At 31.8% G+C, this 57,444-nt stretch overlaps 2 protein-coding genes across 5 annotated transcripts; one reads left to right on the forward strand and one right to left on the reverse strand.

Moving 5' to 3' along the window:
• Window positions 1–5,101: 5,101 nt before the first annotated feature.
• Window positions 5,102–20,073, forward strand: LOC129906259 (dynamin-like 120 kDa protein, mitochondrial). Of its 4 annotated transcripts, none has more exons than XM_055981928.1 (16): window positions 5,102–5,279; window positions 5,387–5,648; window positions 5,727–5,862; window positions 14,014–14,133; window positions 14,330–14,404; window positions 14,468–15,057; window positions 15,126–15,353; window positions 15,410–15,555; window positions 15,615–15,779; window positions 15,839–16,026; window positions 16,249–16,326; window positions 18,696–19,090; window positions 19,165–19,283; window positions 19,349–19,433; window positions 19,587–19,791; window positions 19,863–20,073. In XM_055981928.1, exons 1-16 carry the CDS (start codon window positions 5,248–5,250, stop codon window positions 19,925–19,927), a joined length of 2,889 nt encoding a protein of 962 aa, XP_055837903.1. In that variant the 5' UTR covers window positions 5,102–5,247; the 3' UTR covers window positions 19,928–20,073. The 4 variants fall into 4 exon arrangements, with proteins under 4 accessions (XP_055837903.1, XP_055837904.1, XP_055837905.1 ...); XM_055981929.1 differs by having other exon boundaries at window positions 15,839–16,017; XM_055981930.1 differs by lacking the exon at window positions 14,014–14,133.
• A 930-nt stretch (window positions 20,074–21,003) lies between these two features.
• LOC129906263 (uncharacterized) lies at window positions 21,004–48,437 on the reverse strand. The gene is made up of 4 exons (XM_055981936.1): window positions 48,265–48,437; window positions 47,674–48,187; window positions 25,640–27,483; window positions 21,004–21,446 (listed from the first exon to the last, which is right to left on the reverse strand). The coding sequence occupies exons 3-4, from the start codon at window positions 27,480–27,482 to the stop codon at window positions 21,292–21,294; spliced, it is 1,998 nt and encodes a 665-aa protein (XP_055837911.1). The 5' UTR covers window position 27,483; window positions 47,674–48,187; window positions 48,265–48,437; the 3' UTR covers window positions 21,004–21,291.
• Window positions 48,438–57,444: the final 9,007 nt, after the last annotated feature.

Here is a 57,444-nt window from a genome sequence, read left to right on the forward strand (position 1 = left end):
GTGCATAGTTTCCTTCGCTGCTTTCACAAAGCATATTATGCAGAACGACTGTAGCTTTGACAATACTGTCAACAGCATTTGGCTGAGCAATAATTGATCTTTTAAAGACATTCCATCTTGCTACGAGAATCCCGAAAGCATTTTTGACAACACGGCGGGCTCTTGATAACAGTTTGTTGAATTTGAATTTATCTTCCTCTAAGTATTTGCCACTATAAGGTGTTATTAGGTACTCTTTTAAAGGAAACGCCTCGTCTCCTACCAAAAAATATGGTAAATTGTAGATTTCTGTCAAATAAAAGAAAAAAAAATTACAATTAGTTGTCAAATAAAAGCCTGTTTTCACTACAGACCAACTGAGATAATTCCGCAAATAAGATCAGTTCGAATTTCAAATTTAAAAAAATTAATATCCGATTTGATATTCGAAATGAAATAGTTTGGGAAATTATCTCATTTGGGCTCTACTGAAAACAGGCTAAGGCTGATTAAGTTAAAGCCAAATAAATAGTCAGTACCTAGGTACTGCATTAATGGTTCTGAAGGCTTGACCACACCGGAAGGAAAATTGGGGTACAGGGTACAGAGGTTATTTTATGAACAAAATTCGACAATGGAACTTTGAAGTTCCATTGTGGAATTTTGTTTCTTACAATTACCCGTAGCACTACCGCATATACCCTCTGGTGTGGCCAAGCCCTGAATGAAAAAACGCATTAGAGAAAGTTTAAACTGTATGAAAATCAGAAAAATTAAGTCAGTTGGAAGGTCACCATAATCAACGATGCAATTTTCCTGATTTTATACACGTTACATTTGTGTGCATAATTTTGTTTGAAGCTGTCACAATAATAGAATTTGCATCACCATTAAAAACAATTATTACTCAATTGAAGAATACGATATACACTAAAATGATATAAAACAATCAGTAACTAATTTGTGTAAACGAAAGTGAAAATGGATTTAAATATTATGTACCTATGTCTTTTGATAATTGTGAAATCTTTATAGGACCCACTTTATTCACTATCCTTCATTCCAATTTTCTATTAATAAATATTCGGAAAATTATGTTTTTTTTTCTCAAAAAATAAAACCAAACAAAAAAAATGATATTTTCATCCAAAATCTCAAGTTTGCTTCTACAATTTCCGGAAGTTGAGAAAACTGAAAGTTGATAAACCCTTGAGTTGAAAATCGAAAGTTAGAAACGTCAACTTTCAGTGAACAAAAGCAAATTGGGAAGTTTAAGTTGTGTTCAACTTCGAGTGAACAAAATGGCCCTTAATCGTACACGGATTAAAAACAAACACGTTTGATGTCCGCCCACTGATTTTGGCACAATTTAAAATTGATTAATGAATACATACACTTACACATATCTACCAATCGCAGAAATTTTTTTTTATTATTTTATAAATATTTTTAAATTATTTTTGAAACATATTTCACAAGTTTCGATTTAAATGACATAGGTACACGATTGTTTTTCAAAATTAAAACTGCCTAGTGTATAAACTGTCAATAATATCCCAGGGATATTTTTCAAACTGGAAGTTGGCCAACTTCTGTTTTTTGAACTCGAAAGTTGAGAAAAAAATAGTGAAGAAAGCAAATGTTCAACTTGTGTTTCAACTCTCAAGTTCGTCAACTCTAGAGTTTGGTTCAAGTTAAGCAATAGTGAAGAAAATGGACCATTAGGGCGATTTTATTCACTAAAAGTTTAACTCATCTTGAAGATTTTTAGTTTCAACTTTAGAATTTGTTTTTATTTACGAAAGTTGACTATTTCAACTGCAAATTTTAAAATCTATAGTTTATCAACTTTAAATTTTTTCAACTGCCGAAATATGAGAAGTTTGCCAAGCAAACTCGAGATTCTAGTTAAATGCCATATTTTATTTTTACTTGCGATATAGGTACTATATATCAAGTTATTCATTCGTACAAAAAAAAAAGTTGCGATAACATTTTCCATGACATAACGATGGTAGACAATGCCAAAAAAGTGGGTCCTGGGCCGGAAGTCCGTCTGTCTGTCTGTCAGTCTGTCTGTCTGTCTGTCTGTATAAGGAGCTACAGCCTAAACGGATGGACCGATTAATGTCAAACTTGGTATGTAGCGTACTCTCCAGAGGGGTTTTTGGAATTAATTTTTTTGGACCAAAAATAACGGTACTTGTCATATACCGATTTTAGTAAAATTGAAATATCTCGAAAACGGCTCTAACGATTTTGTTTAAAAAATTCAAATGTTAGTTTTAAGCTAATTTCTATATTTCAATGAAAAAATTTTTTTTGAAAATCATTATTAACGGTACCTGCCATAGAACCGTTTTTTTCAAATTCGAATATCTCCGAAACTTCTTATTCGATTTCATCGAAACTTTTTGTGAAGAAGCATTCATATAATTTAAATATAAAGCAAACATTAAATTTTTTTTAATTCACTCAGTTTGTTTATTTTTTTTAATTACTTCAGTAGCCTTTTTTATGAAATAAAACTTATTTTTTTTTATGAAAATAAACTGGGCTTTAATAAAAAGCACAAAAAATTAATACTCATTAACGTGTTTTTTTTGACTTAAATGATATGAAAGTGTAAAAAACAACTTAAAAAACGACGAAAATTGTATTTGATGCAAAATTGTGGAGAAACGGTTGTCCGCAGAAAAAAAAGTTTTGAGACAAACTAAAACTGTAATAAATTCTTAATTGGTTGTAAAATAAATTTTTCAAATCAAACGTAGTTTGGCAAAGATAAAGCCAGATAAGGGAAAAGAGAACAAAAATCATAAAAACCGTGGTAACTCGAAAACGGGACGAAAACGAGAAAATTATCTCTTAAGTTTTTCGACTTAAAATGACCTCAGGAATCCATGGTTTTCGTTTGGGGCGGTGACTGTGGGACACCCTGTATATATAATATGTATGTTGTATGTATAAGTGCGTAAGATAAATGCAGATAAAAAATGTGTGTTTCAAAAATGTATGTTTATTTTCTAGTGGATTTTTTTCTCTGAAGAAAAAAAAACAGGTTTGCCTCGTGCTTTCTTTTAGTTCCTGTGTCCTGTCTTTCTGGAATCAAATATTTTATTGCAAATAGGCACTGATAAAATAAAATATTGTTCTCCAACGGCAGTGCTGCAACCTTTAAAATATAATTAAGTGAGAAAAGTGCGGTCGATTACCTCACTTATGACCTGGAAAAAAGTTCAAAATACCGGGATTTTTCCAATTATTGAGAACTTTTCGCCCGGAACTCACAATACGGTAAAAGTGAAATGCAATGTTTCGGGTGAAATATTTTTCATGTCAAAAACTCGCAATAGGGCTGAAAAATTAACCCAACAAAAAAAGTTCCAGTAATCCCAGCATTGATTACCTTTTATGTTCTACTGTGCAGCCGGCGCGCGACCGCGCTTGTCAGTTTTTGAAAGAGAAAGAAAAAAAAACATTGCAGAAGTTCTCCAAGTTTTGGACGAAATCAAGAACGACGATACAGCAAATAAATTGCGATATTAGAGAGAACGCAAACCTGCAAATATTGAATAGGGTCTTGTTGAGTGCTTCAATTGGGTGGATGTAGAAATCGTTAAGCTATTTAAAGCCGCTGTTATGGGTCGATAACAGGCGCTTGTTGCCTGAAATTTATGGTAGTTCAAAGCTGCACTCCATCGTTGACGGTTGCTCGTAAGTTTTTCTTGAGCTAGCGTCATTCTCCAATATGATTGTATTGTCAGAGCAGCACTTTTGTAGAGTAAAAATTTCTTTCTTTGAAGAATACCACGAAACCATCTTTGGATCAAAATAATGCTATCGATGATTTTTGTGTGTAGTTTGATATCCAAACGCATTTTCTGTGATTCCCTCATGTAAATTTTTGTTGCTTTTTCTGAGATAGATGTCGCTCACAGTACACATAATAAGGTAATATATTCCGAACGTTGTCAAAATTTGTTTGTCAAAAATGGGCACCAATCTGTCAGGTCGGCCTTTAATTTTTATATTTCAATCGCAGTAAACAGGAAATTTGTTTTTGTTTCAATTTATAAAATGTCATTTAAAAATATTATAAATTGAAAAATAACAAATTTTCTTCGTGTTTCATCACGGAAAATGGTAAATAATTGTTTAAAAATTTGTGGTGTGCGTGGTTTATCGGTTTTTGTGCGTTTTTCGTCGGTATTTTAAACAATTAAGAATTCGGTAGCTGACATTGGTCGCCCAAGTGTCATGTTTTGACAATCTGGCGACCAATGTCAGTTCGAAATATAATACCTTTTTATGTGTACTGTGGATGTCGCTACCATATAGGTATGTGTGTATTTTTCACTTTTTGCACGTACTTTTTGAATGTAGTTAAGCCTTAATACGACATTTTCTTAGTTGTGCCGTTTTCTTTTTGAATTTTTTTTTTTTTGATAGTCATTCTGTTAGGCGCGTACTATTACACGATGCCTTTTGTGTCAAGGACTCAAATTTGACATTTCTCTTTTGATTTAAAATTGGTTGTTGTTGTATTGCACCAAGAAGCAAAAAGAAATAAACGGAAATGTTGAAAAAAGAAAAAGTGGAAAAACAAACGTCGAAAAAGAGTCTCAGAATTTTGACCCACGACCGTCCGGTCGGATAATTTTTTCTTTCATCTTTTTTCTTTCATCTTTTTTCTCTTTTGCACTCATTATAGCTGCGTTCCTTTGGAAATAAAAAACTACTTTGCTATACTGAAAAAGTAGTTCCAAGCAGCTTTAAGTACTAAAAAGTAGATAAATATTTCCAAAGGAACGCAGCTTATGTTGAAAAAGAGGCGCGCCTCTTGAGGCTTCATGTAATAGCTGAAAAATTTTCCCCATCTGCGTACTAGGCTTTAAGACCGGTTGTAATAAAAAACACTCCTAATATTCGCTAAGAGAAGTACCAAAATGGACCTAAAATATGCATAAAATGCACTACTATCACAGTACCACCATAATTTAAATGACACCGAAAATAGAGACTTGCACATTAAAAAACTTGCTCATGTAGCAGCTGGATTATAAAAACAAACTGTCAAACTGTCAAAAAGGTGTCAAACAAACGAAAACTCCAAAAAAAAACTATTTTTTTTTCTTCTTATAAATGTGTTGCATGATGTCAGTCGAATTTGGCCTTAAAATTTGTGCAAAAATCATAAATTTAGTTAGTTTTTAAAGAAATAAGTAAATTCTATTTAAAAAACCAAAGCAAATTAAACTATCTACTATGTTGCGATTAGCTTATGGAAATGCAAACAGGTAAATAGTCTCGTAATCACAAAGAAGCTTCGCCGGTTCTTTCATCACATTTTTTTCTATATACCTAATAAAAAATTTTCACTAATAAAAAAAAAACTATATTATAGGGAAACTAGAAAACGCGTTGTGGCTATGTCCACCAAAGTCATATCCCTAAACTACTCAACAATCTACAATTCTCAAAGCGGACAAAAGAGAAAACCATTACTTAATGTCTATGGCCACAGATTTGGGCCAACACAACAACTACCACCACGAGCCAATTCCAGGGGCTATGGAATGTTGGTGGTTCGAATCCTACGAGGTGCATTAAAACTGCGATACATTGTTTTGGGTGGTGCCATTAGTGGCGGTGTCACACTCGGTAAGGTGCGTCTACAAGTTTATTAAATCTTATATAATCCATGCACTGAAAATAAAAACAAAACTAAATTGATTTATCCGCAGAAATATGACGAGTGGAAAGATGGCTTACCCGATTTAAAGTGGCTACAAGATGCTTTGCCACAAGGAGAAAAATGGAGTGGTTTTAATAAGAAACTTTTGGAAGTTGGAGGACTTGTAAAGAATGCTATCGAAATAGGTAAACATAAAATGATATAAATTTTTGCTTTTGGTAGAATAGAATTAGGAGTGTATTACAGTTTTAGGGAGTGAGCGATGAAGAAAATTATTGATATTCTTGGATAATACTTTGAATCCTATTCGATTTATAAATAAAATAAATTGCTTACTTTCATAATTCCAAAGTCCAAGCGATTTACATGCTGCACTCGAAGCGTTTGCGCATATAAAAAAAATCGAATTGGACAATTATTTATTGTTAAATGCGAGTTTTTATGTTTTCCTGATGGTTTTTGTATCAAGGAAAAAAGAAATACATTTTTAACAAAGATTGAAAATATTCTTTGAAAAAAATTTAGTGGAGTAAATTAAGATTTATACCTCGGAATCCACGGAAAGTCGATGAATCTGTAAAACGAGTATTGGGCTGTATTATTTAAAGGTCAAAGAAGAAATAGTACAGGAAAGTTAGTAAAAAACAGGCATTTTGTGGAACGAAATACAGGACGGCTGAATTTTTCAAATCTGAAAGAGGGGTATTAGAAAAGCTTAAGTCCTGGTTTTCGGGACGCTATCCCCCTGGCGAAATCCGCCATTTTGAAAAACGCGAATTGCTCTATATCTCAAAAATTATGGGTCTAATACAAATGATTATATGATCAAAGTTATTGGAAATTTAATTATCTTTTTCTTTGTAGTACATTATTTTTCTGAGCGGGCAATAGTTTTGAGGTTATGTTGATTTAATTTATTTTTTTTTCGGTTTTTTTTTAAGATTTTATCATTCCCGGTATTAGTTACATAATTTTTTAAACTGTAAAATGTATGGACCATCAAATTTCCAATAATTTGGTATATTTTTGAAAGTCGTGCAATGTATAAGTCGAAAGTTATTGATATCAAAACTATAATCTAAGTGCAGGAAAGTTAGTAAAAAAACATGCATTTTGTGGAACGAAATACAGGACGGCTGATTTTTTCAAATCTGAAAGAAGGGTATTAAAAAAACTTAAGCCCTGGTTTTCGGGACGCCAACCACCTGGCGAAATCCGCCATTTTGAAAAACGTGAATTGGTCCATATCTACTACACTATTGGCTTGAACGAATAAGTTACTTAACCAAAGTTGTAGGCAATATAAATATAATTCCTTGTGCATTCTTTGTTTTTCAGAGAGGACAACACATTTGAGGTTATGTTGTTTTATTTTTTTATTTTTTCGTTTTTTTTTTAATTTTTCTCAGTCTCTATGATAGAATAAAAGTTGGATGTTTGACTTAAAAAAAAATATGTGTACGACAATATTGTAAGTCTTACCATTACCCACCTAAATAAATCCCTCTCATATCATATTTTTCTTGTTTTTACAGAACGTACACGATTTAGCCTTTTTTCATACCTTATGCAAAAACATATTAGTGGGTATATTTTTTGAAAATATTGAGAGAGATTGCTCTTAAAGTTTCGTATCTTTGGTTTTAAAAGTCATATAATCTTCAAAAGTGTACCAAATTAATGGAAATTTGATGTTCTACAACTTTAATGGTGCTTATGTTTCTATCATAGAGACTGAGAAAAATTAAATATAAAAACCGAAAAAATAAAACAACATAACCTCAAAAGCGTTGTCCTCGCTGAAAAACAGTGCATGCACAAGAAAAGATATTTATATTGCCTACAACTTTGGTTAAGTAACTTATTCGGTCAAGCCAATAGTGTAGTAGATATGGACCAATTCACGTTTTTCAAAATGGTGGATTTCGCTAGGTGGTTGGCGTCCCGAAAACCAGGGCTTAAGTTTTTTTAATACCCTTCTTTCAGATTTGAAAAAATCAGCCGTCCTGTATTTCGTTCCACAAAATGCCTGTTTTTTTTACTAACTTTCCTGCACTTAGATTATAGTTTTGATATCAATAACTTTCGACTTATACATTGCACGACTTTCAAAAATATACCAAATTATTGGAAATTTGATGGTCTATAACTTTTACTGTTTAAAAAATTATGTAACTGATACCAGGAATGATAAAATCTTAAAAAAACCGAAAAAAAAATAAATTAAATCAACATAACCTCAAAACTATTGCCCGCTCAGAAAAGTAATGTACTACAAGGAAAAAGATAATTAAATTTACAATAACTTTGATCATATAATCATTTGTATAAGACCCATAGTTTTGGAGATATAGAGCGATTCGCGTTTTCCAAAATGGCGGATTTCGCCAGGGGGGTGGCGTCCCGAAAACCAGGACTTAAGCTTTTCTAATACCCCTCTTTCAGATTTGAAAAATTCAGCCGTCCTGTATTTCGTTCCACGAAAAAGTCTATCTTTCCTGTACTAAAATCTAAAAGTTAAAAAAAAAATTCACTGCTCTCGATTACAACAATTTTACTGAAAAAAATGTAATTCCGTATGAAATCGTTGAATCGGAAATGCTGTCTCATTTTAGATTTTGCTCAAACTTTGTCAGGATGTTCTCTAGGACTGTAAGAAAGCAAATCCATGATGATTTAATTTTATGGTAGGTGATTATGACCGATGAAAATTTTCAAAAATTTGTCACTAATTCTTTAACTAGAACGCTATTTTATTTTTTGCTGTACAGTACAGTATTATAACGGTTGTATAAAACATTATGCCACCACAATTTTTTTTTTTTGTAAGAGGCAAAGAAAAAAAAATGGATGACCATACAGGAGACCACCACTTTTTCAATATTTCGTGTGTTTTCCTCTTTTTACTTGAATGAGTTGTTGTATCGTGCTTGTAATGATTCAGCCACTCACCACTAAGCTTTTTCACCAGTAGGTTTAAGGTTTTCTGCAGCATTTCGTTAAGAATCCCTAAAGAGCGTTATTTGTGGCATTCATCCCCGGAAAATTACCAAGCCTATTTATTCTTTAATTTTTCTTACTTAGGAAGGAGGTGAAACTCTTAGCGTTACAGAAGAAAGCCGTAATAATAATAGTTACTGTACAGAAAAAATAAAATAAAATTAGTTTTAAGACAAATTTGTGAAAATTTTCATCGGTCATTCATATAGTAGAGTAACTAAAGCAAATTATTAGGGAACCCGGCCGAACAGCTCTGATTTTGAAGATTTTTTTTTTCAAACGTAGGTAATTAAAAATACTTTAAAGTCTATAGATTAAAAATTGCCGGTGTTGCCGTATTGTTTTTTAAAATTAAAATTACATTTTTTTTGAACAAAACCATTTTTTTTGCTTAAATTTCATAAAACAAATGATAGCAAAAGATTCTCTAGGTAATTTAAGGAAAATATATAAAAGGCAGTAAGGGACAATCTTCCATCGTTTAAGCGATAAATGCAATTTTCTAACATTCTGACCTCAAACACAAAAAAAATATTTTGAAAACAACGGCAATACCTACAATATTTTAAAATACATTTTTAAAAAGCCAGAAGCTCATTCTTATCTCTTAAATTTAAATCCACTAAATTTAATCAAGACTTTTTGAAAAAATGGTCCTCAAACTCAGAATTAAAAAAAAAAATATTATTAGAAAAATTTAAAATGACTTTTTTCCAAACTTTTTCTAATAAAATATGAATTTAAAAAAAAAAAATGTTTGGCCATAAATATTATCAGTTGAATTTCGAAGCAAAAAAGGTAAAATATATATCACACTTTTGAAAAAAAATGAAAAATTACTTCAATTTCAATGGTTTTTTTTATTAAAACTGAATTTTTGCATTGAAATAATTAATTTTCTCAAAGACTGTGGTAAATAGGAACTTTAAATTTTTGCTATTTAACTTTCAACAGTAAGGGTTATTAAATGAATAAAAAATAATTTTATGTTTAGATGTTGAACTTTAAAAAAAATAAGTTACATTTTTTTTCAAAACTTTTATTAAAAAAAGTTCTTCGAAAATGAAATACTTTTTAATTTTTTTCATAAACCGTAATACATATTGACATTTCCTTTTATAATTTGAAATCATAATAAATGCGGCCAAAAAAATTTGAAAATAAATGCATTTTATATTACGACCAAGTTTAAAAACGACATGTTAAAATTTTTTCAATAATTTTTTTTTTTCAAAATCTGAGTTCAATTACCATTCTTTCAAAAGCCGTTCATTCAATTAACTTAATTTTAATTTTACATATATGACTAAGCTTCTAGCTTTTAAAAAATGTATATTTAAATATTGTAAGTGTTGCCGTTGTGTTCAAATATTTTTTTTTGTGTTTGAAGTCAATTAATAAGAAAATTGCATCTATCGCTTGAACTATGGAAGATTGTCCCTCACTCCCATATATTTTTTTTTTCCTTGAATTTCCTAGACAATCTTTTGGCATCAATTAATTTATGAAATTTAAGAAAATATTTTGAAAAAAATTTGTTTTTGTTCACAAAAAACTTCAATTAAATTTAAAAAATCAAAACGGCAACACCGGCAATTTTTAATCTATAGACTTTAAAGTATTTTTAATTACCGACGTTTAAAAAAAAAGATCATCAAAGTCTAAGCTGTTCGGCCGGGTTCCCTAATATTGCCAATTTTTGAGCTTTAGTTACTCCACTAATAATCATATACACTGCCGGTCACTTGAATACGTCCACATTTTAGTTCATCTTATTTTTAGCCTGGCTTGGTATTTATTGCAATGGTACATCTTTTTTACATACGTAACGAGAGAACATCTTTATGCGCTTAGCTTAGGAGAACAAAAATTGTCTTGGGACCTACCGTTCTTCTCACACGGTAGCTAGACCAAATCTATTCATAAAAACAAGTATATTTTTTGACTCATCTAAATAGGCTCAAAAGCAAAAATGTTAATAAATGATGAGTTGCATGGGTCAGTTGGACACAAAATTGTGTCTGTCAATAAATCTGATTGTCTATAACCTATAAGGACGAAAACGGGTCGGAAAAAACATTAGGCGCGGAAAAAATGGCGAAAATAAAAGAAGTCTTTGAATTAGGCCGAAATCAACGATGCATTGGGACAAAAATTAACACAAGTTAAAATTTAGCATGCAGTTTTTCGCGCACTATCCAAGGGTATAGAAACAACATTTACAATCGAAGTTGCTTAGCCACAACATTGGCCGATAGATGTGCAATGATCTGAACAGCATGACTTTGCGCTAAAAATTAAGCTGAAAACCGGTATGAAATGCAGTTTAACGACGGCAAAACGGGTTGTCAGAAGTGATAAACATTTGAGAAGAACAAATCTTCGCAAAAACTACCACTTTACAAACCACGAAAAGAAACTCGCCTCCAATAGTAAAAAAAAAACTGTGTAAGAAATTGCAGATCGAAAGTTTTTTAGAAAAAAATAGCTTGCACTTAATGACACTGCCTTCACAGTTATGCAGACAACTTAAAATAATCCTTCTCTCTACGAAGGTCATACAAATAGGAATTTAGACCTCAGGGTCAACTTAATTAATTTTTTTCCTTTGTAAAATCACCGGTTGGAAATTCGACTTCACGACATGTTTTTTTTTTTTATTATTGGAGGCAAGTTTCTTTTCGTGGTTTGTAAAGTGGTAATTTTTGCTAAGCTTTGTTCTTCTCAAATGCTAACCTCTTCTGACAACCCGTTTTGCCGTCGTTAAACTGCATATTATACCGATTTTCAGCTTAATTTTTAGCGCGAAGTCATGCTGTTCAGATCATTGCACATCTATCGGCCAATGTTGTGGCTAAGCAACTTCGATTGTAAATGTTGTTTCTATACCCTTGGATAGTGCGCGAATAACTGCATGCTAAATTTTAACTTGTGTTAATTTTTGTCCCAATGCATCGTTGATTTCGGCCTAATTCAAAGACTTCTTTTATTTTCGCCATTTTTTCCGCGCCTAATGTTTTTTTCCGACCCGTTTTCGTCCTTATAGGTTATAGACAATCAGATTTATTGACAGACACAATTTTGTGTCCAACTGACCCATGCAACTCATCATTTATTAACATTTTTGCTTTTGAGCCTATTTAGATGAGTCAAAAAATATACTTGTTTTTATGAATAGATTTGGTCTAGCTACCGTGTGAGAAGAACGGTAGGTCCCAAGACAATTTTTGTTCTCCTAAGCTAAGCGCATAAAGATGTTCTCTCGTTGAGTATGTAAAAAAAATGTACAATTGCAATAAATACCAAGTCAGGCTAAAAATAAGATGAACTAAAATGTGGACGTATTCAGATGACCGGCAGTGTAATTAATACGTAAATTTTTTAATATTTATTTAAAAATTACTATTCTTAAGCTTTAAAATGCCATTTCAAACAAAAAGACATCTTTAACAGACGCAAAACTATAATAACATAAAAATGACGTTTTCCAAAATTTCGGATTTGCTTCCTAACAGTCATAGAGAACAACCTGACAAAGTTTGAGCAAAGTCTAAAATGAGACAGCATTTCCGATTCAACGATTTCATACGGAATTACATATTTTTCAGTAAAATTGTTGTAATTTTGTTGTCGAGAGCGGTGAATTTTTTTTAACTTTCTTCTTTGACCTTTTAATAATATAGCCCAATACTCGTTTTACAGATTCATCGACTTTCCCTGGATTCCGAGATTTTACAAATTGTATGCTTAATTTTACTCGACTAATATTCTTTCAGTGATTTTCAATCGATTAATGTGGCAATTGTTCGTTAAATCCCATGACATCGTTATTTATCGATTTCAATATTCTTCCTCATCCGTTTTCCTGGGTCCCAATTCTGCAAGAATGAATTCCTCTGTGTACACGAAAAAAGGTGTAAATTACTTTAAGAACAAGGCACAAAGAAAAACTCACCCTTGCGGAATTGATCCCTTGATCGCCACTATTCCAAAAATATCCATAGTTATCGCTTAGAACTAAAAATCTGCTGTTGTGCTATACAGGGTTTTTCGTTCAGTGTATTTTAAATTTTATCATCTTCGAGTTTCAATATTTTTTCAAAGAAAAAGTGCAACAGCAGCCATAAATTTTTTAAATTCTCATGGTTTTAGTGAATTATTGTAGAAAATTATATAAAAAAGAGTAATTTATAAAATTCATTCATTCGTGGTTGTGGTGAACGAAAACGTAAGATGATTAAATTTAAAATACACTGTACGAAAAAAAGCTAATATTTTCAAAACTGGTTGCGATAGAAATTTTTCTTTTTGGTTTTAGAGCAGTCATAAATTTAGCTATCAGTCATTTCAGGCTTATCCATTTTTTACCGGACACCCTGTATATGAAACTCTATCCTTAAATATTTATATTTTTCTTGATATTTTACTGAATATTTAAGAGATACTGCGCTAAAACTGCCAAACCTAAATTAAAAAAAAAATTACTGAGTCCGCAGCATGTCCAAGTGTCCAAGTTTTAACCAAAGACTTGCCTATAAGAGGTTCGTTCTTTTGTCGGTTTGGTTATACGATCACAGTGACATTTCCGTCCGAGCTGTCCGAACTATCTGAGGGCTACTATCCTATTGATCTGACGATCTCTCTCCACTTAGAACATAACCGTTTTCATTGTCAGATGTTATCATTTTTATTAAATAATTTTTAAGATGTTGGTAGTTATCAAATTTGAACAAAAACTTTTGGAAAATTGTAGATTGACAACATATATTTTCTTACCCAATTCTTTTGCTTGTCTCGAAGAACAAAAATTGTCGGCTTAGTTAGTAACTGTCACTTCTAAATTGAAAGCAGTCCCCTGAGAAAACATTTAAGTTGAACTAAAATATAGGGAGAACTAATTTTTTCTTTAGAACTATTATTTAAAAAAGTTTTATAAATGATGACTTAGGCCCAATTTATAATCTTTATTTTACTAAATTAGCCATTAATTATTGAAAATCTGTCAAATCGCAAACGAGTTTTAAAATTTCGCACTTTAAATGGCGACTTTAAGTTTAATGGAGTATAAATAAATAGGGTTTTAATAAAATAAAGTCAAAATATAAAATAAATTAACTAAACAAAATCAAAATTTAAAAAACAAATGTAAGTAAATTGGATAATTTGATAAAGGTATACATATATTAACTAAACTATCTTTAAAATAATGCACATTTCCAATCACCTATTTTGGTGGTATTCAGATAATTATATTTGTATAAAATTAGAATTTTTCTTAAATCAGTAGTTCAATAACTAAACAAAAATCCCTGTCGTTGTCTGTTTTGCATATCTAGATCCAAAACTTAAACAACTCGGGGAAGAAAAATTAGCCGAATGGAGAATGTGGTTTGATACCCGTTTGGAAGACGCTATTGAGGCTGCCGATACTCAAGGAATCAATATCATTGAAGAATGTATGTTGTGCATTTAAAAATTTACCATTAAATTCATTCTTTTTTAAACAAAAAAAATTAAGCAAATAAGCACTTTTACATTGCAAATATAATTTTCTGAATACTACCATTTCGAATTTTATAACAAAACAAAATAATCTAATTCTTTTTCATCAATCTTTCTGGCATTTCATTATTAACAATAATCTTATTGCAGCAAAGGATGACTTGAAGGGAAAGGCAACCGTCAATGCTATAGGTTTATCTAAAGATGATAGCCGAAAAAAGTATGGTAAGTATTGAAAATCTAATAAAAAAAAAATCTTTTATTAACAAAAGTTTATTTTTCAATTAGAAAATCTTCAATCGCAAGTAGAAACTTTGCAAACCGAAATAATGAACGTTCAGATAAAATACCAAAAAGAACTCGAAAAAATGGAGAAAGAAAATCGAGAACTCCGTCAACAATATTTAATATTGAAGACTAACCGAAAAACTTCGGTTAAAAAAATCAAAAAATCTCTTATTGATATGTATTCAGAAGTGCTGGATGAACTTTCAGGTTACGATACGAGCTATTCAACAGCTGATCATTTGCCGCGAGTTGTTGTCGTAGGTGATCAGAGCAGCGGTAAAACATCTGTTCTAGAGTCAATAGCCAAGGCTAGAATCTTCCCTCGTGGAAGTGGAGAAATGATGACTCGTGCTCCTGTTAAAGTCACCCTTTCAGAAGGGCCCTATCATATAGCACAATTTCGTGATTCTGATAGAGAGTATGATTTAACTAAAGAATCGGATCTATCTGATTTGCGAAGGGAAATAGAACTCAGAATGCGTGCCTCGGTTCGGGGTGGCAAAACAGTCAGTAATGAGGTTATTTCGATGACTGTAAAAGGTCCTGGCTTGCAAAGGATGGTGCTGGTGGATTTGCCAGGTATAATTGCTGTAAGTTTTCAATAAAAAATCAGGAAGTTGAACACATCCATAATTATAGATAATTATTTTAATTTTAGACAATGACTGTTGATATGGCCGCTGATACAAAAGATTCCATTCATCACATGACCAAACATTACATGAGCAATCCCAATGCTATTATTTTGTGTATTCAGGATGGTTCTGTTGATGCTGAGCGAAGCAATGTGACTGAAATGGTAACCCAGTGCGATCCTTTGGGAAGACGAACGATATTTGTTCTAACAAAAGTAGATTTAGCTGAAGAACTTGCAGACCCTGACAGGGTAATAATCCAATATTTTTCTAATCTAGCATTTATTAAATTTTTAACCTTTGACAGATAAGAAAAATACTCTCAGGAAAATTGTTTCCTATGAAGGCTTTGGGCTATTATGCAGTGGTTACCGGAAGAGGAAGAAAAGATGACAGTATTGAAGCAATTCGTCAATATGAAGAAGACTTTTTCAAAAACTCCAAACTTTTCCAGTAAATATGGCTTTTTTTTGTTATGAAAAAAAATTAAACTAAAATTTTTATTTTCACAGTCGAAGAGGAGTTATAATGCCGCATCAAGTAACGAGTCGCAATTTGAGTTTAGCTATATCAGATCGTTTTTGGAAAATGGTTCGTGAAACAATCGAGCAGCAGGCAGATGCTTTTAAAGCAACCAGATTTAATCTTGAAACTGAATGGAAGAACAATTTCCCAAGGTAAAAACTGGAAACAAATTCAAAGAATTTATTTATTGAAAGTTATTTTTAATGATCAGGCTAAGGGAATCAGGAAGAGATGAATTGTTTGACAAAGCCAAAGGAGAAATTCTAGACGAAGTTATCAGCCTTTCCCAGGTCTCTGCTAAGAAGTGGGAGGAGGCACTCACAAACAAATTGTGGGACAAACTATCCAATTATGTGTTTGAAAACATTTATCTTCCGGCCGCTCAGTCAGGTTCTCAAAGTAATATTTAGTTTAAGAAAGTTTCATATTTATGTAGTCTTTGTGGATCACCAACAGCATTCACATAGTCGTACTTAATCAATTTAACCAAAAAAATATTATTTGTAATCATGAAGTTCGTTCATTTAATCATTATCCTGTGAAATTTTCTTAATAACTTTTAAACTAGGCGAAAGATTTTAATTTTTGAAATTTTATTTTCTAATTTATTTTTTCTTTTAGATTCTTTCAATACAATGGTGGATATTAAATTGAGACAATGGGCGGAACAAGCACTTCCTGCTAAATCAGTTGAAGCAGGTATGTTATGCAATCATATTAAAAAAATATGTTCATGATCAAAAAAAAAAAAAATATTAAATTGCGATTACAACCAATTACTTTACTTTTGAGTTGGTAATACTATTTACAATAATTGCAGAAAAAATTGGTTCTCTTTGTTTGAAATCAGCTATACTACTCCACTTTAAAATTTTATATGCATAATGTTTTTATGGGTTGGGGTCAATATTCTGCCGGGGTCAAAATTCTTTTGTCAAAATTCTGCTTTCAAAATTCTGTTTTACAAAATTCTGCTTTCAAAATTCTGTTTTTCAAAATTCTGTTTTACAAAATTCTGTTTTTCAAAATTCTGTTTTTCAAAATTCTGTTTTTCAAAATTCTGCAAGAAATTAAAAAAGGGTTTGGAAAATGTTCAAAAGCGCGCGCTTTTTTAATTTTTTGCAAAATTCTGTAAAGTCATCTTCTTGAAAAATTATCTGTTTATTTGATTACTTACCTACACAATTTGCATTCTTTGAATGTATATTAATTTTTGTTTTATAAATGAATAAATTTGAAAATATTAAAAAAATGTTTTGAATACTAAACATTTCCGAAAATAATTCAAATTTTTTTAATTTGTCAAATAAAGATGAATATTCAAAAATTTGAATAAGAAAAGGAATATCTTGTATCAAACAACATCGGTTCCAATAAGTTATAGATTTTATTTGAAAGAAAGTCAGTCTATGCATTTTAAAAAATTATTTGCGACACTTAAACAAAAAAATTTAGGAAAGTGCCAATGTTGAATTACATTAATGAGGTGTATTTTTCTTTAGTCAGCGCATATGCTATAAAAAAAAAACAGAATTGGCAGAATTTTTTTGTTCAAGTATGCTGGCAGAATTTTGAAAAGCAGAATTTTCTTTAAAAAAGCAGAATTTTGAAGCCAGAATTTTGACCCGATCCCTGTTTTTATTCATATTCAATAACATATGCGAAGTCATGCACTACTGCACATAAGGATACAAGTATGAGAATGTCTTGTTCTTTTGATATTTTTTTTTTATCGCAAGAGCACCAATTCGTCTGAAGACGAAAAAAGAGAGTCTAATGTCGTTTTCGATTGGTATTCCGAAATGCTTCTGAAAGTGTTTTATTGGCGTAGGATAGCAGTTCTCCTTCTAGAAAGAAGAGAAATTCTCTTATGAATTTGAAATTAGAATCAAAATCAGAAGCACTCACACACTCATTCTTTTTAAAAGTCAAATTTGACAAACGTAATTTTTTGTTTGCTTTTTGGTGCGATTGTTTTGCAAAACATAAAATTTAATTAAATAAACTCTTGAAAAGTTTCACAAAATTATTTCGTTTTCGATTTTTATTCACACAAAACTATTAGTTTTGTGCGAATAAAACGCTTTCAGAATGATTCCGGACGCTTCCGGACTGCCAATCGAAAACGCCATTAATATGTATTTCAAAATATCGTCCCTGTAGTTCTAATACCTAGTAACCCCGAAAAGTCGATTTTGCAGTAGGCAAAAAACTAAGTATGAAATGTATGAGGATCAATACAAATGATCTGGTTTTGACTAAGCCAAGCTCTGAAAATATTTTACTCAAACAGGGTCTTTTCTATTACATCCAGATTTTTTCCAGCAATATAATTGCATCATTAGCCCAAAATCGGCTTTTTTGGGGTTACAAGGTATTATTGCTATTAACCGTTTTTAAGAAAACATGACTTTTCATGTTGGCCATAAGAAAAGTACCTTTAATTTTGACCAACTATCAAGTTTGAAGAAAATTAAAATTTCAAAATTGATAAATAACTGCCAATTAGATTTAAAAAAAAATTGGCATTTTTGATTTTTTCCAGCAATTCCTTTACATTTTTATATTTTCAATTATATTTTGTGTGTCGGATATTCATCCAAAAATACGAACTTAACTTTATAAAACTTTTCATCATTTTGACGGAATGCATTGCAAATTTCACAACACATTTTAATGATCTTGAATTATTTTCAGGTTTAGAAGTTCTTCTGCATGTCTGTTTCAAAATATATGGTATCCATTATTATCCTTAGAACAAAGACATAATTAACGAAATTTCATTGAAATTGTATCTGCGCTATCTAGCAGCTCTGTCTTAAGAATTTGGCGAAATTTGTGAACTAGTTTTATTAAAGAGTGGCCATATATCAATTCGAAACATTTATTTGCTTTCTATAAGTTAATTTTGTATACTTTCCATAACTGTTATATTTTTTAACCAAAAACAGTCTGCTATTATATTATTATAATAATATGATTAGAAAGTCATGACTTTTTCTCTTTTAATCTTTTCTCTTATAATCAAATTCTAACATTAGTTTCTATTTTACGTTATTTTCCAATAGGTTGGGAAACACTTCAAAAAGAATTTACGGATCTCATTGAAAAGGCTAAAAAATCACCAGATCATGATGATATATTTGATAACCTTAAAACAGCTGTGGTAGACGAGTCAATACGACGTCATTCATGGGAAGACAAAGCAATCGATATGCTTCGCGTTATACAACTCAATACGCTTGAAGATCGTTTCGTTCATGATAAAAGCGAATGGGACCAAGCTGTAAAATTCCTAGAAAATTCCGTTAAAAATAAGTTGCAGTACACAGAAGAGACTCTCAATGAAATGCTTGGTCCATCTCAATTTACTCGTATTACCCGATGGAAATACCTAACAGAAGATCAAAGCCGTCGGCGTCACGTTAAGAGTGAATTAGATAAAATACTCCAAAGCGATGAGGTTTTTTTTAAATTTAATTTATTAGTGCTTTTAATAAACGTAATTTCAAATTTAACAGAATGTCTTTATTTTAGAAACATCTTCCAACACTTACTTATGATGAGCTAACTACTGTTCGTAAGAACCTCCAAAGATCCGGTGTAGAAGTTGATACTGATTACATTAGACAAACTTGGTTCCCAGTCTATAGAAAGTGAGTTGTGATTAGTGATTTTATAGTTAAAAACAAATATTAAATAAATGTTATCCTTAATTTAGACATTTTCTAAAACAGTCCTTACATAGGGCAAGTGACTGCCGTAAAGCTTTTTATCTATACAGTCAACAGGGGACTGATTGTGAGGTTCGTAAATATAATATTATATGCATAGTTTTATTTAATTGAGTAGTTTAAATTTCATGTTAGAAATCTTCCTTAAAGCTTTTTCAAAACAAATTCTATTTTTTAAATTAGCAAAAAAAACTTAATAAAAAATGCTTTTATTCATTTAATTAGATAAGCTGTAATGATGTTGTTCTATTTTGGCGAATACAACAAGTGATCAAAGTAACTGCCAATGCATTGAGGCAACAAGTTATTAACCGAGAAGCAAGGCGTTTAGACAAGGAAATTAAAGAAGTTTTGGATGAATTCAGCGAAGATAATGAAAAGAAGTCACAGCTTTTGACGGGAAAGAGAGTTACCCTAGCAGAAGAATTGAGTATGTTTTCATTTACATTATATCTAATATAAATTTAATTTATTGCATAATTTTTCTCTTTATATTTTCAGTTAAAGTGCGTCATATTCAAGAAAAACTAGAAGAATTCATAAACTCATTAAATCAAGAAAAATAATTTATTAATAAAAAAAGTTCATAATTCTCGTAGTCGTAGATTTTTTTTTTGTTTAATCAAATATTGTTTTTATTGACTTAATTTCTTAAAGCTACATCGTATTAATTTCCATGCTGAAATGAAAATAAAATGCTACCAAAAATTGATTACTTCGTCTTGTTACTTTTCATATAAACTATTTAATTGTTACTACTTGTCCTCCTATGGGTCATTCAGTTATTGAATTGAATTATTATTTAAAAAAGAATTAATGTAATTGCAATATCATTTGTATAGGAGAAAAACACAGAGCTGCTAAAAGCACTCCGGATTTTTTTGTTATTTTCATCATTCGACAATTTCAACATTAAAAAAATTGAAATAAATGTATCGTCTGTGCAAAACTAATCGGATTTTTTGATGTTAATTTTTAAAATTAATACATATTTTGTTACCATTTTTTTCTCCGCATATGGAGCGATTATCAACAACAGCCAGCAGATAAAAAATAATCGAAACCATCATCGATCTTCCGCAGTGCTTTGACGGTATATAGAGAGCGCCTGACTGTCATTTCACAATTGGAATAAAACAAATTTGCTTTTATCGTTGAGAAGCATGTTTTTCGAATTTGTATGGGGCAGTTCAGCTGATTTTTTACAAATTCAACACTGATTAAGTATTTTAAAATTTAAAGTATTTCTTAATCACCTTTCATTGCTTGCTTTTTAAAAGGAATGCATATCAGTTAGGAATGGCATTTTTGCAAGTCAAACGACATGAGGACAAAATTCTCTCAAACCCTTACTTGCCATACTTAACGTTAAAGGCAGATTGAGCTCCTCAAAAATCATCGCAAAAGAATCTTTCAACAAAACAATTTTTATTCGCCTTTAATTTGCAACCTCCGAGGCATAATATTTTGTTTTATCTCGGCTAAAAAGTGTTCTACGACTTATGAACAAAATTGGCTGAAAAACTTGTGTCTTTATTCTATGATTAAACTGAACTCACAACTTAATGATACCACCTCTGGATAACAATTTCCCAACTAGATTATGAATTTCCCTTATGAACCAATTGAATGAAAATTCGAATTCATCTTAATTTCGATTTATTTCACCTTATAACATTACAGTCAGAAACGAATTTATTTATTAACAAATATATTTTTTTTTTTCAATCAATAAAAAATGTTTATAGTACATAAAATGTTTGTACTACATTCTTTTTCATTGGCAGTCATTTAAAATAAAATAAAAATTAAATTAGCAGGTAACTTTATTATGTTCTTAAAGAATTTAAGTAGGCCAATTTAAAATTGTCTTAAAGTCACTTAGTTAGGCACACCATATCAAATTTATTGGTAGATGCTTAGTCTTTGATTAGGCTTGCTGCTGAACTCCTTGTTTTTCATCTCGCTCCTTTTCCCATTTATTAACGTAGTTAAGAGGATAACACAAGAATGCCGAAAGAGTAATTAAACTTCCAGCAAAATAGAATGAAACATCATAACTACCAGTCAAATCGAAAAGAACACCTGAAATTAAAAATAAATGAATAAAATTAATAAATACCTATGCAAATAGAACTGTAGTTTTTATAATTAAAATTTTAAAATAAATCTTATCTTTGTAGGCATGTGGGTTTTTAAATTTCGTTTTAATTTAGTACATATTGGGTTTAGCTTTTACTAATGTAATTGTTGTTATTTAATTGTTGTTATTGATTTTTTTCAATAAAACTGAACTTTCTTATTTAACTGAACTTTCTTATTTAATTAGAATCAATTTTTCAATATAGGTCGTTTCAAATCAAAAGTCCCATGGAAAATTGAGCAAAAATAAAAAAAACTCATTCGCTTACTGGAAGGAAGCATTTATGAGGCAGCTGAACTTTTCCTAAAATTACGATAAAATAATGAAGAACAGTTCTTGATATCCCTATTTTAATTAATTGATCCCTCTGTGAGATTCACTGGGTTAGCCTCAGAAAGCGGAGGCAAGTCTCCCGGGCTTGCATCACTCCATATCCGCGAACAATACAAAAAAACATACAATTATTTAATTATTTATCATTTGAAGGCAGTTGGGATAACTTTGCCGAAGATATTGTTATAGGACTAGGTGAAGATGGACCAGAAATGTCCAGTTTATATGATAGCAATTCATAACTTAAAATTCTATTCACATTTTTTCATTTGTATAATTGGGCAGTAAATATTTTATTTTTATTTTTCAATTATTTTGGAGTCGTCACCATAGAAATCATTAATAAACAAATTCAGATTTTTCGTTTGTTTATTTTTTTCTCTAGCATTTCTTTCATTCAAACAAGCATGATTTGTTGTTATTTTTGAGTTGATTTGTCGCAGTGAGCCAATTAAATTGAGTTTTTTGTTTATTTGTTCACAATTTTATTGGAAGGGAGAAAATAAACTCTGAGTCAGGACTTTTGATTTGAAACGACCTATAACAAGATAAACCCCTGTTAAGACTTATTCCTACGAATAAAAGCTCTTTTTTATTGACATTTATTCTTCTGATAGTCTACATAACGATTGAAATATCAAGACTAAGAATATATTAAAGAGCATGTGTCTTGATTTTGTATTCTATCTTCTAAAGTGAACGTCTTTATTATCTTAAGACTTCATTTAAAACTCACCGGTTTTTTAATTATTTTCTTTTTTTTTTTTGATGATTAGGTATGTTAAGTTAATTTTAAGAAAGAAAAGTATAGGTCGTTTCAAATCAAAAGTCCTGACTCAGAGTTTATTTTCTCCCTTCCAATAAAATTGAGAGCAAATAAACAAAAAACTCAATTTTATTGGCTCATTGCGACAAATCAACTCAAAAATAACAACAAATCATGCTTGTTTGAATGAAAGAAATGCTAGAGAAAAAAATAAACAAACGAAAAATCTGAATTTGTTTATTATTTATTTCTATGGTGACGACTCAAAAATAATTGAAAAATAAAAATAAGATACTTACTGCCCAATTATACAAATGAAAAGATGTGAATAGAATTTTAAGTGATGAATTGCTATCATATAAACTGGACATTTCTGGTCCATCTTCACCTGGTCCTATAACAATATCTTCGGCAAAGTTATTCCAACAGCCTTCAAATGATAAATAATTAAATAATTGTTTGTTTTTTTTAATTGCCCGCGGATATGGAGTGATGCAAGCCCGGGAGACTTGCCTCCGCTTTCTGAGGCTAACCCAGTGAATCTCACAGACGGATGAATTAATTAAAATAGGGATAACGAACTGTTCTTCATTATTTTATGGTAATTTTAGAAAAAGTTTAGCTGCCTCATAAATGCTTCCTTCCAGTAAGCGAATGAGTTTTTTTTATTTTTGCTCAATTTTCCATGGGACTTTTGATTTGAAACGACCTATAGCCTGGGTGTACTTATCGTAAAACAGTTTTGCAAGCATTGAAAACAAATTTACACCTTTATTTTTGTAAAAAAGAAGAATGCGAAAAAATGGGTTACTTATGTAAATCTGTCTGTCAGTCTGGAAGACGTTTTTTGGAAGCTATACAAAGGTACCAGTGGCGTCGCATAAGATATTTAGATAGAAGAGAACAGATACAAAATAAAAGAAAAAAGGAATCAGCCCGTGCACAGAAAACAGAGTTTACTACATATAAATTCATACAAGTGATCATTTTATGTATGGTCTGATCGCGGGTAACTAATGACGATGAGGATGGATATTGCGAAAATCTTGTAGCGTAGGCATATAGTTCGAATGGAGTTGAGTTGGATGAACTTATTTGATTCAATAGAAAATGTACACAGCGAAATTTCCTGTATTTTTGCTTCTCAACGATCGATAAAGGAATTTTGAAAGAACAATAATTAGGAAGGAAGAATATGAATGTAGGCTGTGTGATGCAGGTTTTATAAATTGTGTAATTGTGCATATTTGTGCGTTCGATAAGGAATATTGTTCGTTAGATCAGAGTGTATAATGCACACCTTGTATACCCTCAGGAGACGCCACTAAAAGGTACATATTTTTAGAACTAATTTACACCTGCTTAGCTGCCACCAGTCGCTGTTAAGTCTTTATTTAAAAGTCGCTTAAGTACCTTAAATATGAGCTGACACCCAGTGCGGTGATCCAGTGCAATGTAGGGAAAAAAATCAAAGCTTGATTTCAACAATTTCTTCATTTAATGTTATATTTAAGTGTCAATTCAAGCAAGTATTGTTAATTTTTTATTTTGGCTGTACGGTTTTTTATGTAAACATGTGTGTAAAAATAGAAAAATTATTTTTATATTTTTATTTGAAAATGATAATTCTAAAATCAAAGTTGAAATCAAAATCAAAGTTGAACGACATTAATTTAAAGCGTTTTTCAAGCATAAAACATCTTTTAATCAATATTGTTGATACTATAAGAAAGGCGCCAGTTGAAATAAAAAAAGCAAAAAGTGGCAGCTACTGGGGATCGATCCTTCAACTTTTAGGTTACTAGGCGAGTGGTTTATAATCTGTACTTGACGGTACGTCCGAAGTTGGGCTCAATGGCAAATTGATGAGCTTTCATAGATGCGAGAGTAATAAGGTTGAATTGTTTTCGGAGAGGTATTCAAGTAGCGATTTCATCTGAACATTGCTTATTAAAATATCGATTAAACAAAGAGACATGAAACATTACTTTGCGTCGCCGTCGGCGGTCGAGGGAAGCAACTGTCTCTGTCATCGATCTATTGTCTATCTTAAAATGAGAATTTAAATTCAAGATGTGACAATTGTATTCAAGTATCGGACGAATGTATGATTTAGGTGCCCTTTATACATAGCTATCATTTAAATCATCATTGAAACAAATTAGTGGAGTGGTTTTTGACAAGTTTGAAAATTTGTTGGAATTACCATGGTTAGTTGAGAAGTGTTTAAAAAGTACTATTTGTCTACTGAAAAAGAAATCACCTCACACATCATTTTATATTTGTTGTTACTTTCGAAAAAAGATGGATACATAGATGCCAAACCAAAAAAATCAATGATTTTTACACTTGAAAAAATATTTGTATTTAATGGTTTTAGGGTGAAATAAAACAAATCAAATAACGAGAATGTTAAATGGACTACATCTAATCAAGTATAAATTCTAGGGCAATCGAGTGGATTTAGTTTTTCCAAATTATAATTTTAAAAAAGGTCACTATGGTGTATGCGTACTATTTTTTTTTTTTTTAATTCATGAAACTAGTTGGCCTTTGTAACCAACTATAGTTGGGATAGTTGTATTTCACATTTATTCACGGATACAAAAGAAATTACAATAACACGAAATAAACAAATGGGTTTCGGGGGGTAAAACGTACGAAAGTTCCCGATCTCCTTCTGGATATCTCTGGCCCAAAAACTAGAAACCGACTACAATACGAGTAAAACCAAGCTCTAAAAAGTATGCGACAAAAAATTTCTCATCTAAAATTGTTATGTGAATTTCATTCGATGACAATTTTTATGAAATTTTCCATTACGAAAGGATTCCGTGATTGTACGAATGGAATTTGTGATAAGTTTGTTCTTATAAAGTGCTATATAAATGTCTATAATGTCGAAATTGTTTCAAGTACTGATACTCCTAAAACACAACTCCTTTCGGAATGGCTGTAGTCGGTAAAATTCAGATATACCTACTCGTATATGTAAAAAAAAGAACATTAACAACAGCAAAGATAAATTGTACATACCAGCAATAGGAGCACCCATGGCTGCAGCAAGTCCTTGGAACAGCATCAGAAATCCAAAGGCGTTAGTTAATTTTTCCAAGCCCATGAGTTCCACAGCAATCACAGATCGCAACGCCGAAAAGCATGCAATACAAATTCCAAATATGGCTGCAAAAATGAACTGAGTCGTATCATTAATTAAATGTCCACTAAATATTGTTGCTAGACCCCCTGCAGTAATGGCAATATTATTCAAATACAGTGGTGAAATTCCATCAAATGAACTCAACAGTCCACATCCAATCCTTGCAAAAGTATTCGTTATTCCAATAGCCGATACAATAAACAAAGCTTTATGTTCATCCATGCCAGCCATTAAAGCACGTCGAACTACAAAAATAAATGGCACGAAAAATCCCATCATTGTTAAAAATCCACTGATGGCCAACAACATAAACGAAGGTGATTTTAATAAACTGGTATCCAACATAGTAGCAAGTGTTCTTCGCACAGCTTCAGGACATAACTGACAACCCTTCTGTCTTTCTTCTAATATATCTCTTTTGGTCGGAAGTCTTGTTACAGACATGTGATAGCCTAACGATGATTGTGATGTATATTGAGGAATTCGTACGAGTGATCCTGAAAAGAAAATATCATCTCGGTACATAGGACGAGTATTATGGTGTGTTTCGTGATGTGGAGTATTCGATTTTTTGTGCATATCTATCGGTCTGCGACCGGAGACAGTATGCCGTCTGGCCTGCATTGATACGGGCTTGATTTCAGTCTCTAACAGGTTTTGACCTTCGGCTTCTTCTTCGTTTTCTCCTACCGTTGTTAGTTCCTTATTTAGATTGTATACAGGATGTGATTCCCCATTTGGAGTCGTAGGCTGTGATTTTCGAAGATTCTTTAATTCGGTTCCCTTGCCTGGAGTACCTGATAAACGACGTTCAAAGTTTGCCCCACGGAATATTTCCGAAGCCGTGGGATAGTGATGCTTAGGTGTCGCTCCCATATAAGTATTGTGCGCACTGTTGGGTACTGAGTAGGCGAAACGACCCTCTGGTAGTGGTTTTTGTGTGATTGTTAAAAGTCTAGGTTTCTCTGCAACGTTACCATTCTCTTGATTCTTATCGGAATCTTCTTCGGCTATAGCTAATTGAATTGGTTGTATTGGCCTAAACGCTGCACCATATAAAGCACATGAGAGAATTATTAGAGCTTGAATACCCATGGTATTTCGCCATCCGTATTCTTTAGCTAAATGGCTTGTAAGAGGTGCAAAAATAAATGTTCCAACTCCTGAACCACACATGGCAATACCAGTTGCTAGAGCTCGCCACTTTTCAAAATAATATCCAATAGTAATAACTGATGGTATATAAACCATACAAAAGCCTATTCCTCCAAGGAATCCATACGAAATAAACAAGAATTCGACACTTGTTGCGTAATATGATAGGCCGAATGATGCAGCAGCAAAAATAGCTCCCACAACTGTCACGGGACGGAATCCGTATCGATTAGCTAAGGCACTTACAAACGGTCCTGCCATTAAATAGAAACCACTTAAAAGTGAACTTACAAGTGCCACATATCCTTCGGATACCTGAAAATCAGCTATGAGTGACTTTTGAATCATTCCAGAACTCAATACAATTCCGTCCACAACAGTATTGCAGAGAAATGATGCTACCATCACTACCCAAGCCCATCCTCCATCCGGTGGTACAATAACTTCCGCTGAGTCATCGATTTCTTCTTCCTCTAGTATTTCCTCCTTCGGTATACGTTCTATTGTTAATTTGTTATTTCTAGATTTATCCAAACATTCTATACTGTTACGTTGCAAGGGCATTCTGAAAGTTTAAGAAAAAACAAAAATATAATAAATAAAAGTTTTCCAAGTTTTTTTGTAAACAGATTTTTTAATTCTGATAACACAATAATAATTTTTAAATAATAGAAAGGAAAGATTTCTTATATTAATCTTTTCAAGATTTTGATTGATACTTCTCGTTAAGAGATAAGCATTATTATGTATATAATTTTAATCGTTTGCTATAACTTAACAAACGTGACGTGTTTTAATCATTTTTTAGGTACATACCTACTACATACGTATGAATTTATTTTCATATTTTTGTTGATAGCAACTTAAAAGTAATTTAATAACAGTTGTTCGGTAATAAAGATAACGATTTTTTGCAACAAAAAAAATCTTATAACAGCTACCGAAATTAATTTATGATTGATGTTTTTAAAATCACATATCAAGTTTTGAACAGCAGCGCCTTAGATATGAATCTTAAAAATGATAATTTATTACTTCTCAAAAAAATGCCACATCTGTAGTGCAAGTGTGAATTTTGATAAAGCATCAAATTTTACGATATTCTGAATAAATAAAATTGAATCAGAACTTATCTATTTTTTTCGCTCCAACAAATAGGATATTGATTATGTCGAACAGAAAGGATACTAAGACGTTCACGAGTTTTTATTGCAGGAATCATCCAATGGGTTATAAGAGAAGATAAAACCGCGGAGTGCTATTGAATGAGAGAGTGGAAATTGAAGATAGGGGTGTAAAAGTCCCCTTTTTGGTTTTTTCAATATATCTCGTAAACAAAGCAAAATTTTCAGATATTGCTCTTAACACTTTTTGTAGAGAATTAAATTTCCTATAACAATAATGAGCAATATCTCAAAATTTTGCTTTGTTTACGAGATATATTGACAAAACCAAAAAGGGGACTTTTACACCCCTATCTTCAATTTCCACCCTCTCATTTAATAGCACTCCGCGGTTTTATATTCTTTTATAACCCATTGAACGATTCCTGCAATAAAAACCCGTGAACGTCTTAGTTCCTTATTGACCCGTTTTTTTTTCGACATAATCAATAGCCTAAAATATGTAGATTACCTACAGAAATTTATTTTCAAAAAAAAAAAAAAAATAGGTAGCTCAAACTTTTCCTGAAAACAAAAGTTTTCAAACTGATAGATACAAATAATTGTGACTCTCAAATTGGCTTATGTGCTTGTAATTTATTTGCAAGAAAGAAAGGGACCTACACTTAAACGCTGAATCTGAACGGGATAAGCAAAAAACAAAGATGAAATTCCTGATGGCAAGGATATATATATATTAGGTAGTATTAGCCGTGTACTTAGCCTCAGTACTTAGCTCAGTAAAATTTTACACGTTACACAACAACAAATGATTGCTAAGGATAAATAAAAGTTTTTTATTTGTTGGTTTACAGAGAAATTTTTTTTCTTAACATATACATTTTTTACCCTTCAACATATCAGGATTATAAAAAATAAATAAAAGTAATCGTTTTTTGTTATTTAGAGCATAAAATGTTTACTCAGTAAAATACTGAGTACCAATAAAACACGGCTATTAAATGCTTTGTCAATAATTATTCTCAACAGTACCCCTGGAAAAAAAATGCCTATGTGGTGCAGGCTGGATTTGAACCCAGATCTCTGACATGATAGTCCATCGCATTAACAATTGCGTCAAGATATGCAGTAAATAGGATATTGAATTACCTACAATCTTAGAGCTCTATCTACTGAAAAGCCAAAAATGAGTTTGGGGTTACAAGAATTAAATAGACTGGCTACATAATACTATATTGATGATTCGATATTTTTAAATCTTAGAAGAGAAATACTTTTTGACGTACCGCGTTAGACACCTATAAAATTAATCCTTGAGCAAAACCTGACACAAGTTTTTTCAACCTTGTTTTATACTACAGCTTTGAGCCCTCCAACTGCAGAGGGATATAAATATTTTCAGAGCCGGTTTTAGGGGGGGGCAGCCTGGGCCGTTGCCCAGGGGCGCAAGAATTGAGGGGCGCCGCAGGCGCCCCGAACTTGTACAAAAGTTTTATAAATAACGAAGTCTTTCCAATCGATGTTTTATTTTTTTTACATTCACAAAGGCGCCCCAATTTTTTTCTATTTTTTACGGCGCTCGTATTGTTTGTCCTAAACTTTTTGAAGAATGAAGGCGCCCCCCAATTTTGGGTTAATTTATTTGGCTTCCGGAAGGACAATGGTGTCCAAAATCTTCGTTCATCTTTGAAGAACAAGGCTCCCCAATTTCTTTTGAAAGACTAAAGAAATCCTAATATTCCTCCTACCAATTTAATTTTTGCAAAGGTGCCCCTATAATAATGAATAAGGAAAGAGAAGGGAGACGGACAGAATCCCGAAATTAAAAATCCAGAAAGCCCAAAATCCAGAAAACCCTAAATTCCGAAAACCCAAAAACACAAAATCCCGAAAACCCACAATCCCAAAATCCCGAAAACCCAAAATCCAGAAATGGCAAAAATTGACAGCTTCTCCATTTCTCATAAAAACTACGTTTGTGTGTGAGAATAAAAAAATAGGTCTGTTCGTTGTTCCCCCCTCCAGGGCACTCTAAGTCATTTCAATTAACTGTGAAAAAAATCTGAGTTTCTCGGGTTTTCATTTTACATCGAACACCTCAGAGCTTTAGTTTCATCAGCGAACATCAAACACAGAGGAAATAACTCTGGTTGAAAAAGGAGCTACAAAAAACGCTTGACAACGAATTCGGAGCGACCCAGAGTGCCCTAGAGCTCACAACGAACAAACCTTATACTTATAAAGGTATGTTGTTTTCGATTGGCCGTCCGGAAGCGCCTGGAATCATTAAAAAGCGTGCTGCAAGTTTTTTATTCTCCTAGTGAAAAAACAAAAACAAAATATTTGATTTTTCACCAATACAGATATTAAATTTTAGAATTGGGTGGAAGCGATTCAAAGTTTTTTATTGGATTTCAGAATGAGTGAATCATTGAGTGATTCCAATCGAAAACGACATTAATGTACCTAGTTGAAAAAGTTTTTGAAAAAATATTGTTCAAATAAAACCAGCTGTACCTAATCTTTAAATGTGTTTAAACAAAAAAGTCAGAGATAAAGGTAGTCTTGTCAATTGAGCCTAAATGACATGAATAATTAATTTTTTTTTTTTTAAGTTAACCTTTTTAAGTTAATACACTGCACATTTTTAATAAATGCATTAACAAGTTTATGAGAGGTAAGACATAATCTGCTATTGCTTTTTTTCGTGATTTTAAAAAATTGTTTTTAGATGAATTTTTTTTTAGAGGCGCCACTTGCAATCTTGCCCAGGGGCGCCGGTAGTGCTTAAACCGGCACTGAATATTTTAGTATATAGAATCTAAGGTATAGAATATTTAGGTATACAAATGAAGCACTACCAAATAGTACAATGACCATATGCTTAATCAAAGCAAAAAGATTATCACCTGCAGTTTGTGTAGAACTCTAGAAGCATTAGAATAAAGAGGAAATACAGCTGTAATCTCTTCCAAAGACCCACATTTTATCTTATCATCAATGTACTATACCGAATATCATTGATTTAATAGTGAGAACTAAGTGGTCAGTAACGAGACTAGCGCTTTCTGTTAGGATTTTGTAGATTAGATTAAGACTTTCTATTTATGAATTTGTACTACATGCAGTTAGCTTACAACTTAACTTATTACATTTAGCATTTATTTATTCACCAGCTCCTAAAATATTTAAGTCGCCATTTAAAACAGGAAATTTATAATATGTAGGTATGAGAATTGGCAGATTTCTCCTTTTAAAATATAATGGTTCAAAAATTTAAACGATTAACGGCCAATTTCTTCTCATAAGTCCTAAGTCAGCTTAGTACCCGGTCTAGCTAGACCAGGTACTAGCTCGTTACGAAAAGTTAGTACCTGAGCATTTCTTCACATTTATAGGACCTGATCTAATTTCACAACGAGGTCCTAAGAATTAATACGTATAAAACCGGTCTAACTGTCATTTTGAGAGTTTATTGAAGTTTGAAATATTTTATTTTTACATTTGATCAAATTTAAGAAATAAAAAATTTAATAAAAATAGAAAACAAGAAGCAAATAATTAAAATAAATATTGGGCACGTTCAGGAAATATTAGGGACTAGATATTTAGGCAACGTCGTTTTTGAACGGAAATTTGAGTCAATTGACTAAATTAGTTTGGATTTTATGCTATTGTCAAATTTCGAAATTTATTTAAGAATTTTACCGTTCGCATGGGTAAGACACCAAATTTCACTTAACTGTAATGAATAAATAAAATAAATTATAACCGATAATGCACTTTTTAGTTGTTTTTCACACAAATAAATTTAATTTTGCTAAATTATTTCTTTAAATAAAAACAATCTGCTGTCATGTTGACAAAAAAAACTTTCCTAAATTTTTAGGGAAAATTTTCTTGCCTAACTTTCCAGTTAGCTTTCCAATAAAATTACCTAAATTGGAAAGATTTAATTTGACAGTTGACCAATCAGAGACCGAGAAATTCCCTAAATATTTAGTGCCTAACGTTTCTGAACCTGCCCATTGAAACAATGTTTAGAAGATTAAAAACGCTACAAGTAATAAAAATTCATAAATTTTATGAAGAAAAAAAAGTCAAGAATGAAGACAAGAATAAGAATGCAGAGGAATCATTCAATAATGTGAATGCAGCCACGAAAGCCTGCCATGTTCATTGTGTTAATAAAAGAAAAGCTTTTAAAAACGCAGTATTTAGTGATTTGGTATTATTATGTACATATGTTTTTATTCCATAATTGACCCTCATCGGAGTTAGAATTTCCGAAGTACGAAAATTCCTACAGATATTTTAATTTGTGATACGATCCTCCAAATAAGACGGGCCCGAGGTGATGTCTATTCATTGGATGTACAGCCTCGTTGCCAAAAGCGAGTGTCTTGCAATTCGCCTTTACTGAAAGGCTTGTACATATCATAAGCACAATTTAACAATACACCCGAAATCTTCTGTGGGCTTTGTCCAAAAGTCCAAGTAAATTAAAAAAAAAACTTTAAAAATCAAAATGCGGGGGGCAATGGTGTGGTGGAGGTAGTGTTTGACTGCTAATCTGGGAGGTGTGGGTTCGAGCCCCACCTCAGGCAGCATTCTTGTATATACCCTCCAGCTTAGACGCCACCCGCGGGATTATATGAGATAATAATCATCGTATTCTCAATTTACTGTACCAACAGAAATTCTTTCCTATCTTTCTATTCCTTCTAACTAGTCCCGTGCAATATGCATTCAAAAGACCTAAGGTCTTACAGGCATATAGAATAATATTAATTATTATCACGAAAAACGCACTTATCAATCGATACAACACCCAAGTAATTAAAAAAATCTGTAATATGGACAATAGGTCATTTAAATTTTCAAATGGAATAAAAATTCACAAAGTCCGCTAAATTTAAACAAAAAACAATGAAAATTATTCTTTTTTTACGTTTTTTCTTCTTTATTAAACTGCAATATCACTTGAAAAATATGAAATCCATTTATTTGATTCAATTACTAACTGCTAGACTACCGATTTTGAGGTCCTAATTTCTACCGAGTACTAACTTATACTCGGTACCAATTTGACAGTACTAGGGCTTAGTACTTTTGTGAAGAAATCACTTGGTACCGATTTGAGTATTGGTATAATAACCAGGTCCTAGCTGATTTTGAGGAGCTAGCTAGTACCGAGTCCTAACTAGTACTCGGTCCTAAATTGACAGTTCTAAGGGTTAGTACCTGAGTCAAGAAATGAGTTGGTACCGATTTGAGTACTAACTTTAGGACTAGGACCGGTACTAGCGCTAGGACTCTGTGAAGAAATCGGCCGTTAGTAAAACACTTAAACATATTTTGTAAGTTAATAAGTTAATAGCAGACAGATAGACGATGTCTAAATTTGTGTTTAAATTTTCAAAAGAAGACATTTCGCTGGTTCCGCTTGTATATATCGATTGTGATGAAATTTTTAGGTTATCTTCTTATAATTTTTTTAAAGAATTTTGTTCCTCGTTCAAAATTTGATTATTATATTATATTGCTTTTATAGAACAGCTGTACAGTGTGTACATGTGAATAACATCTTTTCGAAGTTCAGCATCGCTAGCACTTCCGTGTCCGTTTTCATGTCACTACCAAGAAAATTTCTTAGTATTTCCTTCAGCATAGGAAATATTAGAATGAAGTGTATTACCTTACCTACCTGGCAAGTCTGCACTATGTAATATGAAGTTCAGTCTTACCAAATCTCATTTTAAATATTGCTGATATTTATTTTTGACTGTTGCCTATACAGTCCCCCTATATTTTTCATCAACTTTAGAGACTAAGGGAAATTTGATGGATCGATATTTAAATAATTTATGTTAAACATAAACTCTTATTGCATATGCATACTAAGTGATACAACTTTTTATGTCACTTATCTGAAGGTTCTAAATTATCACCTTTTTCTGGATAGTATACATTATACAAGGCTACTACTTTCCGCCTGGCATATTTAGCGCTTCTAATAAATAGTCAACATGTAACTTCAGTTAGCCCAGTCGGGATGTACAAAAAATTAAGCTGAAATGGAAAAAATAAGATCGTGCAATTTTTTTCATAGGACGGTAGAGAGGATCACTGAGAGCTTAAAACCAGTTTTTCGGGAAAATCGAGCTTGAGCTAAAGCCACCATCTTGGATTTAAGGAAAAACAAGTTTTAGTTTTTTAGAATAACGCATTAAAATAAAAAATAATAATAATTTTGATCTTTGACAAAAATGATATGAGTAAAACTTGTAGAAAGTTTTGTTTTCTATAACTTTTATCTTGATAAATTTTTCTATATAACCCATATTTTTCGAGTTAATTTGAAAAAAAACTACATATTCCCTTACTCGGCTTAAACGTTATACCCGCTTTGAGTATAGATTTTAAAATCAACGCAATATGGGACTGTTTTTATATGTTTTTGAGGATGAGAAATCTAGCTGCAATGTTATAAGAGGAACTTTCTCAAAATTGGTAGGTAAGTGTAATTTAAAAAAAATGATCAAATATTATAATTGAGAGAATAAAGTCTCTGAATTTTTCAAATCGGTTCATAAATGCATGAGATAGGACCTATTGTTTATAATAAAAGATAAAAAGAGTGAGAGAGTATCATCATTCATTTAAAACTAGGATTTATGTTTCAAGCATTATGTAAAATATTTACTGTTTATGAGCCAAGCAATAAATACTGAAAACATTTTATGAACTCTGACTGAAACATCGTGCCTACGTACATTCAAACACCATCCATGCACTATGCGTTTTTCTCATCGCATTAAAATAAATAATAATCAACAAATGATCAATATCTACTATAAAGTGCTCTACATTATTTTTCTTATCAGAGAAAGGTTAACGACATTTTTCAGTTTTGTTTTTGTTTTTCAGTTTCGCCTTTGTTTTGCTCTCAAAATTACAAAAATAAATAAATGGCTTGTTTTCTCATGACACAAGTCAAAACGCAAATAGAATTTAACTTGAAAATATCCTCAAAAGATTTCATCGTTGTTGCATTCTTTTTTAATTTTTTTTTTATTTAAATAGGTATCTTCGCTTTGTGTGGATTGTGGATGCACAAAATATTTTTTTTACATTCCTCCTTATTGATTTTCTATCCATACTTAAATACAATCATGATGTAGATATTGTTAAGGTTTTAATTTAATGGGTACACATGTTGTGTAGTAGGTACATAAGAAATAGTAGTAGTTGATTTAATCGACATAATAATTGATTGATTCAATTGAAAATTAGATCAATAGTGATCCCAAAAAAAGCCAAAGCAGCTCTGTAAAAATCGAAGAAATAAATTAATGAATGCAAGCTAATTAAAGGCCAATACACATTCTATATTATTTTTATTATAGTATGCGTTAAGTATAATATTCTACACAGAATTCAAAACAAATGATTATCGGTCTTCCAGTCTATTACTCCATTCGAACAATATGCTAGTATTAACTTTATTATTTATATCACTTCAACGTTTATGTGTTAGTATCACATGCGAATGCGAATGCATGTTGCTACAAAATGCTTGGTCAGTGCTGCATTTAAGTAAGTGCAGGCCCAAAAGCCATAGATATTCAGGATTTTCCTAATTTACTTGCATTTTATAAATAATTTTTTTACTTTTACTTTTTTTTTTACTTTTAATTATTAAAAGTAACTTTATTTATTTATTAAACAGTCCTGTCAAAGGAGGACTTGATTATTCGTTCATAACCAATATACATTTTTATTGAATTACGGAATTTTTAAGGTTGAACTGAAATGTGCAGGCCATAAATTTGAATTAAAACAAAAAAATGATTTTGTGTAAACAATAAACATGTACTTGTACCCGATAGAAGTTGTTATACTTCCCACTCCATTCCCCATTATGAAAAGCCTGGGGGTAAAGTCATTTCTCTAGTGTCAATATGTAGGTAAAAAAAGAACCTTGAAATTTTCCTAGGGTCAATAACGTCCGAATGTACATAGGCCAAGTAGATCCAGTTTTACCCTTAGAGAATGTTTAATATGAAGTGATCGTTCCTGTCTACAATGCATTGTAAAGCTGGATCCACACTAGGTTGATCAACACGTTCAACATACGTTCCAAACATAGTGAATAAATCTGTCCTATATGCATCAATTAGAATAATTTGGAAAGGTTTAACTATTCAGTATGTCGATTTGAAACGTATGTTGAACGTGTTGGTCAACCTAGCTTAACACCATATGCATTGATAGGGACGTTCGACACGCTTATCCACTTTCAATGAATGACGCGGACCGCAAGCAAACACGTGCGTTTTCTTTGGTGGCAGCCCTCCATAAAAAAATCAAACGGACCAGGAGCTCATGGATATTAGCAAATTTAGGCGAAACTATCAGCCCCTATAAAAGCTTCACGTTTTGAACTGCACAAGCTTTCTATATTATATATATTCTAAGGTAGTACCCTTGTAACCTCACATAAAGGGTTTCAACAACTTGCTTATCTAGGTCAAGAAAAACATTGATATTTGCTTAGCGTCAATAACATGCAAATGAAGGGCAAAAAACTCACATTTTTCAAGTTTCAACAACTTGAAAATGTACACCAAGAACCATATATAAAGAAAATCGTGATATTTTAACTTCCAGTTATATTTACATCTAAGAAATGGGCAGGTTCAGAAACGTTAGGGAATAAATATTAAGGTTATTTCTCGTTTTCTGATTGGTCAACTTTAAAAAAAATTCCTTCCAATTTAGGTGATTTTATTGGAAAGCTGACTGGAAGATAAGCAATAAAATTTTTCCTAAAAATTTAGGAAAGTTTTTTTTTGTCAACAATACAACTAACTGTTTTTATTTTTAGCATTACGGTAACAGAATTAAATCCATTTGTGTGAAAAACTAGTAAAAAGTGCATTATCGGTTATAATTAATATTATTTCTTTATTAAAGTAAAGTGAAACTTGGTGTCTTCCCCATCCCATTTATAAAATTCTCAAATAAATTTCGAAATTTGACAATAATGGCGTATCCAAACCGTTCTGTTAGTCAATTTACTCAAATTTCCGTTCAGAAAATAACGTTGCCTAAATATCTAGTCCCTTATATTTACTGAACGTGTCCAATATTAAACCAAAAATAACTTATGTCATCATCATCATGTCAAATAGAAATTGACATAACAAAAACATTCAATTAACATTCTTCAAAATTTCCCAAAAGAAGTATATTTAACTTCCAGTTCCAGTCCAAAAGAAGTATATGTAACTTCCAGTTGATCCGGCTAACTTAAAGTTAGGATTATACGGTTAGGAAATCGGTCAACGCGTTGACTCCCTGACGTAAAAATGACGTCAAAATCTTTTCTAAGGATGCCATTTCGAGTGATAAGACACAAACAGAGTTTTAGGTTTTCACACTGATGGATTTGCTGACGGTGTAATCCTAATTTAAGGAATGATATGTTCCTTTGTTTGTATCGTCTTGTTAAAGAGTTTGCAAATAAAACAAAAAGTTTATATTTTTTTTTCGCGAACAAATAATTTAAATTTATTACCAATTGCCACAGTTGCTTTTTAGAGTTCATGATTCGTAGCAAGCTGCCTATGGTCGTTTAGACCAATTGCTCTGGAATCGCCTTTCGCTTGTTCTTTGGAACGAAGGTTTGGTTTTCGTTAACCGTCTCAAAGTGGTATTCGGAAACCTTCTTCACTCTTTTTACCGACTTCCAAAAAGGAGGAGGTATTCAATTCGCCTGTATTTTTTTTTTTTGTTACCTCATAACTTTGGACTGAGTGAACCAATTTTGATAATTCTTTTTGTATCGGAAAGCTGGTGGCTGCAATGTGGTCATTTTAATTTTGTTCAGTTAAAGCCATAGGAACTATTAGAAATACCATAAAAACCAGTTTTGATCCATGGAAGTCGGTTTTGTTTTTTGATAAAAAAGATTATTCGTTAAACACCGTATACTTCCTCAAAAGTAAGAATAAAACCATACAAAGGCGCTAAATTAAGAAGCTCGCAAAAACGAATAAATACGCTCCTGGGAATTTGAAATTATTTCTCTTTTATCTCAGATATACTCATTGGTATTTGTGTATATTTCTGAATGAACAAGAGCAGATAAGTTAAAACTTATAAGATCCCCTCAAAAATCACATAAACAAAATAATAAGTACGTAGTCAGCTGTTCTTCTCACTGATAAGCTCAACACCAATATCAATATCCTTAGGATTACTTGAAATATGTTAATACATATTAGGTACCATTTATGAAGATAAAGATTATCACAACAAAAACATTACTGTTAAAAAAAGAGCCAAGTTCTCCTATGTTGAAATTATGCTGGCACAAAAAGTACTGAGATGTAAAAGTGTACCAAGTTCTAAAGTTTGGGTTCAAATTCGTATCAATAAAATTTTGATTGTTCTCTTGACAATTTTTCTTAATTATCGATTTTTAAAGTTATTTCAAAAATTGCCAAGTAAACAATCAAAATTTTATTGATACGAATTTGAACCCAAACTTTAGAACTTGGTACACTTTTACATCTCAGTACTTTTTGTGCCAGCATAATTTCAACATAGGAGAACTTGGCTCTTTTTTTAACAGTAATGTTTTTGTTGTGATTTCACTACTTTTTGCAAGGTATGGCTGTAGAATATAAAATCTCTATATTTGATGAAAATTCAGTGAAAATGGGTGGTTGCCACGCCCCCTGCCTGAAATTCTCAAACTTTAAATTTTTTCCTTTGTGTAAACTACCAGCTCCACCATTCTACCAAATTTCAAGATTCTACGACAATCAGAAGTGCTCTATAATATTTGATAAAAATTCAGCGGGAATGCCGGTTGCCACGCCCCCTGGCTGAAATTCTCAAATTTAAAATTTTTTCCTTTGTATAAACTACCAGCTCTACCATTCTTCCAAATTTCAAGATTCTACGACAATCAGAAGTGCTCTATAATAATTTATGAAAACTCAGCGGAAATGGGCGGTTGCCACGCCCCCTGGCTGAAATTCTCAAGTTTTAAATTTTTTCCTTTGTATAAACTACCAGCTCTACTATTCTACCAAATTTCAAGATTCTACGACAATCAGAAGTGCTCTATAATAATTTATGAAAATTCAGCGGAAATGGGCGGTTGCCACGCCCCCTGGCTGAAATTCTCAAATTTTAAATTTTTTCCTTTGTATAAACTACCAGCTCTACCATTCTACCAAATTTCAAGATTCTACGACAATCAGAAGTGCTCTATAATAATTTATGAAAATTCAGCGGAAATGGGCGGTTGCCACGCCCCCTGGCTGAAATTCTCAAGTTTTAAATTTTTTCCTTTGTATAAACTACTAGCTCTACTATTCTACCAAATTTCAAGATTCTACCACAATCAGAAGTGCTCTATAATAATTTATGAAAACTCAGCGGAAATGGGCGGTTGCCACGCCCCCTGGCTGAAATTCTCAAGTTTTAAATTTTTTCCTTTGTATTAACTACCAGCTCTACTATTCTACCAAATTTCAAGATTCTACGATTATCAGAAGTGCTCTATAATAATTGATGAAAATTCAGCGGAAATGGGCGGATGCCACGCCCCCTGAATTGAAAATCTCAAATTTTCGATTTTTTCCTTTGTATACACCACAAGTCCTATCACCGTGTAAAATTTCAAGTTTCTACGATATCGGGAAGTTCTCCATAATTTTGATGATCTGTCAGTGAGTCAGTGAGTCAGTGAGTCAGTTACGGTTTTTGCGATTTTTGAAGCCCTATATCTCAGAAACTACTCATCGTAGGAGGCTGAAATTTTGTGAGGAGTTTGGTTTTTACGAGCTCAACAAATGTAGTGAGTTTGAAATTTCTAGCATCTTTGGTGTGGAAGTTAGAGGGGGGTCGAAAATGGCCTGAGTTGTTTCCTGTAAATAAGGGTGTAGTGCCAAAGTTGCTAGAGAACTTGGCTGGGCACTACCGTGCCCCTTGATAACAACTCGCTACACTCCGCTAAAATGTAAAAAACTCAATTGCACCAAAAATGCTATTAAAAAAAAGACTATTATGTATTTCTATTTTCATGAATTAAGGAAGCCAGTGTGCGGTGGCCTAGCAAGTTTTTCAGAGGACAGTTTTAGCAGTTTTGCAAAAAAGGAATAATATTCCTTTTTTTTAAAGGTTCAAATAATTTTAATTCTAAAATAATGGTAATCAATAATTTTTTTTTAATAAAATGATGTCAAAGTTTAACAAAATGATTTCAGAACGAGCCCATGAAAAGCAAAGATTTAGTAGAATACAGCTCTAAATAATGGCGCAAATTTTCAAACGATATAGTAAAATGCTAAAGCCATTTAAGTAATATACTAAGTAAACAAATCAGTCTGCTTTTTGTTTAGTAACTTACTAAAATGGCTTTAGAATTTTACTAAATTGTTTAAAACTTTGCGCATGTCTTTGTGTAACTCTAACTCACTAGTGGTATGGTTTTATTCATGACAGACGTACTCTTGAAGGTTTTCTCAATTTCTCTAAAGTGACAGAAACCCTCAATAGACTGGATTTAAACCTAGAACCTCCTTACCATTAGACCATAGGAATTGGGTATGTTGGATATTGGATATTGACTATTATGAAAATTAAAATCTTTTAAAATCTATTGAGATCACAATTGCGTTAACAAATAATATTCAAGTGGTAGAATATGGTACCTGTACAGAGTTATTTGATGAAATGCAAATTTTGTACATTATAGGTTCAAAATAGTTGATGGAGCTCTCTCTCAATGTCAAAACAGTTTACATAAGTCAATATCAAAACAACAACAACTGCCCAGATAAATTTGTGTCAAAACCAGTTATTTACAAAAATAATTATTTTTACAACAGTCGGAAAAAGTATTTTGACAAAATGAACATTTTTCTAACTGATGAGAATAATCTGTAACGGTTAAACATAAAATAAGGAAGTTGACGGTTATTTATTAAGTATATTATGGTGAATCTCACGATGGTCAATGTCAGTCATATAGTTGGTATTATGCTTCGTGGCTGCATTTTTTGTATAAAAAGTATTAATTTTTGAGGGAAAAAAGTATTTTGACAAACGTTCTTTTCCAACGTTGGTAAGGTAAGGCAATGCATTTTACGTGTTTCAAGCACGTATACAACTGACAGACTTGTTAAGGCCCCGATTTGTAAAAAATTGGGCAAAACGGCGGAACTTAACATTGAAATTAGTGCATCTTCTGTTGCAAGTCATAACTTCTGTGTGTCTGTTAAAAAATCTGTGGAGAACTGAATTTATCGCGGGAAACTAAAAATTACCAAATATACAAACACAAAAATATAATTATACTATTTATCGCGGGAAACTAAAAATTACCAAATATACAAACACAAAAATATAATTATACTATTTATCGCGGGAAACTAAAAATTACCAAATATACAAACACAAAAATATAATTATACTATTCAAAATTTACCACAAATGGACAAAAAATGAAAAAAATGCACTAAAAAAAATTGAAGCATTTTGAAGAATTCACTTTATCGCGGATTGACTCCAAAAAGTCTGAATTGGGAAATGCCATTCTTTCATCAAAAACTTTGTTAGCAAAAGTACCGTTTGCATTGAACTCAAAGAAGACAATTTTACCATGTTTATGGAAAGATAATACAGTATTTATCTCATAAAACAAAAATCGAAAAAAATTTAATTCTCAAAGGGACATGTTGTTGTGCTTTTCGCGTCTGGAATAAACTTGACCAAATTTTTACGGAGCTTCAACAGTTCCTTTTCGTTTCCCGGATCATTGAGATAGAAATTTGTGAGAATGTGGTCTATAAAACTTTGTTTTTGGGTGAAAGAAGCATACCAATATGTTCTTTTGAGAATTCAGTTTTTTTCAATTTTTGTTTTATGAGATAAATACTGTATTATCTTTCCATAAACATGGTAAAATTGTCTTCTTTGAGTTCAATGCAAAGGGTACTTTTGCTAACAAAGTTTTTGATGAAAGAATGGCATTTCCCAATTCAGACTTTTTGGAGTCAATCCGCGATAAAGTGAATTCTTCAAAATGCTTCAATTTTTTTCAGTGCATTTTTTTCATTTTTTGTCCATTTGTGGTAAATTTTGAATAGTATAATTATATTTTTGTGTTTGTATATTTGGTAATTTTTAGTTTCCCGCGATAAATTCAGTTCTCCACAGATTTTTTAACAGACACACAGAAGTTATGACTTGCAACAGAAGATGCACTAATTTCAATGTTAAGTTCCGCCGTTTTGCCCAATTTTTTACAAATCGGGGCCTTAACAAGTCTGTCAGTTGTATACGTGCTTGAAACACGTAAAATGCCTTACCTTACCAACGTTGGAAAAGAACGTTTGTCAAAATACTTTTTTCCCTCAAAAATTAATACTTTTTATACAAAAAATGCAGCCACGAAGCATAATACCAACTATATGACTGACATTGACCATCGTGAGATTCACCATAATATACTTAATAAATAACCGTCAACTTCCTTATTTTATGTTTAACCGTTACAGATTATTCTCATCAGTTAGAAAAATGTTCATTTTGTCAAAATACTTTTTCCGACCATTGTATAATCGATTCGGACGAAACTGACAAAAATTGAAAAACAATATCTTGGGAACAATTACTGAAACTGAAACAGAGTAGATTTTAGACTTTAATTATACATATGAAAATTGTATAACTTTTAAGGCCGTGATATATACTGTTTTTGAAAAAAACCAGGCCTCAAAGACTCAAACCACTAAATCTTTTTTTTTAATTATATTTTTGCATTTTTGACACCTCAATTCGAAAACTTATAGGATGTTCGTTGGGTGTCATTTATGTATCTGTGAACTTGAATAATTTAATTAAACTCTAACAAACTATATTACACTGGCCAAGAATTTTCAACTTTTAAAAATTTTTCAATAAAACAAAAAAAAAATTGATTTGGGTGCAGTGAGTTTTTTTTCTAGGGCTAGAGAAAAACTAACAAAAATTGTTCAAAATAACATTAAAACAAATAGATTCTTGAAGTGCTAAGAATAAGAATTTGTTTACCTATTATATTAACAATTTGAACAATGATATTGTTAAAAGTTATTTTTACCTACGATAGGAATACATGCAAACTGTGTGCAAGAAGACTCCTTAATTTTCATTTAAAAAAAAAACAAGCCAGCGCCGAATATTTATATATCATTTAAATTTATTTATACATATAGACGCTATGAAAACAAGTCCAATTTCACTTAGCACCTTTCAGAGCTTCAATGATATGATCGACGTGATTGATTTCGGTGACACTTATGCCTTACAATTCAGAGGTATACAAAATGCACTCAAATCTAAGGTTAGGTAGGTGTCTATGGTTTTTTTTTTTTTTTGTTCTAATTAAATAAATAAGTTTAAAAAAATGTATCGCTTTGAAAAACGTTATTTGCGAAATTTTTGAAGGTACACCAGCTCATACAACTGCGTAAACAACGAAAATAAGAAACAACAGCAACAATACAAATCTGCATTCAAATTTGGATTTTATAAATTTAAATCATATGATTCTCTACAAAGTTATTTAACGATGACTCAAGTCAAGAGTCATGAACGACCTTGATATAATGACTTTTTTCACAAATTGAACAAGTGGGGAGGAAAAAATCACCATGAATCTCCTTTGCGCTACACGAATTTTAAGGAGTCATCACTCTTTAGTCACCTTTTAAAAATAAGATTTAGTGAAGGTTCCATTTTTTTCTATGCATGATCACTTGCAAGTAATGTTACCAGAATTTAGAAACTTATTGTCATAATCATATTTAAAGATAATAAATGGCTTAACTTTGGCTAAATTAGTGCCAAGTTGCCACTTGTTTAAATAAAGCATTATAGTCTTTTGGTAATATATTGTATTGTTTCCATTGTATTTTTTCTTCTTTTTTTATTTCAAACCTAAGTGACTGGCGACTTTATGTTGACGTAGTGGATTAAGAATATGAGATGGTTATTATCTTCCAAATCTCATGAGCAGCGCATCACTTGGTAAAAAAAGAAAAAGGTAGGTACACAATGATGCTACATTTCCACCGGCACATACATTAAGATTTAAGGTGATTTACCCTAGCGGCCATATTATTCACTGGTTTAAAAAATACATCTGGATGTAAAGAAATTGAAATGTGAAAAATAAATCCAAATCCATACTATTCACTATCACACAGAGGAAAAAATAGTAATTTTTAACTATTTTTTAATTGTTTTCATAGTTAAAAGCGGGATAACTATTTTGGATTTGTATTTATTTTTGACATTTGACAATTTTACATCCAGATGTATTTTTTAAACTAGTTAATAATATGGCCCTAACGGCCATATTATTCACTAGTTTAAAAAATACATCTGGGTAAACAATGTCAAATGTCAAAAATAAATCCAATTCCATAATATTCACTACTTAAATCCAATCTTAAATCCAATTTTTTAAATCCAATCTCGTTAAATCCAAACAAATTTAAACTGCTCTCTGGAGGTCTGTTTAACTTTATAAATCCAGATGTAAAATAAATTTTCACAGTGTTCAGATGTTTTTTCACGTATTTTGTGATGGAAAAATAAAGATAAATGCTAATTATACAAAATTTATTGAATATAATTTTTTTTTGAGTGAATAATTTGACCAAAAAATTAAATCCTTGGATTAATGAAATTCAGATTTAATGGATTGGATTTACAATTAACTTAAATCCAAACTAAATCCAGAGTGAATAATATGGCCGTAAGTCTTTTCTGAATTATGTGATTCCTATCTCGTACAAATCATGAACGTACACAGTAAATGTCATGTAAATTTGAAGAGAACACATCATGGTCCACGGTAGTACTCAGCCAAGTTCTCTAGCAACTTTGGCTTCACCCTTATTTACAGGAAATAACTCTGGCCATTTTCGACACCCCCTCTAAATTTCATACCAACGGTTTTAACGGTCATGCTGCATGTTGTTGAAACCTTTTAATAACACTGAACTGTAAAATTTTAAAAGATTTAAGCTAAGTAAAAACGATTTGAAGATCTTCCAATATTGGTCAAACTGTCAAAAGTCTTCCAATAGCAACCTATGAGCTTGCCAATTGCAAATTTTCTACCAAGTAAAAATTGTCTGTTTATACGGTTGGATCATTTTATCCAAAAATTATGAAAAACATTGGTAGAAAATCAGGTGACATGACAACAGCCGATAATATTTTGTCATTTTTATAGTTTTAAAGTTTCAGAAGAATTCTTACTTATATCGTGATGAAATAAAAAACGATCTTGATAGTTTCATAGAATTCGAATACAAAAGTTTATTTAATATTTGATTTAATATTAAAAACAATTTTATAGAAGTTCGAAAATACAACAAGTAAATTTCTTATTTAAAGTATTATAGCTTTATATTAACAACTTCAACAGTCTTCCAATTAAAAATTGTCTGTTTACATGGTTTGAAGACTTTAGAAAGCAAAAACTTGGTGGATGCATTGGAAGACAATTTTCTTGACGGAGAATATGAAACTTTATTTGAGGCTATGAGAACAATTAAGGCTTTTGAGCTGCAAGAGATTTAAGAAACAGGGTTTAAGAAAAACCTTTTTTGAGAGCCATCTAGTTTTGAGTGCAGCTAGCTGCATACATTTTTTTTTGTATTAAAATATAGATATATTAAGAGACCCATTTTTATGAAAAACTCATTTTTGAAAAAAAAAAAAATGGGTTACGCCACTATTGTTTGGAAAAAAATTATTAAAAATTACACTTAAAATGACGAGTTCTATGCCATTTTGTAAAGCCAATAAATTTGTCCTTTATATTATTTTTGAATTAAGCTGTTTCAAAGAATAGTTTTTGAAAAATTTATTTTCAATTTCAAAATTTTAAAATATTTTTTTGAGAATTTTATATAATTTATCGCATGAATGCAAAACTAATCTAAGTCAAAGAAAGCCAAAAAAACGAATACAAAATTATCTTCCAATTCAAAATTTGGACGATGCTTTTGGCAAAAACTTCATCCAATAACCAATTATTCTACAATCATCCAAATATTAATACAAGTTCATACCATTGCAATTTGCAAGAAGTCGGCAAATTTTTTGAGATAGAAAATTGACAGAAGATTGCCAGGAAATTTTTTTTTCTGTCACTTTTCAGAGATAAAATTTGATGTTTACATGGTTGATAGAAAATTAGTGAGAATTTGTTGCGAAAAATCGGCCAATATTGGAAGATCTTACAATCGTGTATACTTAGCTTAAGTTAAATGCTAAAGCCATTTTAGTATATTACTAGGTCAAAAAGTAGACTGAATTTTAACTTAACTGTGGTTTTAGCATCTTACTCAATTTTTAAAAATTTTGCGCCATTGTTTTAACAAATCTGAACTAATTTTATTAGCAAAACCTTGATTTAATTTATCTGTTAATCCAGCACTGACCTGCGCAGCAAATAAAAATACTTATTTTTAACATTGGAAGGTGCGTAACATAAAAATAAGTATACAAATAAAAAATAACACAACACGCTCGTGATAACGTATGTGAAAGGCAAATAACCCTGGTAAACAATAGTAACTTTTGACGAAAACTCTCAATCTACCTACTACATGTGACAACTTAACATTACCTTATTTTCCAATGTCAATCTAAAGCATCTAAATTCTAAACTGGTATAAGATGAAAATAATAATTAGAATAATTTAAAACCTACTCGTCATTCTTACTTGAAAAAAAAATAAGTTAAATCTGTTGATCTACTTTATGCGAATTACCCAAAAAAAAAATCAGTGACTCTTATAAACTATGAGTTACAATTTAATTCATAGGTCATAAATAGAAAATTATGTATGTATGTATGGTGGTAGGTACCTAACTAAAAAATATTATCGGTGTGCCTTTAACTTGCTTAGGAATTATAGGTTATCTCAATAAAATTTTTCGTGCCATTTTTTTTTTTGTTTAACATTAAATAGCGGTAAACTCGACTTGAAAATACCTATAGCCTATAGGACTTAAACAAGTTCACAGGTAGTCTGTCTCTGGCCTAGTCTTTAATATACAAAATTACATCAGCAATTACTTAGAAACTAGACACATAAAAAACCATGAAATGCCATGAATTTCATGATTTTCTTGATCTACAATGCATTGAAAAAAAAAAAATAAGTGCGTATACTCTCAAGGCTAACCAAAGTTATTTAAAAAAAAAAAATTAAAAAAAAAAACCATACATATTTAGCCAAGTCATTCTGTGCATGCTTGTTGTTCACATTTTGAATCTGAAAACTCCAACCACAAATACCTACTATCCCTTCCACATACGAAGACGTTCCTGCAGCATAGCATAATATGTGGCATTGTACCTTGCCTTTTGCCTACCTTACCTACCTACTCAAAGGAAACACCTTTTGTGACTTTATTTTGCAACATGGATCATTCGCGTTCACGTGTACAGATTTACTAAGCCGAAGACCGCGATCGCGATCGATGACGAGATCCGAGGCGGTCGAGTTGGTAGCGAGTAGCGAAGCGAAGCGACTTACCTGTTTACTGATGGTTGATGTTATATGTGCTAAAGAGGTTCTCTCGATAAAGAACAATCAATATACATTCGTTTTTCGTATGCTCTCAGATTCAATTCAGGTAGGTATTATGATGTGATGCGAATGCGAGGCGCTAGACGTGGTGTTGAGTGGTGGCGCTGTTGTAGCTTACAATTAAAAATATTTAATCTTAACTGGATACTTTTTTTGTTTCTTTTTTTTTTTTTTACTTTTTTTGAACCAGACACATTTCAAACCCGAAGTTATCACTCGAATAATTATTCTAGCTTCGTATTTGTGTACCACAATTATATGTAAGTATTGGTGTTAGTCTTGAAGATAGATTTGTATGTATGCAGATACTTTTTTTTTTAAATTCGTATGTATAATATGATCGGATCGGAAAAGGAAATTACTGAGCGCACATTTGAAAATTGTCTTGTTATTATTTTCATTTCCTTTCGTTTCTTTTTCAAAATTTTTACTTTATTTTTTTTTTCTCAATTCTGCGATTCTATATATTCCGAAAAAAAAGAAAAGAGATAATCAAATACAAATGAACAAATATTGACTATCTATTCTAAGAGTTACTCTTATAATCAGGGAAAAAGCCGACTCCTCTTTTCATATAAAAATAATATAGCCAACCGAATCAAATGACAGCCTAAAGATAACTAACTAAAAAAGTATCGCTTCGAAAAGAAACTACCGAACCGAACGGAACGGAGGAGAGTGCTGTGCTGTGCTTGTGCTGCCTGAGACCGAGACCGAGGAGCTGACATCGACATAGGCATTGGGCGCACGTTTCGCGTTATAGAGTCGTATAGAGTAGAAGTACCATGAAGAGTTTGATTTCCTTGGTTATCTCAAAAAGTTAATTCCAAAAATACCAAAACCAAAAATTTCCACATGGTTTCTCTTCTTTTCACATTTTTTTTTGTTTTTTTTTTTTTTTTGTTTCTGTTTTATTTTTACAAATCTACACCAAGTCTTTCTTTCATTTAATTCGTGTTTTTTTTTTTTTTCATTTCATTTCGTTTTATTTTTTTGAGTGTTTTGCTCTTTTCGATCATTATACACTTAAATTTTTGATAGTAATTAGCTCTGCTTTTGGTGGGTGAAATAAATAATGAAATAAAGAGAAATAAAATATATTGTGGCTTAGTTCAAAGAATAGACAATCTGCAAATATTAATTAAAGCATTTGTTTTTTTTTTTTGACGTCAGGGAAAAAGGTTTAACCATTTTTGGTGAAATGTTTGTATCTTTTTCTAGAATGATCCTTTTTGATTTAGAATTCGACCATAAAAGAGTTTTAACGATTTAAGTTCAATAAAAATTCTTGTAGGTAGGAAAGATACCGTATACGATACCATTATATCTGCAGCTAAGGAACCTATATTTATGTAAAGTATCTATTTAACTTGTGTCATCGGCATCTGAAAATGAAGTGAAAAGTTACGACAAAAACCGTTTTTCTTCAACTTTAACTTGACACATCCGTCAAATCTATATCTGGAATGCTATCGGGAATGCTTTCGTATAATATAGCATATAGGGGAGACCGGGGTGTATGGTTATCCTAAAGATTTTTTTTTAGAAAAATGTTAATTAAATATAATTTCGTTTAGCATTGAATTCTTTTATAAAAATAACTTTGATCAATATTTTTACTTGCGATATAGGTACTATACAGGGTGACCCAAAAGTCAACGTCGAAACGAAAACGGTAGATATCAGAAAAATATTTTTAAAAAATCGGAGCCATATATTTTGTGAGTTATGGGCACTCGAAAAAAGATCGAAAAAATGGTCACCCTGTGACGGTTTTTCATGTGCCGTGACAACAAATCTTAATTCTTCTCATTTTTTTCTTTTGTTACGGAACCTTGAATAACCCTGCTACCAAATGCATTCAATTTTAACTCAGCTGCATCAGTTTTTAAGAAAATATTACTTTTATGACCAACTAAGTACTAAAATTTTTTACATGACTCTAATTCAATGAACCGTAGTGTAAAAAAAATGCACTACGATGTTTCGGCAAGTTACCTTAAAAGTTGGTGTGTTCAATTCTCTTTTCAAAATGGTATAACATTGTTGAGAATATTCCATAAATAACCGAGATAAAATTTTTTTTCTTAAGAAATCCGACTTTTTTATTAGGTAATTTTTCCATATTATTTAAGTTTTTGTACTCTGAAAGGGTATACAGGGTGTCCCACAGTCACCGCCCCAAACGAAAACCATGGATTCCTGAGGTCATTTTAAGTCGAAAAACTTATGAGGTAATTTTCTCGTTTTCGTCCAGTTTTCGAGTTACCACGGTTCTTATAATTTTTGCTCTTTTGTCCTTTAACTGGCCTAATCTTTGCCAAACTACGTTTGATTTGAAAGATTTTTTTTACAATTAATCAAGAATTTATTACAGTTTTAGTTTGTCTCAAAACTTTTTTTTCCGCGGACAACCGTTTCTCCACAATTTTGCATCAAACACAATTTTCTTCGTTTTTTAAGTTGTTTTTTACACTTTCATATCATTTGAGTAAAAAAAACACGTTAATGAGTATTAATTTTTTGTGCTTTTTATTAAAGCCCAGTTTATTTTCATAAATAACATAAGTTTTATTTCATAAAAAAGGCTACTCAAAGTAATTAAAAAAAATAAACAAACTGAGTGAATTAAAAAAAAAAAAAATTTTTAAATACAAAATTAATTTAAATGAATTAAAACTTTTTCTGAGCTTTATCTATTTGTTCTTTTCTTAACCACAATAGCTCAGAAAAAGTTTTTAGTTCATTTAAATTAATTTTGTATTTAAAAATTATTTTTTTTTTAATTCACTCAGTTTGTTTATTTTTTTTAATTACTTTGAGTAGCCTTTTTTATGAAATAAAACTTATGTTATTTATGAAAATAAACTGGGCTTTAATAAAAAGCACAAAAAATTAATACTCATTAACGTGTTTTTTTTACTCAAATGATATGAAAGTGTAAAAAACAACTTAAAAAACGAAGAAAATTGTGTTTGATGCAAAATTGTGGAGAAACGGTTGTCCGCGGAAAAAAAAGTTTTGAGACAAACTAAAACTGTAATAAATTCTTGATTAATTGTAAAAAAAATCTTTCAAATCAAACGTAGTTTGGCAAAGATTAGGCCAGTTAAAGGACAAGAGAGCAAAAATTATAAGAACCGTGGTAGTCGAAAATGGGACGAAAACGAGAAAATTACCTCATAAGTTTTTCGACTTAAAATGACCTCAGGAATCCATGGTTTTCGTTTGGGGCGGTGACTGTGGGACACCCTGTATATTTAGGTATACAAATAATATTGGTTGTCTGTAAATTTGGTTTAGGTACGAAGAAAAATTTTATACGTGATAACGTCATAAGAAAATTTTAAAAATTACACGGTCTAACACTCAAAATATACGCGGGCGGAGACCTATCAGGTTTTGTAGAGCTAGTCGCACTGAATACGAAACGGTATTTGAAAATCCCCTTACACCCCCAAAATCTGGAGTTACGGGCAAAAAACGGTTTTTTGGACCTTCACCCATTGAAAAAATTCTAGCTTCGACAATTTTTTACCCATTTTCGATTTTTTTACAGTTTCTGTAGGAGGAGATCCAATTTTATATCAACATTTATTTTGATTTTTTGGTCATCCTGAAGTATATATTTTAATTTTACCAGGATTTGGTATAATTTCTCATATTATTAGTCAATTTTCTCATAAACTAGAAGACATAGAAACATATAGTTTTCACTGTTCGATAAGGAATCAATTGAGGCAGTTTTCTGTGTGAGTAATTTTTTTACTAAAATTTGTTAAATATTGGTCTTTAACAATATATACGTTTACAATAATTATTTACTTTGATATATTTACTGTACTAAATTTATGTATAGTGTTTCTGATAATTATGTTTTATTAATTTTGTAATTAATATTTTTCATTCAATCAAATACTTTTGCTCAATAAACATTGTTCCTGTTTGTATTATAAATATTCTTTTTATTAAGAACATTCTTCTTTTGGGAACCTGCATAATATTTCACAGGTTATGGGCCCAGGACCAAGAGTTCCATTGAAATAAAATTATAGCGATTATTTCCAATAGAAGAATTTTAGTGCAAGAATTTTCAATTATTTGAATTCGATTTGAAAATTTGCATACTTTTGAAATGGCTGGTAATGTTCCCACGTATAGTTCCTCAAGGCTGGAATTACTTTCAAAAGAAAATTATGATACGTGGAGCATGCAAGCTGAAGCACTCCTTACAAAAAATGATTTGTGGGAATACGTCTCGGGGGCATCTGTAAAGCCAACTGAACCTCCTGCTGCAGTACAAGAATGGTGTAAACAAGATCGAAAGGCCAGAGCTGACCTGATTTTGTCCATTCATCCTTTGGAACTTAAGCAGATTCGTGGATGCGAAACATCACGAAGTGTATGGCTCAAGTTAGAGTCAATTTACGCTTCAAAGGGTCCTGCTAGGAAAGCATCGCTGTTGAAACAGTTAATGCTTCAAAAGCTAGACGATAGCGGTGATGTGAGGGAGCATATGGCAAATTTTTTCGATGCGGTGGATAAGCTTGAAAGCATGAAAGTGACCATAAATGGTGATTTATTGTCAATAATGCTTTTGTATAGCCTTCCATCTTCTTTCGAAAATTTCCGATGTGCGATCGAATCTCGCGATGATGTTCCTTCTGCTGAAGCATTGAAAGTCAAAATTATTGAAGAATGCGAAGCAAGAAAGCAATCAACTGAGGGTGCAGTTATTGCAATGTCAGTAAAGAATTCAAGAGGTGCGTTTAAGACTCAACATAGGTCTGGAGAATTATCGCAGAAACCTCTCGATAAAAAGGTAAAATGTTTTAAATGTGGTATTACAGGTCACAAGGCGAATGTGTGTCAAACTAAGAAGTCTGAATTCCCTAAAAAGAAGTCAAAGCAATATGCGCATAATACTGATGATTCGTTTGCTGTAAATTATCTTACGAATGCTCACGAAAGTAATATGTGCTATGCAAAATCGAATAGGGAATGGATTCTTGATAGTGGTTGCACATCTCATTTGTGCGGTGATGAAGTTCTTTTTCAATCCTTACATGAATCACCTAAGGTAAAGCTGAACCTTGCTAGCAATGCAACAGCCGAAGTCAAAGGCAGAGGTATTGTGCATATAACTGTGGCTAGCGATAAAGGTCCTCGCTTGATTGAGTTCAAGGACACTTTATTTGTCCCGGAGCTGCGAACAAATTTAATTTCAGTAGCAAGACTCACTAATAAGGGACATGAAGTCAAGTTTGGGAAGGAATTAGCTATTGTTCAAGCTAAAGATGGTACAATTTCTATGATTGCCGATAGAAGAGGTGATCTTTACATAGTAAGAGAACAGCTCAATTGCGCAAAAGTGGTTGTCCGACCTGATTGCTCCGAACTGTTGAAGTGGCATGAAAGGTTGGGTCATTTGAACAGCAAAGACATTTTAAAGCTGATTCAAATCGGTGGAATTCCTGCTTTTAATACGAAAAACCATGAAAAACTTGAGTGCGATGTGTGCTTTAAAGGAAAGATGGTGGCAACACCATTTCCAAAATCTCGTGAATCTTGTGAAGAGATTTTAAAAGTAATCCATTCTGATGTTGTTGGTCCATTTCGAAAGGAATCAATCTGTGGTGCAAAATATTTTGTCACATTTATCGATGAAAGTACTAGATGGTGCGAGGTTTACTTTCTGAAACAAAAAAGTAGCGTTTTTGATGCATTCAAAATGTATCAAAATTATGTTGAAAGGCAAACTGGTGCAAAAATAAAATATCTACAATCAGATAATGGTGGTGAGTATTGTAATGTTAATTTTGATCGATATCTTTCAGATAAAGGCATAAAGAGAAGGTTGACGATTCCTCATACTCCACAACAAAATGGTTTAGCCGAGAGGATGAACCGAACCCTCATGGACATGGCTAGATGCTTGATGATACAGTCTGGTCTGAGTGCTGGATTTTGGTCCGAAGCAGTAGCAACAGCAACTCATATCCGAAATCGTTGTCCTACTAGTGGTCTTAATGGTGAAATTCCTTTTGCTAAGTGGAATAAAGAGGTTCCTCGATTAAAATATCTGAAGACATTTGGCTCCAAGGTGCACATTTTGGACAAAAATCCAGGCAAGGATAAGCTAGCGGCAAGATCTGTTGAAGGAATTTTTGTTGGGTATCCGCGAGAAAGTAAAGGATATCGCGTATGGGTACCGAGTAAACGACAAATTGTGCATAGTCGTGATCTGAAATTCGTTGAAGAGAAATCACAAGAACTTCCGAATGATTGTCCTTCTGAAGTAGATGAGTTGTTCATTTTGTGGCAAAATGAAAAGCCCGAACGAAGCCAAGTTGAGGCAGAGCAGAGTCAATTGATAGATGAAGTTATTTCTGAAGAAAAACCTGAATCAAACGTACAAAATTCACTTACCGATCTTAAAAGAGCTCCTGGACCACGTTTACTTCGCACTGGAAGCAGAGGGCGTCCAAGAAAACTTTTTCAAACAACAGAATCGAAGGAAGAAAACGAAGAAGAAAACCTTCAAATACTAGCTGAAACAGAAAACGAAAGTGAAGAGTTCGCTGGTGTTGTTGAGATTAGTGTCGCTGATGCTATGAGCAGTGACGAAAGCGTGGAATGGAAGGATGCCATGGAATCCGAAGTCATGAGTTGGCTCAAAAATGATACCATGGAAATAGTTGAGGTCAACAAGAAAAGTGATGTCGTTGGGTGCCGTTGGGTTTTGACCAACAAACATAACTCTGATGGTCAGGTCGAAAGACGAAAAGCTCGACTCGTAGCGAAAGGATATAGTCAGAAGCAAGGAGTTAACTATCATCAAACATTTGCTCCAGTTGCAAGACTAGAAACTTTACGTTTGCTATTGGCTCTTGCTGTACAGTTTGACCTAAAAGTATGGCAATTTGATGTTGTGACGGCATACTTAAATGCGACATTAAATGAAGAAGTGACGATGAGAGTACCTGAAATGTTGCATGAGATATTGCAAAGAATTATTTCTAAACAAGGGGAAAAATCGAACTTTGGAGAGCAAGCGAAGAAGATGCTGAACCGTTTTCAAAATGGAGGCAATGCTTGTAGGTTGAAAAAGGCTATTTATGGACTTAAACAGGCTGGTCGTCAATGGTATCTCAAACTCACAGAAAAGTTACTGAGTTTTGGATTGAAGCCTACAGTCAATGAGCCGTGTCTTTTTCAAGATGATTCTGAGGGCGAAAGAATCTTCGTACTAATATATGTTGACGACATATTAGTTGCTTCGAAAGATGCCAAAAGATCATCGCAACTTAAGAAATTTTTGGAAGAAGATTTCGAAATTAAAGATCTTGGTTTGGCGAAATATTGTCTCGGTCTGGAAATCAATCAAGAAGAAGCTGGAAAAATTGAACTGTGTCAAAAGGGATATACACTAAGTCTTCTCAAACAATATGGAATGGAGAAGTGCAATCCAGTTGCGACACCTTCCGAAAAGAATGTAAGTTTTGACAATTTACCAGTTAATGATTCACAGGAAACATTTCCGTATCGAGAGCTTATTGGTGCCTTGATGTATCTATCTGTGGCGACAAGGCCAGATATTGCAAATACCGTCTCAAGATTGGGACAATTTACTTGCAATTCAAATAAATGTCATTGGTTAGCAGCGAAACGTGTGCTAAGGTATCTGGCTGGAAGTGCAAGTCTTGGGCTTGTGTATACAAAAAAGAAAGAAGCCTTATGTGGATACACTGATGCTGATTGGGGAAATTGTGTCATAGATCGTCGATCGTATACTGGGTATGTGTTCTTACTCAGTGGTGCAGCAATTTCTTGGAAATCAACAAAACAAAGAACTGTGGCCCTTTCCACTACAGAGGCTGAATATGTAAGTTTATCTGAAGCTTCGAAGGAAGCAATTTACTTGAGAAGTATATTGCTGGAGCTTGGATTTTTGGACTTTGCTAAAACTAAAATTTTTGTTGATAATCGTGGTGCACTGTGCTTGGCAAATGATCATGTTTTTCATGCACGCACTAAACATATCGACATCAAACATCACTTTGTTCGAGAATCTGTTGTTGCTGGGATATTTGTGTTGCAACATATACCAACTGATCAGATGACTGCAGATATTCTTACCAAGCCGTTGAGTCGTGAAGTTCACTCGAAATGTACTGAAGCACTTGGATTAAGAAAACTAAATTAATTTCTTTATTGTTAACGTTTGTATTGAGAGGGCGTGTTAAATATTGGTCTTTAACAATATATACGTTTACAATAATTATTTACTTTGATATATTTACTGTACTAAATTTATGTATAGTGTTTCTGATAATTATGTTTTATTAATTTTGTAATTAATATTTTTCATTCAATCAAATACTTTTGCTCAATAAACATTGTTCCTGTTTGTATTATAAATATTCTTTTTATTAAGAACATTCTTCTTTTGGGAACCTGCATAATATTTCACAAAATTCACAGTCTGGACAGAAATAGTATAAAATGAGTTTTAAAAATTTTTTTTTCGCCTATTTTTAACTTTGAAATCGATTATTTCAAAAACTATTGGTTATATTATATTGATTTAAAAATTAGAATCAAATGTACAATTTTTCCTTTCGGAAATGGTATCATTTATTACTGTAAGTGTTGCCGTTGTTTTTTAATAATTTTTTGTTTATTTTGGGCAATTCCATGGTAACTCACGTTACATTCATACATGGAGAAATAAAGAGTTAAAATTAATACATTACCTTTGATTTCTGTAGCAATGACCAGCGCTGCAGCTGAAAAAAAAAAAACTCAGAGCCACCTAAAGAAGTAAAAAAAAAATCGCATATTGAAAAATATATAAACATTACTGACTTTTAAAATAATATAATAATTAAAAAATAAGAAAAAAATAATAATAGAAAAATTCATTTCTTATATGTATCTACTTGCGATACAGGTACTAAAAGGCAAGTTTAGGATTCGAAATAATAATCAAAGTGAAAATACAGGCGTGAGATGGACTGCCGGGCGGGGCCCGCCCCGGGGCAAAACTAAATTGTGGGGCCCCTTTACCAAGTTGAACATTTTGTTAAATATAACTTTTAATTTTTTTAACTTGCAGCTGTAAATATAGAATGAGTCTTACACTTATAGCTACAAAAAATTTAATTGAATAAGCCTTACTTTAAGTTAAAAAATAAGCATTTTTGGCGAATTCTATTTTATCAGATTTCCGGTTAAGCCCCGATGCGTTTTTTGTCCATTTTAGCCAGGTCGTAACAAAAAAACACCAAATATCACAGAGTTGTTTCCCAGAAATATTAAAATGTCTGTTATTGATCTTAGCACTTTTTTTTATTTTTTTTTTTTGGCATTTTTGCTTGGAAAAGCAAAGACTCAGATAGTCCGACTTACGACAACTCGAGTCAGGTATAGGCGTTTTTTTTTTACGCAAAAACAATAACAAAGATCACTTACTTTTTCGCTTTCCCAGTTGACACCAAAGAATTCCAATCAACATAACTAACCGAATACTCTTCACTCTTCTCAAGTCAAGAATCTAATAAGCAAAGCACACTCCAAGCTCCAACCACCAACCAATAACAAAATCCGTCTATTCTTGAAAAAATTAAACCCGAAAACATACAAGCCTACCTGAGTTCAGTCTTCAGTTGCGTTGAATCGGATTGTCTGAGTCGGGTTACAAAATCGTGTTGCGTT

Source organism: Episyrphus balteatus, chromosome 1 (assembly GCF_945859705.1).
Source record: "Episyrphus balteatus chromosome 1, idEpiBalt1.1, whole genome shotgun sequence".
In the NCBI taxonomy this organism is placed as follows: domain Eukaryota; kingdom Metazoa; phylum Arthropoda; class Insecta; order Diptera; family Syrphidae; genus Episyrphus; species Episyrphus balteatus.

Coding starts and splice junctions, on each gene's coding strand:
- LOC129906259 (XM_055981928.1), top strand. CDS start 5,248: ATGTTGCGATTAGCTTATGGAAATGCAAACAG. Junction 5,649..5,726: donor GCGGTGTCACACTCGGTAAG/GTGCGTCTACAA, acceptor ATTTATCCGCAG/AAATATGACGAGTGGAAAGA. Junction 15,780..15,838: donor TGGAAGAACAATTTCCCAAG/GTAAAAACTGGA, acceptor TTTAATGATCAG/GCTAAGGGAATCAGGAAGAG.
- LOC129906263 (XM_055981936.1), bottom strand. CDS start 27,482: ATGCCCTTGCAACGTAACAGTATAGAATGTTTGGATAAATCTAGAAAT. Junction 21,447..25,639: donor CATGGGTGCTCCTATTGCTG/GTATGTACAATT, acceptor TTTTAATTTCAG/GTGTTCTTTTCGATTTGACT.